Below are 67,706 nucleotides of genomic sequence, written 5' to 3'. Positions count from 1 at the left end.
ATGAATATGAATAAATTTATCAAAATATGTTTGTATTAAAATATGTAAATCATTATTTTAATGATTTAAGTGATAATAATAATAATGCCCTCGAAGCTGGTGTTTGGAAGGTATGCCTCATGATTTTTTATGACCTTTATTTATTTAGGCAAGTCAGTTTAAGAACAAATTCTTATTTACAATGACAGCCTACCAGGGAACAGTGGGTTCAGGGGCAGAACAGATTTTTACCTTGTCAGCTCGGGGACCTTTCGGTTACTGGCCCAAGGCTCTAACCACTAGGCTACCTGCTGCCCCAAAACATGTATCAGAAGTTGAATGATGATGTGGCTGGAGAAACCTTTCTTCTTAAATCCAATATCTTGAAAACTTGACTGCTGACATGCAAAACATTTTGGGACTGTATTAACAGTGGACTAATGAAAAAAAAGACCAAAAGATCATTTGAGTGAAATTCCCTTTTAATGTCATATGCACAAGTACAGTGTAATGCCTTTCTTGCAAGCTCTAAACCACAAAAAGCAGTAATCAATATCAATTTAGTAATAAAAATAACATAAGGTATACCAAAAACACATGTGAAATAAGAACACAAGAAGTAAGCTTTATACAGGGTCAGTTCCAATACCATATTTACAATGTGCAGGGATACTGGAATGATAGAGATAGATATGTATAGGATGTGGCAAACCTCTTCAAGGTTAGGAGCGTTTGTCACACATTAAGTGGTAAACTGTCACCAAATCACCCAAGAATGAGAGTTCTTTCGAACAGGACAGTACCTGTGTGTTTGTTTTTCCGTCCTGGTCCACCCAGGCCGTAGGCGAGGTCAAGGATAGCAGGGTTCAGTACACGAATCGGGTTCTCGGTAGGTCCAGGTCCAAACGCCAACAGGTAAGTCCAAAACAGTCCAGCTCATACACGGTAAATCCAGCCAATTTCTATTGTCTCCTTCTCTATTGTTCATAGATCTTTCCAGCACTCTCTCTCCCTCTTCCTGGTTTTTCTTGACCCTTTATCTGTGGGTCGGCTCCACCTTCTGAGGGTTCCCCTTGCTTCTGGGACTTGTAGTTTTGGCGGTCGGCCATTTTGTGATCTGTAGTTCTGATGGGGGTGGCCATTTTAGTGATCAGGCAGAGCCCTTTTATTAGTTCTGCTCTCACATATCTGCCATTTATCACTCAACCCCCTTCTTTGCCACACATCTCTCCCCCTAGATCCGACCTCCCCCCCTCCGATCCGCCTCTTTCTCAACAGCTGAGTAGTTGGTTTCCCGTGGTTCCAGCTTCCTGCTTAAACACAGGATGGGGTGTTCCACCCCTTCTACCTCTTGGGATAGCACTGCTCCCAAGCCGACCTCTGAGGCATCCGTCTGAACCACAAACTCTCTCTCAAAGTCTGGTACCACCAGCACTGGATTACAGCAGAGAGCCTCCTGTAATGTCATAAATGCTTTGGTGGCCCTTTCATCCCATTTGACCATGTTTGGCCCTCTGGCTCTAGTCATGTCGGTAAGTTTGGCGGCCACTGTGGTATAACTTGGGATGAACTTCCGGTAGTAACCGGTAAGCCCTAGGATGGCTCGAACCTGCTTCTTATTTACTAGTTTCGGCCATTCTCTAATTGCCTTCACCTTCTTACGTTGGGGTTTGATTAACCCTCTTCCCACAGTGTATCCCAGATACTCTGTTTCCTCTAACCCCACATAACACTAGGCAGGGTTCGCTGTGAGCCCTGCCTTTCTAAGGGAGTCTAACACTGCCTGTACCCGGGGTAAGTGGGATTCCGAATCAGGGCTGCAGATCCCCACATCATCTAAATAAGCTGTGGCGTATGCTTTGTGCGGTTTTAGGACTTTGTCCATGAGCCGCTGAAAGGTGGCTGGGGCCCCGTGTAAGCCGAATGGCATGACGGTGTATTGAAACAAACCGTCAGGTGTTGCAAAGGCTGTCTTTTCTTTGGCCTTGGGGTCAGAGGAATTTGCCAGTACCCTTTTGTCAGGTCAAGGGCCGTAATGTACCGAGCATTACCAATTTTCTCCAGTAGTTCATCTACTCGGGGCATGGGGTAGGCATCAAACTTGGAGATTTAATTTACCTTCCGAAAGTCATTACAGAACCGCAAAGACCCATCGGGCTTGTAGACCATCACAATTGGGCTAGACCACTCACTATGCGACTCTTCGATCACTCCAGCTGTCAACATTTTCTCCGTCTCTGCTCTAATTGCGGCCTGTCGAGCCTCGGGTACCCGATATGGCCTCATGCTCACTTTTCTCCCTGGTAGGGAAACGATATCATGAGCCGTAACCTCAGTTCGGCCAGGTATCTCTGAAAACACATCTCTGTTTTTCTGGATCAGGGTCTTTACTTCCTGTACTTGTGCTGGGGACAGAGTGGGTAAAATATTTACTTTGGCTGTCTCCTGAGTGTGTGTGGGGTATGTGACCATTAGTGTTTCTCTCTCTCTCCATGCTTTTAACAGGTTTATGTGATAGATCTGTTCCTGGGGCCGTCAACCTGGCTGTCGGATCCGATAATTAACTTCTCCTATTCTCTCCAGTACTTCATATGGTCCTTTCTATGTGGCTAGTAGTTTGCACTCTACCGTGGGGATCAGCACTAACACCTTATCTCCCGGTTGAAATTCCCTCAGGGTAGCCTGCCGGTTATAAGTGTGCCGCTGGTGCTCCTGTGCTTGTCTCATGTGCTCTCTGACGATGGGCATGACTGTGGCTATCCTGTCTTGCATTGCCGTGACGTGCTCTATGACACTAGTATACGGGTGGATTGGTGCTCCCAGGTTTCCCGGGCGATGTCTAAGATTCCATGGGGATGCCTCCCATATACCAGCTCAAAGGGAGAAAACCCCAGCGAGGCTTGAGGAACCTCTCTAATGGCAAACATTAGATACGGCAACATGCAATCCCAGTTTTTCCCATCCTTATCGATTACCTTCCTGAGCATTGACTTCAGGGTCCGGTTGAATCTCTCAACCAGCCCGTCCGTCTGAGGATGGTAAACCGATGTCCTCAACTGTTTCACCTGCCACAGTTTACAAAGGTCCGCCATAAGGCGGGACATAAAGGGGGTCCCCTGGTCAGTAAGGATCTCCTTTGGAACCCCTACCCTGGTGAACAAGAGCATTAATTCCTTTGCGATATTTTTGGAAGCCATCGTCCAAAGGGAAGTGGCTTCTGGGTAGTGAGTGGCATAATATAGAATGACCAGAATGTATTGGTGCCCTCTGGCGGATTTGGGTAGTGGGCCCACTATATCCATCGCTATCCTCTCAAATGGCGTTTCGATTATGGGGAGTGTCACTAACGGGCTTCTAACAGCTGGTCGGGGAGCTGTTAACTGGCACTCCGGGCACTCTCCACAATGCCGAGCCACTTCAGCCTGAATTCCTGGCCAGTAAAACCTCCTTACAATCCGGTCTCGGGTTTTATTGATACCAAGGTGTCTACCCAGAATGTGCTCATGAGCTAGATCCAGTACTGTCCTCCGTTACCGGGTGGGGACCAACAACTGTTCCACCACATCAACCCCTATTTTCGAGACTCTGTACACCAAACCCTTTTTCATGATGAAGTGGGGAAAACTATTAGCTATCATCCCATCATTTATGGGAGTACCATCTACGACCTGCACGCCTGCTCTGGCTTGCTGCAGGGTTGGATCCTGGTTTTGGGCCGTCCCGAAATTAGTCTAGGACCCTGCCAGGTCTGCTGGTTCTAGATCGTCGTCCTCTGGATTCAGATCGACCCCAGCCCCACTCGTACCGGGCTGTTCGTTATCAACGAGGTTTGCCACTTCATCCTCCTCCTCCCCTACTAGCACCTGTGATATTGGCCCCTGGGAGACCTCTTTTCTTGGCTTTGGTTGAAGGCCCCATGCTTCTTCCTGCTTGGTTAGGGTTGTTGGCTTCTCAAATATGCCATTCTTTTGGCCTAACTTCGCAAAGTTAGGAAAGTATCTAGCAGACCGTCCTCTGTTTTGTCTGCTCACAAAGGCCGTGGGGTACAGACAGATATCCCCATGAATGCATGTAACACTGATATCCTGTCTTGTATCCAGTTTATGATTCAGCACTAGGCTTGCAACGACCAGGGTTAGCATACTGCCGGAATCCAGCAGTGCTTCAACCTCTTTCCCTTCAACCTTCACCCTGCACATATGTTTGTTTCTTGATCTTTCAAGTACAGTGGTTACAACAGGACATGCATACCATATATCATCTTCATTTTCACCGAGGTTACACTGCATTGGCTCTTCTTTAATAGGGCAGTAGGCTGCAATATGTCCCGGTTGATTACAATTGTAACAGATAATAGGGGTTCGGGGGGAGACCCCCTCGACACCCGGTCCCGGTTTCCGTTTTTTCCCTTAGTGTCTCGGCCTGATTCTGATTCTTTCCTCATGGCCCCACGCTGCTCTCTTCCCCCTTCATATGTTGGGACAGCCTTACCCTGTCCGCTGGTTCGCCCAGGTCTGGGGAACGGGAATCTTTCCTTCTGTGCCTGCTCAGCTGTTCCTGCCGTACAATACCATTCAACCAGGCCCACGAGATGATTGGAGGAAAGTACCTCGTTCTGGCCAACCCATCGTCTCACTTCTTGGGGTAGACCTCGCTGAAACTGGTTGAGTACGATGGTCTCGACGATCTCGGCGGATGACCGGGTCTCTGGTCGCAACCATTTCCGTGCCAGGTGAATCAAGTCGAACATCTGTGTTCGTGGGGGTTGTCCAGGTCGGTAGGACCACTGGTGGAAGCGGTGTGCCCTCACGGTATTGGTCACTCCCAGTCTAGTCAGAATCTCTGCCTTTCGTTTATTGTAATCCTGTGCATCTTTCAACTCAAGGTCGAAATACACTTTTTGAGCGTCCCCTGCCAGGTATGGTGCCAGAAGCCCTGCCCATTCTTCTTTTGGCCACTTCTCCCTCTCTGCCGTCCTTTCGAAGGTGGTAAGATATGCTTCCACATCATCCTGTGCTGTCATTTTTTTAAGAAAATGATTGGCCCGCCTCTGGGTATTTGCAGCTGGTAATTGAGCCCCAATTTGGTCCGCTAGCCCCTTTAAGCCTTCTCTTAACTCCCGGGTGTTTCTCTCTTGCTCTTCTCTGAGCAGCTGGTTGGTGCGGTGCTGGACCTGTAACGTGTCCTGATACATTCGATTTGCATCCTGATGAGCTATTTGTTGAGCTCTAGTTGCCTCTTGTTGGGCGGCCGCCGCTTGTAACAGGGCCTGTATGGCTCCCCTCCATACTAATTTTCCTGAGAAACTGTCCTAACCAAACAAAGCCACAAAAAAACCTGACTCCCCTTTGGAGTGCTAACTGAACATTTTTATTTTTATTCTACCTAACCAGGGGTATGGTTAGTCCATTACCCGCATTCTCCACCACGTGTGGCAAACCTCTTCAAGGTTAGGAGCGTTTGTCACAAATTAAGTGGTAAACTGTCACCAAATCACCCAAGAATGGGAGTTCTTTCGAACAGGACAGTACCTGTGTGTTTGTTTCTCCGTCCTGGTCCACCCAGGCCGTAGGCGAGGTCAAGGATAGCAGGGTTCGGTACACGAATCGGGTTCTCAGTAGGTCCAGGTCCAAACACCAACAAACAAGTAAGTCCAAAACAGTCCAGCTCATACACGGTAAATCCAGCCAATCTCTATTGTATCTTTCTCTATTGTTCATAGATCCTTCCAGCACTCTCTCTCCCTCTTCCTGAATTTTTTCTCCCTCTTCCTCCTCCTTGTACCCCTATTTTTACAGTACTGTACCCTGCATCTCACAAACTTGTCATTTGTCTCTGTGATACTGTAATTATTGTTCTTTATTGATATGAACCTGCAACCAGTCAAAATCTATTGAGCAGTGTGTACTGTTAATAAATGGAAAGCACAATGTTCAGGGCCATACAATTTGTCCATTGTACAGTATACAGCTTACAATGCACTGTACTACAGTATACAATACTAAAAGGGACAAAAATCAAAGGAGTAAACATGTGATCAATGTGCTTCTTCTTGTCTTTGGGCTGGGTCAGGCCAGTGCACTTCGTCGACATCACAAGCAATATTGCCCCTCCTGAGGCAATGGGGGAAGAAGCCTCCTGTGTGCCGTATCCAGCCCTGACATGATTCCTCACCTATATCACCACAGGCTAAATCCATGGCTTGCAGCAGATTTACTCTGGTGTAGGGTTGTCTATCATACACTTACCATCTCCAAGAGGAAAAAACCTCCCCAATCGGATTCAGGAAAGGCGAGTATGGAGGGAGGTACAAGTTCATAAACTGCCCATTGATGTTAAACCATTCCCTTACCTGAGCAGCTCGGTGGAAACTGACATTGTCCCACACTATCACATAGGTGGGAAGGGGATTCTCATTTAGCTCTTGACCCTGCTGTTCTTGAACCTGCTGCTCAAATAAAATATCTCTTAGATTGGCCATAAATCTTAGAATGTGCTGGGTGTTATATGGCCCGAGTGTAACATGGCGATGTAGAACACCATGGTTGCTGATAGCAGCACAGATTGTGACATTGCCACCTCGTTGACCAGGGACTTCAACAATGGCCCGCTGTCCAATCATGTTTCGGCCTCTCCTTCTCCTCTTTGTTAGAGTGACTGTTGCTCTTATCTTTCTGACCCATTTTCTCCTTACCTACAGTGCCTTGCGAAAGTATTCGGCCCCCTTGAACTTTGCGACCTTTTGCCGCATTTCAGGCTTCAAACATAAAGATATAAAACTGTATTTTTTTGTGAAGAATCAACAACAAGTGGGACACAATCATGAAGTGGAACGACATTTATTGGATATTTCAAACTTTTTAAACAAATCAAAAACTGAAAAATTGGGCGTGCAAAATTATTCAGCCCCTTTATTATTCTGGCCTTTATGGAGTGGCAAGAAGAAAGCCATTTCTTAAAGATATCCATAAAAAGTGTTGTTTAAAGTTTGCCACAAGCCACCTGGGAGACACACCAAACATGTGGAAGAAGGTGCTCTGGTCAGATGAAACCAAAATTGAACTTTTTGGCAACAATGCAAAACGTTATGTTTGGCGTAAAAGCAACACAGCTGAACACACCATCCCCACTGTCAAACATGGTGGTGGCAGCATCATGGTTTGGGCCTGCTTTTCTTCAGCAGGGACAGGGAAGATGGTTAAAATTGATGGGAAGATGGATGGAGCCAAATACAGGACCATTCTGGAAGAAAACCTGATTGAGTCTGCAAAAGACCTGAGACTGGGACGGAGATTTGTCTTCCAACAAGACAATGATCCAAAACATAAAGCAAAATCTACAATGGAATGGTTCAAAAATAAACATATCCAGGTGTTAGAATGGCCAAGTCAAAGTCCAGACCTGAATCCAATCGAGAATCTGTGGAAAGAACTGAAAACTGCTGTTCACAAATGCTCTCCATCCAACCTCACTGAGCTCGAGCTGTTTTGCAAGGAGGAATGGGAAAAAATGTCAGTCTCTCGATGTGCAAAACTGATAGAGACATACCCCAAGCGACTTACAGCTGTAATCGCAGCAAAAGGTGGCGCTACAAAGTATTAACTTAAGGGGGCTAAATGATTTTGCACGCCCAATTTTTCAGTTTTTGATTTGTTAAAAAAGTTTGAAATATCCAATAAATGTCGTTCCACTTCATGATTGTGTCCCACTTGTTGTTGATTCTTCACAAAAAAATACAGTTTTATATCTTTATGTTTGAAGCCTGAAATGTGGCAAAATGTCGCAAAGTTCAAGGGGGCCGAATACTTTCGCAAGGCACTATATCTTTAACATTGAATGCATGTGAATAACGTCTCTGTCTGAAGGCTGAAGCCTTAGTACCTCAGTGTGAATAACTGAAAGTGACTGACTGTACAATATTAACAACCCAGACAGGAAACTGAAGGTCAAACCACAAGCCTTCTCACTTTGTTTTAGACAGTAGGTCCAAGTTGCCTCTCAAACCTGATCTTAGGTCAGTTTTGTGTTTTCTCCCTAACGATTATGGCAATAGGATTTGGGGAGGGTAGGTTGATCTTAGATCTGTGCCTAAGGGCACATTGATTTAACCCAGAGACGGGAAGTGATTAGTTTAGGGGTCAGAGTTCAGACTGTCGAACATGGCTCTGAGTGATAAACCTGAGTTTACTATAGCCTCAACGTGTATCGGGGATACAGCTATTTTCCACCTACCTTCCTCCTTTTCCGCTGAAAACCTGGATGTGGGAACTCCGTTCAGGCGTTGCTCTTACGCCTGCTACGTTCGGTTAACTTTATTGTGACTCCTGCCGGTCTGTCATCAAACTGGTTCCCAAACGTTTACTCGCTGTCAGTGACCCAGCCAAAGTCTTCCAGGAACATATTCAGATTTCTGTCAACTAACTCGTTTAAATGTGACCTAAAGGAAAATGTTAATGGCCCACAAGTAGGTCCCTGGCCCACCCACTTTCACTATTACTGTTGAATAGTCATGCAAGCAGATTAAATGAACATGGAAGCAAAGCGCTATCTAGGGTTTATATAGTGAACAGGCGTGTGATGGAGAGGTTTTTTTCAAATCAAATGTTATTGGTCACATACACATGGTTAGCAGATGTGAATGCAAGTGTAGTGAAATGCTTGTAAAAAAAATGGGTACAAAATCCTGTGTTAACAGTTGTGCATTTCAGCATACACAAATGCACGCACACACACACGCACGCACGCACGCACGCACGCACACACACACACACACTGTCACATCCCTCCCCCACACACAGGAAAAGGATGTAAGAGGTGTGGAAGCGAAGGCTTCAGATAAGTGTTGCTTTCAGCATCTTTGCTCCCTGCATGCTATTGGTTGGTGCTGTGCTAAAACCACAGCCAAGAGGCCTCAGCGATGTAACAGGAAAACAAGAGATTACATGAGCGCTTTACTCAGAGGTGTGAATAAAGAGAATGACTCAAATGCACAATGATGTGAATGGAAACATTTTCACAACTATTCTTATCATCTTGCAATTGTTAGCTATCAGACCTGGGTTCAAATACATTTGCATTTTAATTATTTGTATTTGAAATACTTATTTCCTGTGTATTTGAGTATTTTCAAATAATGCTGCCCGAATCAACTAGATAATTTGAAAGTATTTCTATAAATAGAATACTATTTTAAACTATTTTCAAATACAAGCTGTCGATCCAGAGCATCCCAAACATGTTCAGTGGGTGACATGTCTGGTGAGTATGCAGGTCATGGAAGAACTGGGACATTTTCAGCTTCCAGGAGTTGTGTACAGATCCTTGCGACATGGGGCTGTGCATTATTATGCTGAAAGATGAGGTGGAGGTGGATGAATGGCACGACAACGGGCCTCAGGATCTCATCTCGGTATCTCTGTGCATTCAAATTGCCATTGGTAAAATGCAGTTGTGTTCGTTGTCTGTAGCTTATGCCTGCCCATACCATAACCCCACCATGGGGCACTCTGTTCACAGCGTTTGCGGTTGTGAGGCCGGTTGGACATACTGCCAAATTCAACTACGTTGGAGGTGGCTTATGGTAGAGAAATTAACATGACATTCTCTGGTAACAGCTCTGGTGGACATTCCCACAGTCAGCATGCCAATTGCACAGCTCCTCAAAACACGACACATCTGTGGCATTGTGTTGTGTGACAAAACTGCACATTTTAGAGTGGCCTTTTATTGTCCCCAGTACAAGGTGCACCTGTGTAAAGATCATGCTGTTTAATCATCTTGTTGATATGCCACATCTGTCAGGTGGATGGATTATCTTGGCATAGGGGAAATGATCATTAACAGGGATTTAAACAGATTTGTGCACAAAATTTGAGAGAGAAAAGCTTTTTTTGAAAAAGGACCATTTCTGGAATCTTTTATTTCAGCTCATGAAATATGGGACCAACACTTTACATGTTGCCTTAATATTTTTGTTAGGTGTACTTGTACTTTCATAGAAAAATATCCATATACTAAATTCAAAATGTATTTGAAAGTAATTGCAACACTCTAAATAGTATTTGAAGTGAACCCAGGTGTTTCAGCTATTAATCATTGAAAGATGCCATACATTGCCTCAAAGCACAGCTTCATTATTAGCTTTGTGGTTGGCAATCACATAATTCAGTCAATGACTACAGTATGTGCCTGTAATTCTTTACTTTTTATTGACAACCACACAGACATCAAGTTAAGATCACTACCTCAAGAGGAGGTGGATAGATAGGTAGGCTACAACCTATGGATGATTTTGATAAACACTCAACTCAACATAAAAACAATGAAACCGAATTTTGAAAAGGCGTTGGAAGAAAAACATTTAATTTATATAAAAACTAGTGTAAAAATAATCTACATTAATTTGTACAATAGAACACTGTCTGGGTGTTTTTTCTTTCCTTTTCTATTCTTTAGATAACAACATGTTATTGAACAAAAATGTTCAACATGTAGACTGCTGGAACTCCTTTCCTTGGATCAGAAAGTATATAGGCTAAACCTGTTTCCAGACTCAGTGTCTGGGGGGGTGAGGGCCTTTCTTCCTGGGCTGGGGTAGTGGTGGGGGATGCTCTTCATCGTCATCGAGTGGTGTCTGTGGAGGCCTCCCTTGAGCCTGGGCTCTGGGTTGGGGCTCTGCCTGGTTGGAGGCTCTGGCCGTGGGCCTGGGGCCGGTGGAACCAGGTGGGGCCCCACCGGGGGGTCTCTGCCTTTGCTTCTGGCCCTCTGGGTGAGAAGGATGCTTTGTCTGGCCCTCTGAGTGGTAAGGATGCTGGGTCTTGGTCAGGGGGGCTAGTCTCAACTCTCTTTCCTCTGTGAAGGAGAATGAACAGATGAAATGAGGGAGGGAACAAAAGAAAGATACTGTAGACACCATAAATGTCTCTGTGCACAGAACACCAACACAATAGCCATAGACATTTGAGCTTTGGTCTGAAGCGATTACCTTCAAAGTGCATCTGGCTCTTGCGTCGGCTGAGGCAACAGCACACCAAGGTGATGATGATGAGGAGGAGTACCAAGCCCCCTCCCCCGGCCAGGATGCACACCATGGTCAAGAAATCAAAACCAAACAGTAAACGCCGATCAATCGATTTTGAGACAGCTGAGAGGAGGGTGTGGGATGAGGGGTGGAGCAGAAGGAGAGACAAATGAGATGTTTTACTGTCTTTGTCTTTTTTATGTGGTGCTCCACCAATCTTAAATATCGGTCACTTTCTTTTCCTGAAAACAGAAGAAGAAAAACAGAGAGAGAGAAAAAACCAGAGAGAAAGAGACAGAGAGATACACAAAGAGAATTGCAATTGAGCCCTTCAAAACATACTGTACCCTTGCATGTTGGTTTGATGATGTCACTTGTCTCCGTGCTGACCTCATTGACTACAGAGCAGGTGAAGGTGTCCAGCTCTTTCAGTTGTTTCAGACCGATGATCAAGGTTGTTTTTTTTTCCCCATTTAAAGGCTGTCTGTTCTTGCTCCACTTGAAAGTCACTCCCTCAGTGTTAGTCAAGATACAGGTAAAGGTGACGTCCTTATCAGAACAGGTGAATTTCACTGAGGGCTTGGAGACCTTTTCTGGAGGGAAACAAAATGTCAGTGTCTCTAAAGGAGAGGATACGGTACTTGTATGCTTGGAAAGAAAGAGAGAAGGAGACTTACCCTTCATACACAGGCTGAAGGACTGATCTTTGATGCTTTTCCCGTCGATGTTGAACACTTCTGCTTTATAAGTACCTTCGTTTGCCGACACCAGGCCATTCAGTTGGAGAGACCCATCCTCTAAGATGTCCTCAGTCTTGCCTGGTTTGAACTTTCCATTCTTTCTTTTAAATATAACGCTGCCATTGTGTTTCCAGGTTATTTCTTTCGAACTCAAGTCAGTGTATTTCAGAGGGATGGAGAAGTTACCTCCAGGTTGGAAATAATTATCACATGAATCTGTGATAGAAGAGAAGAAAAGAGATCAGAATAATTCTCTGTTGTTGCTGACGGTAGCACACTTTTATTACATTTTGGGGTCAATAAAGTTAGAAAATGTGATCTAATTCAAATCTTATTATTGACATTTCTGGTCAAGCATTTATCTACAGTATAAATGACCAATTATGTATGCTACATTTCAAAGTAAAATAAGTTAATTTCAAGTACAACTGTTCCTCATAGTTTGTCAGTTAGGCCAACTACCAGGCAAATATGCTCTAAAACAGGCCCATAAAATAAAGTGTCACAACTTATACCAAGTGTTTCTAACTTGGATCAAATTCTAATAATGCTACTGTATGAAAAGACATGTTCAACTGGTTGGGTTAGCCACAGTAACCCAGATCATTCTAATAAGTCTTCCTGTTTTTGTGTACTGGGTGTTTGAAACAGAACATGTCTAAAACCACAACTGTCTGAAAGGCCACAGATACTAAAATAACAGGACCTCTTTAAAACAAATGGCCGATCTGGAGACAATCTCATAGACACAGATGGTCAGATTAAGCCTTCTCCTTGAGTAAATAGGATGTTAATCTTGGTCAAAAGACCGATATTTTATACATTTATATATCAATGGTAATTGAAGTCAAATAAATTACATTGACATGGAAAAAACACTTAAGTAAAGAAATAAGTATTGTCCCACATAATGATCTTAAAATATCTAAATAGCATTTACAATATCCATACAAATCATTCTAATAATGAGATAAAATTGCGATATCAAAGATCGAAACCCCGAACTGACAAGGTAAAAATCTGTCATTCTGCCCCTGAACAAGGCAGTTAACCCACTGTTCCTAGGCCGTCATTGAAAATAAGAATTTGTTCTTAACTGACTTGCCTAGTTAAATAAAGGTAAAATGTTTAAAATGACAGTTACATTTACAAGATAACACGTAATAGAGGCACCACAGAAGAGACATTTTATGTCATTTTTCATGCCCACGTCGTTGTTCATTTTCTCCCTAACATTGCACAAATCAATTGCGATCAAATGTAAAGGTTCAATAGCAATCCATGAATGTGACCATCAATAGGTAAGACGTTTTTATTTACCAGATTGACCCTATTTGATGATCATTTAAATGAAAAGCATGCTATTTAAAACCAATAGAAACCCTCTTCTCAAATAACTGATCCAATAATTACTCATCTTTTTTACTGTAAAAAAAAAAGCCCGGACTAAACAAAAATCTTAAAAAACCAATCCAAAGGCTTGGGGGGGGGGGGGGGGGGGGGGGGGTTAGAGGGAGAGAGTCTTACCTTCTGCCGAAAGAGAGATAAATCCATGAAGGACAAGGAATGCCAGTGGTAATGTACAGGCCATTGTGTTGTTACTACATGTACTGTGAGAAAAATGTACAGGTTTCAGTTTAGTAGTCAGACTCTTTCCTGGGTCTCACTGTCTGTGTGTGTGTGTGTGTGTGTGTGTGTGTGTGTGTGTGTGTGTGTGTGTGTGTGTGTGTGTGTGTGTGTGTCAGTAGAGGAAATGATCCAACCAGCAGGCCCTGTATGTATCTACTCCCTCAGCAGTGCAGAGATGTCATATCTTAAATTAAGCTTCAAACAAACTCTTCATCGTCTCATCAGTATCAACTCAGGCATTTTCTCAGGCACGTCCTAAACACAACCTTTTTTAACGTATTTAAACAATTTTATTCATTCATTGTGTGGCATTAAATGCCACAAAACTCCATATTAGGACATTCTCATAAATTATGACGATGTCAACAAATGTACTTATTTTCCTTCTTTTTTTATTTACATTAGTCATATAACGTTGACTTATGATGCTGGTTTCAGATCAGCTTTTCCTTTCTCAACCTAACGCTAGGTAATCGTTCAAAACGGACCTTGGGTCTGTACTTAGGAGTGGCAAGCTCATACACTGTAATCACTTACCAATTCCAAACTGAGCCCTATATACCTACTGGAGAGAACATCTGAAAAGATTAGACAAATGAAAGCAACATGGCAGAATGTGTTGATGTTGATATCTTTCCTTTCCTCTGTCTACCAGAAGTACCCAGGTGTCGGTGACTGGGCTTGAATTGGAATAGGCCAAGCCAGTGAACAACAGTTTTCATGGATTGTAGAACTATGCTGACATCTTGTGTTACTTGCATCACCTGCACTTTTGAAATTCAAAAAGCCGTTTGTCAACTTGAAACAGTCAGTGTACCGATAGTTTTAGTTAGCCTAAGCTACGAGAGAATGTACACCTTGTCGGTGTAATGGGGCGGCAGGGTAGCCTAGTGGTTAGAGCGTGTAACTAGTAACCGGAAGGTTGCGAGTTCAAACCCCCGAGCTGACAAGGTCGTTCTGCCCCTAGGAACCCATTGTTCTTAACTGACTTGCTTAATGAAATACATCGATTCGGTGTTATGCGATACGAGTGGTTATTTCAGCGAGCGCCTCACCTCGGTGGGCAGAGTCAGGCATCTGATTTTTTTTGTTATTCTCTCATTTTACTGTGGGTTGCAGTTAATTTAGTTTTTGACTTAAGTAGTAGTAAACAGGGAAACAACGATCAAGTAAAATAATGAAATACATCGATTCGGTGTTATACACCGAACAGTTCGCAATAGAACATAGTTTATTACCTTAATTATTGGGGTCATCTAGTTACCTGGTTATATGATGAGCTCGTTGACAAAACAGACCATGGGGGGCTTTTTACACGGAGATGTATTTGTCAAAGGCCCGCGGTGGGTCTGTGTAAACTATGCGGATATATTGGAGAAAGGTTAATAGCGTTGAATGTCACCTATTAATTTACTGTTATATTATTTCAAACTATCAGCCACATAACCAGGGAAACTATACTACTCACTTTGATAGAACATTCAGATGTATCTGCCTCACTGCCTCTACCTGAATTATTAGAATTCCCTGGTGATCACAACAAAACTACTTATTTTGCTCAAATATATAAAGAATGAAATTGTGTTTTCTTTGAAAAGATGGGTCTGGCCAGAACAGAACGTCCAGTTTTCTGCCTGAGCATGGCGCTGTTTACTGCAATTTTCTGTTGTCTTTTAAACAGAACAACATTTTTTTTTTACTCAACTAGAGATTGAAATAAATTGTGTTTATTTAAAAAGATGCGCTAGGCTGACATGGACTGTTTCCTCACCTTACATGGACAGTTTCCTCACCTTACATGGACGGTTTCCTCACCTTATGTAACGGATGTGAAACGGCTAGCTTAGTTAGCGGTGTGCGCTAAATAGCGTTTCAATCAGTATCATAGCGTTTCAATCAATATATACTACAGTATATATATTTGTCTTATCTTATCCGACTTGCAACAACTGAAGTACCTTCTGGAAAAATAAAGTAATTCTAAAATAGTTTTCATATTTAATATGTATTGTACTACAATGACCTTAAAATATCTAAATAGCTTTTACAGCATCCATACATAACATTCCAATTAATGACTTCCGGCGCCGACAGAGATGGCCACCTCGCTTCGCATTCCTAGGAAACTATGCAGTATTTTGTTTTTTTTATGTGTTATTTCTTACATTGTTACCCCAGGAAATATTAGGTTTTATTACATACAGTCGGAACTATTGGATATAAGAGCAACGTCAACTCACCAACCTTAAGGAATACGACTTTCCTGAAGCGGACCCTCTGTTTGGTCCATCACCCAGGACAATGGATCGGATCCCAGCCGGCGACCCAAAACAACGGCGCCGCAGAAGGGGCAGACGGAGCGGTCTTCTGGTTGGGATGTGCCCACGCACCGTGCGATGTGCCTGCGCACCGCTCCCGAGCATACTACTCGCCAATGTCCAGTCTCTTGACAACAAGGTATACAAAATCCGAGCAAGGGTTGCCTTCCAGAGAAACATCAGAGATTGTAACGTTCTTTGTTTCACGGAAACATGGCTCACTCGGGATACGTCATCAGAGTTGGTACAGCCACCTGGCTTCTTCACGCATCGCGCTGACAGAAACAAACATCTCTCTGGTAAGAAGAAGGGAGGGGTGTATATGCCTTATGATTAACGAGACGTGGTGTGATCATAACAACATACAGGAACTCAAGTCCTTTTTGTTCACCTGACCTAGAATTCCTTACAATCAAACGCCGACCGCATTATCTACCAAGAGAATTCTCTTCAATCATAATCACAGTCGTGTATATCCCGCCCCAATCAGACACATCGACGGCCCTGAAATAACTAGCTGGGGATTTTAACAAGGCTAAACTGAAAACAAGGCTCCCTAAACCTTACCAGCATATCGAATGCGCGATCCTGGCTGGCAAAACCCTGGATCATTGTTATTCTAACTTCCGCAACGCATATAAAGCCCTTCCCCGCCCTCCGTTTGGAAAATCTGACCACGACTCCATTTTGTTGCTCCCAGCCTATAGACAGAAACTAAAACAGGAAGCGCCTGTGCTCAGATCTGTTCAACGCTGGTCCGACCAATCGGATTTCACGCTTCAAGATTGCTCCGATCACATGGACTGGGATATGTTCAACATAGAATCGTACAATAATATTGATGAATACGCTGATTCGGTGAGCAAGTTTATTAGCAAGTGCATCGGTGATGTTGTACCCAAAGCGACTATTAAAACATTCCCCAACCAGAAACCGTGGATTGATGGCAGCATTCGCGCAAAACTGAAAGCGCAAACCACAGCTTTTAATCAGGGCAAGATGACCAGAAACAAACAGTGTAGCTATTTCCGCAATCAAACAAGCTAAGCGTCAGTATAGAGACAAAGTAGAGTCGCAATTCAATGGCTCAGACACGAGAGGTATGTGGCAGGGTCTACAGTCAATCACGGACTACAAAAGGAAAACCAGCCCCATCGCGGACCACAATGTCTTGCTCCCAGACAGATTAAACAACTTCTTCGCTCGCTTTGAGGACAACACAGTGCCACTGACACGGCCAGATACCAAAACCTGCGGGCTCTCCTTCACTGCAGCCAACGTGAGTGAAACATTTAAACGTGTTAACCTTCGCAAGGCTGCCGGCCCAGACGGCATCCCCAGCCGCGTCCTCAGAGCATGTGCAGACCAGCTGGCTGTTGTGTTTACAGACATATTCAATCAATCCTTATCCCAGTCTGCTGTTCCCACATGCTTCAAGAGGGCCACCATTGTCCCTGTTCCCAAGAAAGGGTAGGTAACTGAGCTAAATGACTATTGTAGCACTCACTATCATCATCATGAAGTGCTTTGAGAGACTAGTCAAGGACCATATCACCTCCACCCTACCTGACACCCTAGACCCACTCCAATTTGCTTACTGCCCCAATAGGTCCACAGACGATGCTGTCGCAATCCCACTGCATACTACCCTAACCCATCTGGACAAGAGGAATACCTATGTAAGAATGCTGTTCATCGACGACAGCTCAGCATTTAACACCATAGTACCCCCCAAACTCGTCATTAAGCTCGAGACCCTGGGTCTCGACCCCGCCCTGTGCAACTGGGTCCTGGACTTCCTGAGGGTAGGTAAGGGTGAGGGTAGGTAACAACATCTCCACCCCGCTGACCCTCAACACTGGGGCACCACAAGGGCGCGTTCTCAGCCCTCTCCTGTACTCCCTGTTCACCCATGACTGTGTGGCCATGCACGCCTCCAACTCAATCATCAAGTTTGCAGATGACACTACAGTGGTAGGCTTGATTACCAACAACGACGAGATGGCCTACAGGGAAGAGGTGAGGGCCCTCGGAGTGTGGTGTCAGGAAAATAACCTCACAATCAATGTCAACAAAACAAAGGAGATGATCGTGGACTTCAGGAAACAGCAGAGGGAGCAGCCCCCTATCCACATCGACGGGACAGTAGTGGAGAAGGTGGAACGTTTTAAGTTCCTCGGCGTACACATCACGGACAAACTGAAATGGTCCACCCACACAGACAGCATCGTGAAGAAGGCGCAGCAGCGCCTCTTCAACCTCAGGAGGCTGAAGAAATTCGGCTTGTCACCAAAAGCATTCACAAACTTTTACAGATGCACAATCGAGAGCATCTTGTCGGGCTGTATCATCGCCTGGTACGGCAACTGCTCCGCCCACAACCGTAAGGCTCTCCAGAGGGTAGTGAGGTCTGCACAACGCATCAACGGGGGTAACCTACCTGCCCTCTACGACACCTACACCACCCGATGTCACAGGCAGGCCAAAAAGATCAAGGACAACAACCACCTGAGCCACTGCCTGTTCACCCCGCTATCATCCAGAAGGCGAGGTCAATACAGGTGCATCAAAGCGGGGACCGAGAGACAGAAAAACAGGTTCTATCTCAAGGCCATCAGACTGTTAAACAGCCATCACTAACATTGAGTGGCTGCTGCCAACATACTGACTCATCTCTAGCCACTTTAATAATGAAAAATGTATGTAATAAATGTATCACTAGCCACTTTAAACAATGCCACTGTCACGTCCTGACCTTAGGTTCTTTTTTTATGTCTCTATTTTCGGTTGGTCAGGGCGTGAGTTGGGGTGGGCATTCTATGTATTGTTCTATGTTTGTATTTCTATGTGTTTGGCCTGGTATGGTTCCCAATCAGAGGCAGCTGTCAATCGTTGTCTCTGATTGAGAACCATACTTAGGTAGCCTGTTCCCACCTGTGTTTGTGGGTAGTTGTTTTCTTTTGTGTGTCTGCACCAGACAGAACTGTTTCGGTCGTTCTCTTTGTTATTTTTGTTAAGTATGGACACATACCACGCTGCACCTTGGTCCTCTCCTTCCAACAGCCGTTACAGAACTACCCATCACAAAAGGACCAAGCAGCATGGCGCCAGAGCCGCCACCGTGGACAGATGCCCACCCAGACCCTCCCCTATGGGTTTAGGTTTTGCGGCCGGAGTCACGTCCTGACCTTAGTTCCTTTTTTTGTGTCTCTATTTTAGGTTGGTCAGGGCATGAGTTGGGGTGGGCATTCTATATTTGTATTTCTATGGCCTCAATCGTTGTCTCTGATTGAGAACCATACTTAGGTAGCCTGTTCCCACCTGTGTTTGTGGGTAGTTGTTTTCTGTTGTGTGTCGTGTCTGCACCAACCAGAACTGTTTCGGTCGTTCTCTTTGTTATTTTTGTTATTGCTGTGTCCATTAAATAAGTATGGACACATACCACGCCGCACCTTGGTCCTCTCCTTCCAACAGCCGTTACAGCCACTTTATATAATGTTTACATACCCTACATTAATCATCTCATATGTATATACTGTACTTTATCCCATCTACTGCATCTTGCCTATGCTGTTCGGCCATCGCTCATTCATTTATTTTTATGTACATATTCTTATTCTTTCCTTTACACTTGTGTGTATGAGGTAGTTGTCGTGAAATTGTTAGGATAGATTTCTTGTTAGATATTAATGCATGGTTGGAACGAGAAGTACAAGCATTTCACTACACTCGCATTAACATCTGCTAACCATGTGTATGTGACAAATAAAATTGGATTTGATTTGAATAGTTAGATAAAATTGCAATGTCAAATCGTGCAAAGAAAGTTAAAAAAACTGATTACACTGTTAGGTTTACAATAGAACATGTAACAGAGGCACCTCAGAAGAGACATTTTTGAAGAAATTGTTAACAACGCCTTTGTTCATTTTCTCAATAATATTGCTCAAATCAATGATCAAATGTAAAGGTTCAATAGCAATCCATGAATGTGACCATCAATAGGTAAAACCTTTTTATTTACCAGATTGACCCTATTTGATTGTTTTAATGAAAGCATGGAATTTAAAATTAATAGACATCCTCAAATAACTGTCCAAAAACTACTAATGTTTCTTAATGTAAAAAATGCAGACTAAACAAACCATAATCAAAAACCAATTGACAGGCTTGGGGGGGTTAGAGGGAGAGAGTCTTACCTGCTGAAAGAGAGAGAAATCCATGAAGGACAAGGAATGCCAGTGGTACTGTACAGGCCATTGTGTTGTTACTACATGTACTGTGAGAAAAATGTACAGGTTTCAGTTTAGTAGTCAGACTCTTTCCTGGGTCTCAGCCCTGTATGTACCTACTCTTTCAGCAGTGCAGAGATCAAATCCAATTGTATAAATAATTGTATTTGTCAAATCTTTTAAAAAATCTGTAAAAAAATAACCATCAAACAAACTCTTCCTCTTCCGTATCAACACAGGCTTTTTCCCAGGCACGTCCTAAACACAACCTTAAAAAAACGTTCTTATGAAATTAATGTCAAAAAAGACATCTAGGCTACATTCATTGTGGGGCATTAAATGCCACAAAACTATTTGGACATTCTCATAAATGATGACGATGTAAAAAAAAAAAAAAGAAGAAAAAAAAGAAAAGAATATTAGTCATATAAAGGTCCCTTATGATACTGGTTTCAGATCAGCTTTTCCTAACAAAAGCTCATAACACTGTAGTCCCTTACCAATTCCAAACTGTGCCCAAGTGGACAGTAGATCTGAAAGGATTGGACAAATGAAAGTAAATGGCAGAATGTGTTGATACCTTTATTTCCCTCTATCTAACAGAAGTGCCAAAGTGTAGGTGATTAGTCATGAATTGGAATAGGGCAGGTGTCATGGATTGTAGAACTATGCTGACATCTAGTGTTCTATTAAGTTAGTTGCATCACCTGCACTTTGGATAATTGCCTTTCCCCCAAAACTGTCAGTATTTTTCCAATTTTAGTTCAAGAGAGAATTTACACCTTACCAGTATTCATCATCCTCATCATCATCATCATCATCATCAGCAACATCTCCGCATTTGAATCCAAATGTCCTTTCCTTGACCTCGGATGACTTCAGTAGGTCACCTTGGTCGACTACATTCCATGTGAACATGCACACACACGACAAAACCATAATAGTCCTCAAGAGAAAGAAAAACACTTTCACTTTCATATGGATCGCACCTGCGGGCGATGGCTGACCAAGGAATATCAACTCCCAGTGTAATAGGACTAGTCACTATATTCTGTTGCATTTATGGCGGACAATTCGTCAATGGTAAGTCAGTTAATTTCCCAGGGCTAGTAGACTATTTATAATTGGAGTCGCGACAATTAAAGAAAGCTGAGATTTCAGTCTTGTAAGATCTAATGTTTGTACACGCTGATCCATGATCGACGGCCTTCTCTACTCTCCTGTCCAAGGGGAAAATAGGGAAAAATCCCTTGAACGATTGTCCTCGGAATATATTTGGTTTTGTTAGCCATTTTCTATTACATTTACCTACTAATGTATTTTCTTTTGTTGAGATAAAAAGTGATTCAGAATACTTCAACTGAATGTAGGCTAATTACTAGCCTAGCTAGAGTTTACCCTACGGTCTATTCCCCCACACTTTCTGTTACCCCGCCCTAACAGATTTGGGGTTTCAGTTACTGCATTGTGTGCCAAGTGTTGCGCTGGGGGCCTTTGTACACGGTCTAGAAAATAAACTGGGGGGAAGACTGTTGTATTACAGGGTAATAACATTGCTCCTTACAATAACTCAGCCCATTATGATTCCATATGAGGGTGATGTGACTATGTCATGTTAACTGTGGTGTAACTCTGTTCTCATCCCATAGCAGCTGGACCGTCCACCACCCGTTATGTCATCACAAACGGCAATGTCATTCTCAACCCTGGGATCCCTGGTGGAGTTTTACAGGAGATCCTCTGGAAACATGGTGTAAACAAGGCGGTGGAATGGAGCACTGACAGGATACAGGAATTTCGTGATTTTAAAGGGAGGACATCCTTGAACACCACGACTGGAGAAATCACAATCAGACAGCTGACCATGCAGCTCAGTGGGGTGTATGAGGCAGAGTGTGTGATTGGTAAAAAAATACAGACCTTTCAGCAGAGAGTGGAAGTCATTGGTGAGTCAGGGTTTCCTAAAGGATGAATCATGTCCCACCTTTGGGTCATAAAGTCACTTGGTTGGCAACCACTGGCTTGTTGTAATATGATATAAGTACTGTTGAAGAGCTGCTCACTTTTGAAATTCGTTTTGTTTCTGGTTGTGTATCTATTGCATTTCTCAAACATAAACTAAACTAACCAGCCATACAGGTTAGTGGAGAGAGAGAGAGGAAATAATGTAAACATTTCCATGATTGTGCAAGACTTTCAGTCCAACAGTTGTTACTAAGCTAACAGCAAAAAACCTGGGAACACAAGCACATTGTGAAGAGAGAGAGCTGTTTACAGTGTGTGTACAGTGTGTGTGCAGTGTGTGTACAGTGTGTGTATATACAGAGTGTGTGCAGTGTGTGTGTACAGTGTGCCCAGTGTGTGTGTACAGTGTGTGTGCAGAGTGTGTACAGTGTGTGCGCAGTGTGTGTGTACAGTGTGTGTGCAGTGTGTGTACAGTGTGTGTGCAGTGTGTATATACAGTGTGTGTACTGTGTGTAGTGTGTGTCACCAAGTGTCCTCTGGCTGATGTACTCCTCCATTAATGACATAATGTCAACGTTCAAACTTCTATGATTGACATTTAGTATCACCAGCCAGCCAACAGTCATTACTAAACTAACAGAGAGAACATTTTACAACACAAACACATTGTAAAGAATAAGTGTGTATGTGTGTGAAATATTCCTTACTTTCCCTCCACTTTTGCATAACATACTCCTCCATTTCCATCCACAGACCCAGTATCACAACCTGACGTCACCTGTGAATTGAACGGTACCGTGGCAACAATTCACTGCAGTGCTGAGGGTCCACTGTTAGAATACCGCTGGTCTTGGCCTGACCACCAGGGGGAGATGTGGAGCCAGGAGCAGACTGGACAGCACTACAACATCACATCCCCAGAGTCAGTCAGCTACACCTGTGAGGCCAGGAACCCAGTCAGTAAGAAGACACAGACATACAACAGCATCGACTGCCTGGCCACAGGTAAACAAGAGAGATAGGCGAGATATAGAGGGCTTGGGTTTTGTAAAGAGAAGACCATTCTGTTGGTATACTCAGTCAAGGTTAAATCATCTTAAAGTATTTTAATGCTGTTGATAAAGGAATAGGAATTCCTTTGTTGAGTTTCCACTGACCATGTGACCTGACCTGTGTGTGTCTGTATGTGTGTGTGTCAGGTAATCCTGTGATCTACATCTACACTGGTATTGGTGCAGGTGTCTTGTTGTTGGTCGCTGTTGTGGTTGCTGTTGTGGTCTGGCTCGTCAAGAAGCGTTCCAAAGGTAAGCCCATGTCTTTCAATAAGGACAGTAATACCTTATAACAGGGTTCTTTGTTATGAATCTCCTTGACGTTGTATTGACATTGTGTTGATTCATTGTGTTCGGTTTAGACTCAAAATCAACTGAAGAAAATCTGTCACTTTGTCTGAAGTTGCATTTCCCTTTGTTTCTAAGCCCTCTAGTCGCTCCATACCTGCATACCCACTGACTTCCCTTCTTTTCTCTCCTTTATTTTTGTTCCTCTAGATTTGCGGAGCACAGGGAATGCCAGCCATCTTGAAGAGGATCGAGAGAAGGTGGTGGCAATCAGCCAGGCAGAGATTGTGGAAGAGGAGAATAAGCTATTACTAGATGAAGAACTAAAGGACAGGGTCAATCAGATCAACCAGGCCAGTGAGGCTGTGAAAACTGGAGATGGTGAGGGAGAGAAGAAACCATTACTAGACAAGGCAGGATCCACTGATACAGATGTTATTGTGAGTAATATCCCGTTCAAACTGAACAACCAGAATCAGGTTTGGGGTTGGGAGTCCGGAAAGAGACAGAGGGAAGAAAAAGAGCAGAACACAGAATCCAAACAGAACATGAACGTTACCTTGGGGACTGTTACCCAAGATTCTGTCCAAACTGCTCCTCCAAAACCACCTCGGAGCAGCCTTAACTATAATTCACCGTACCCACAGACTCTGGAGACACAGCACAGCAGAGAGCATCATGGGAGAGGAACTGACCAAAGCATGGCTGGTTATGGCACAGAGAGAGAGGGAGCGGGAGATGGACAGCTTATGCCCCAGAAAGTCCTAATCTTAGACACAGAGGAGGAGAGTGGAGGAAAGGAGGAGGGGACAAGAGAGGATGGAGAAGATGTTGAGAAGGTAGGAGGAGATGATTCAGTGACAGAGGAGGGAGAGGGGCAAGAAGATACAGATAGGAGAGATGATGGAGGAGAAAGAAATGGACAGGAGAGAGAGACTGAAAATAATGAAGAAGAGCAGGTGAAAGGAGAGGGAGAAGAAAGAGGGAAGAAAGGAGAAGAGACACAGAAGGGAGAGAAAAGAAAGAGCCCAACTTCTCCCAAACAAACACTCCCCCAAAAAGCCCCCCCACCACCTCTCGCCCCAAAACCATCATCTATAAGACATGTTAACCAGATGGGTGTAGAACAAGGAAGTGTAGTGAAGACAATGGAAACCCAGAGGAGCAGTGGTCAGGTAGACAGAGGGAGAGGAAGACCTGACCTATCAGGTCTGAGGAGACCCACTAGCTCAGTGTCAGACAGTACAGACACTCCTGATAGAAGCAGTCCAGGATTGTCAGCTCTTCCTATAGCCACAGCATTTAGTCCAAAGGTGGAAAGGGGTACTCTATCCAATCCAGTAAAGGCCAGTTCAGGTGCACCCTCCAGACCAGGAGACACCAGTTCAGGTGCACCCTCCAGACCAGGAGACACCAGTTCAGGTGCACCCTCCAGACCAGGAGACACCAGTTCAGGTGCACCCTCCGGACCAGGAGACACCAGTTCAGGTGCACCCTCCGGACCAGGAGACACCAGTTCAGGTGCACCCTCCGGACCAGGAGACACCAGTTCAGGTGCACCCTCCGGACCAGGAGACACCAGTTCAGGTGCACCCTCCGGACCAGGAGACACCAGTTCAGATACAACTAGTACAGCAATAGAGAGTAGCTCAGATACTCTGTCTACGACAGAGGAAAATATACCAACCAGTAAAGCTACAGCCTCTGTACCAGGAGAAACCAGTTGAAAAGCACTTGTTGAAAAAGTTTGTTAAACAAAAATGTTAGGCTCTGTACGGGGATGCTTTGTTTCTCTTATATTTAGACAATTCTATTCAAGGGTATTTAAAACCAAATACCTTTAGACTTTTACAGCAGTCATTTTCTATTAAAGTATCTTTACCCTTAGTCAAGTATGACTAGTGGGTACTTTTTCACCACTGTATTATAGCACATCAACATAATGTATTGTGTTGGTACAGTATACAGTACGTTTTTTATACCAACATACATTTTGTATTTTTAGGTGCATTTGATGAAGAAAAACATTTCATTAAGAGCTTACATGATCCTTTACATGGTGTGAGGGCTGATACTTTGCTCTATAAAAACAAGACATATTTCAAATGTTAATATTAAAAAAAGGGTTGTGAGAAAAAGTTGCTTTTGTCCCGACTTTCAATAATGTCTGAGGCGTAGGCCTCTATAAAAAAGAAGAAATAACCCTATCACTTTGACTTCATGGATCTCACTTGGCTGACCAAGGACGATCAATTCCAACAGTAATAGTATTAGTCACCATCTTCTGTTGCATTTGTGACAGATAATGAATGAATGGTAAGTTACTATATTTCCTGCAGGTATTCATAATTATAGTCTAGACTCACTCAAGTGAAACAAAGAGGAGATGTCAGTCGAGTGTAAACTGACAACAGGTGTTTTGACACAGCCATCCAGCTAGCGACAGTTGAACTTTTTTTCATTAATGTTTGTTAGGGAGCAGACTATTGAGCCGAGTTAAGGGTGTGCATTATAAGAACATGTGAATGTATACTGGGCTGTTATTACTGGGTAGGACGAGATGTTAACACTCCACTAAAGACTATGACATGTTAAGAGTGATGATGCAACCTACTGGAATTATAACACTATTTCCAAGGGTGTAACTCTGCTCTTTTCCCATAGCAGCTGCAGCTTCACCAACACGTTATGTCATCACAAACAGGAATGTCATCATCAATCCTGGGATCCCTGGTGGAGTTCTACAGGAGATCCTCTGGAAACATGGAGTAAACAAGGAGGTGGAATGGAGCATCCCGACGGGATACAGGAATTTCGGGATTTTAAAGAAAATACATCCTTGAACACCACAACAGGAGAAATCACAATCAGACAGCTGACCAAGCAGCTCAGTGGGGTGTATGAGGCAGAGTGTATGATTGGTGGGGAAATACAGACCTTTCAGCAGAGAGTGAAATTCATTGTCATTGTCTCCTAAATGGCATTTCGGGACTTGTGATCCAATGATGGATCGGGACCTATTTTTAGGTATCAGCTAAAGATGGGGATGTAACACATTTTTTAAATGTAATCTTTATTTAACTAGGCAAGTCAATTACGAACAAATTCTTATTTACAACGACAGCCTACTCCTAGCCCAACCTGGGCCAATTGTGCACCACCCAATCATGGCCGGATGCGATACAGCTTGGATTCGAACCAGGGACTGTAGTGACACCTCTTGCACTGAGATGCAGTGCCTTAGACTGCTGCGCCACTCGGGAGGAATAAAGGTCAAAGGTTCAAACACAAAAAGGTTGCCAATGACTATGTCATGTGCTGTTAGAGTGCTGAACAAGAACCCTGGTTAGTCCATACTTTTTAAAGACATTTCTGTTTCTGATTATATTTTTACTTGTTTTATTAACAAACCCTATATTCAGCTCCAAAAGTCCCCGTGATAAGAACACCAGTATGATAGCAGTCATATATCAGATGGGAGAACTATGCAGGTTTGTGAGTAAAGAAACAAAGAGACAGTCACAGTTAAATCTGACATGTGTTTGTGTTGTTTCTACGTCATTTCAACATGACGTAGAGAGAGAGAGAGGGAAGTGACGAAAGAGAGTGAGGGAGAGGAAGAGAACGGGCTCATCTCACCCCATCTAAAGACCCATCAGATGTCACGTGCCAGTGAAGGATACAGCCTGAACCACAATCTAACACTCCCAACAGGTTCAGGATAAACAGTGGGGGAACCGAGATGACCAGGAGTTACATGAGAGGAGTGACAAAATAAATGACTCAGAGACAAAGGGAGAGAGAGATGAAGAGGAAAGGAGAGAAGTTGATGGTGAGAGGGAGGGAGAGACAGAGGGAAGATGAAATGCAGAGAGAGAGGAAGAGGGAAAGGTAGAGGAGCAAGAAGAGACATAGAACGAAGGGAAGGAAGAAGATGGATATAGAAAAGAACAAGGTGACGATCAACAACAGGAGGACATCCACTCTGAGGTGGAGCCAGGGTCAGAGGTGCAAGAGAAGGAATCCAGCAGAGCCACACACAACAGCCAGACTGACGATCAGAGGTCTCCACCAACCCCTCAGAGAAGGGATAAAGATGGAGCGTGCAGAGAGAGGAGGTGAAAGAACTTAAGTTCTCCCAAACAAACACCTCCATCCCGAATTCCCATACATCAAGACCCCCACCACTTCTCGCCCCCAAAACCATTAACTATAAGACACTCATTGCTATCAGATTGGTGTAGAACAAGGAAGTGTGTTGAAAACAATGGAAACCCAGAGAAGCAGTGGTCAGGTGGACCGAGAGGGAGGAAGACCTGACCTATCAGGTCTGAGGAGACCCACTAACTCAGTGTCAGACAGTACAGACACTCCTGACAGAAGCAGTCCAGGATTGTCAGCTGGTCTCAGAGCCACAGCATGTAGGTACAATATCTACTCCAGTAAACTACAGTTCAGGTGCACCTTCCAGAGCAGTAGACATGAGCTCAGATTCAATTTGTACAGCAATAGAGAGTAGCTCAGATACTCTGTCTACTACATAGAGAAGTATAGGTAAATCCTCTATACCAACAGAGACCAGACCAGTACAGCTACAGCCTCTGTACCAGAAGAAACCAGTTGAAAAGCACTTGTTGAATATATAGTTTGTTTGATAAATATTTAGATTCTGTACAGGGAAGTTTTGTTCCTCTTCAGTAAACTCATCTCTCTTTTTCCCTCTCTTTTGGGTTATTATGTATCATATTGTTATCCTGTATGGGCGGTCATGTTTAGCCTAGGCTACTATGGTATTCAACTACGTATACTGAACCGAAATGTCAAAGCAACATGTTTCAAGAGCTGAAATATAAGATTCCAGAAACGTTCCATGTGCCCAAAAAAGCTTATTTCTCTCAAATGCTGTGCACCAATTAGTTTACATCCGTTAGTGAGCTTTTCTCCTTTGCCAAGATAATCCATCCACCTGACAGGTGTGACATATTAAGAAGCTGATTAAACAGCATGATCATTACACAGGTGCACCTTGTGTTGGGGACAATAAAAGGTCACTCTACAATGTGCAGTTTTGTCACACAACACAATACCACAGATGTCTCAAGTTGAGGGAGCGTGCAATTGGCATGCTGACTGCAGGAAGGTCAACCAGAGCTTTTGCCAGATAATTGAGTGTTCATTTCTCTACCATAAGCCACCTCCAACATAATTTTAGAGCAGACCACCTGGCTCCCACTTGGGCCTGACTCCCTTCCAGGCCCACCCCTGCGCCTCTACCCAGTAATGGGAAATCCATAGATTAGGGCCTTATTGATTTATTTAAATTGACTGAGTTCCTTATATGAACTGTAATTCTGTAAAATCATTGAAATTGTTGCATGTTGCGTTTATATTTTTGTTCAATATATATTGTGAATTATAATGAAATATTTATCCATACAATAAGATGGAAAACATGTATTATATGTTTTGAGGAAAATATATTTAATATTGTGAATGTTTTAGTGTGCATGCCATATAGGCATATGGATGAATGGCTATATGCTGTTGATTTGAAATCTCTCTTACACTCAGTGGACAGGAAAATTAAATACACTATAGTTACCTTTAAATATTTCAGTGTTGCCAAGTTTTGTTACATTTTAGCAGAGATTCTATCAATTTTAAATTCTATATATGTAATTCTGTGCGTGGTAGCCAATTATACACACACGGAGGCGCCAAAGACCAGCTATGAGTAGGACTACAAATATTCCAAAGGGGTTAGAAAAATGCTTATTAAACATATAAACATAATGCAATGTGTTTGTATACCATATGATTCCATTGCAGCTATTAAACATAATTTACAAGTTAAATTAAACTTTATTTTATTTTCCACCAAGAGGTCATGAATAGGGAGGAACTAAACTACATTTTACTTTCACTTTCACAGCCTCATGAAATACAATATCAGACGTAGGCTAGGCTATAAACCACATAATGGTTTAGCATATCTCATTTGAACTTTTATTTATTATCTAAACAAACTAATTAGCAAATATGCCCAAACTAACGCTCATCGGATTGTGCTTCTGGCTTTATGTGGCGCAAAAGTTGGTTTCCGGAGGTAAGTTGAACCGACCCGCAGGGTCGAATTTAGATTTAGGTCTACCTAATATTTGTAAGGCTACTTGTGTGCTTATTGTGTAGCCTACAACATTATCACATCATAATGTTTGATTATGATGAACAATAGGTAGGATATGTAAGAATGTGCCTTATGAACACAATGTACATTGCAACTTCAAGAACAAGCGCAGCCGCCCAAGTGGGATTCAATCAGTGAAAAAACACATGGCAATCTGAAACAAAAAGCTTTTATAGCGACATTATTGACAATCGTTTAAACATGCTCTTTATAGTTATTTTCAACATGGAATGTCTGAATGGTTTTAAACTAAGTCTATGTGGGTTTCGATGACAAATAAGGACCGCACCCTTCTTATTATTTGTAGCTACACACACAACCAACTTCAGGAAGTGATGGAATATTAAGTCCTGGCCTACCAAGGTGTAAACCTACAGAAGGTTCTGCTTGATCATGGCAGGGCCGGTGATATGGACGGGCCTTAGGGGGGCTACTTTACCTTCTTGCCCCTTGTCTTGGAAATATTTGGTCAATCATATTTCACAAATACCGGAGCATGCGAGTTCAAATATACTTTTTATTACTTCATAATAAAAGCCGAGCTGGATCATGAAAGCAATTGCCTTCCAGTCTTTGCACAGACTTCTTATATATTTGTCCTCCTTACATCATACTCATAGTAACTCCTCTTAATTGCTCATCACCTCTGGCATTTAGCCACCATTATCATATTTTCTTCATATTAGGACATGCAACCTGTACAGTCACAGAAATAGTTTCATGCATGTAGGACCATAGCAACAAACCCAGGCACACATGTAAGATACCAAATTAAAGCTACATGTGTTGTGAATCCAGCCAACATGTCAGATTTCAAAAAGGCTTTTTCGGCTATTATCTGAGGGTAGCACCTCCGTAAACAAAGAGAGAAAACATTTCAACCCTGCAGGCGCGACACAAAACGCAGAAATACAAATATAAATCATGCTCTACCTTTGACGAGCTTCTTTGTTGGCAGTCCAATATGTCCCATAAACATCACAAATGGTCCTTTTGTTCAATTAATTCCGTCAATATATATCCAAAATGACCATTTATTTGGCGCGTTTGATCCAGAAAAACACCGGTTCCAACTTGCGCAACGTGACTACAAAACATCTCAAAAGTTACCTGTAAACTTGTATTACAAACTACTTTTGTAATACAATTTTAGGTATTTTTTAAAGTAAATAATCAAAATTGAAGACTGGATGATCTGTGTTCAATACAGGAAGAAAACAAACTGACGCTACCTTTCTGGTCACGCTCCTCTAACAAACAGTACACTTGAAGTGACCCTCGTTTTGAACAGGGCTACTTTTTCATTACACAAAGGAATAACCTCCACCAATTTCTAAAGACTGGTGACATCCAGTGGAAGCGGTAGGAACTGCAACATCTGGATTCCTAATGAAAACCCATTGAAAAGAGAGTGACCTCAAAAACAAAATCTGGATTCCTAATGAAAACCCATTGAAAAGAGAGTGACCTCAAAAACAAAATCTGAATGGTTTTTCCTCTGGGTTTCGCCTGCTACATAAGTTCTGTTATACTCACCGACATGATTCAAACAGTTTTAGAAACTGAGTTTTTTTTTCAGAGTGTTTTCTATCCAAATCTACTAATAATATGCATATCTTATCTTTTGGGGATGAGTAGCAGGCAGTTGAATTTGGGCATGCATTTAATCCGGACGTGAAAATACTGCCTTCTGTCACCAAGAAGTTAAGAACAAATTCTTATTTTACAATGATGGCCTACTCTGGCCAAATCCTCCCCTAACTCGGACGACGCTGGGCCAATTGTGCACCGCCCGATCACCGCCGGTTGTGATACAGCCCGGGATCAAACCAAGGTCTGTAGTGACGCCTCTAGCACTGAGATGCAGTGCCTTAGACCATAGCGCCACTCGGGAGGCCAAATGATTTGCGATGGCCGGGAATAACTGTTCGTCGGGAGCTTCATGAAGAGGAATAATGGTCTGGGGCTTTTTCAACATTCGGGCTAGGACCCTTAGTTCCAGTAAAGGGAATCTTTACGCGACAGCATACAATCATATTATAGACGTTTCTGTGCTTCCAACTTTGTGGTAACAGTTTGGGGGAAGCCCTTTCCTGTTTCAGCATGACAATTCCCTCGTGCACAAAGCGAGGTCCATACAGAAATGGTTTGTCGAGATCGGAGTGGAAGAACTTGACTAGCCTGCACAGAGCCCTGACCATCAAACACCTTTGGGATGAATTGGAACGCCGACTACGAGCCAGGCCTAATCCCTCAACGTCAGTGCCCGCCCTCACTAATGCTTTTGTGGCTGAATGGAAGCAAGTCCCTGCTGCAATGTTCCAACATCTAGAGGAAAGCCTTCCCAGAAGAGTGGAGGCTGTTATAGCAGCAAAGGGGGGACCAACTCCTTATTGATGCCCGTGATTTTGGAATGAGATGTTCGACGAGCAGGTATCCACATACTTTTCGTCATGTAGTGTTACTGCCCTGTGCTTCTCTCCCACGCGTAAGTTACAGCCTACTCTATTTAATTGAGACCACATGCACACTTGATTGTGCAGGTACGGCTACTGAACTGGAGGCAGGAAGAATGATGACAACGACACTTGCTACGTTATGCATAGGCCTATATAGGCCTATTTTATCCTGAAAGTCAGTCTGATGGAAACATCTCTCTGGTGGGAAAATGTCCATATTTTTTCATGCAGATTTTAGAATATTTGCATGAAAATCTGTCGCAGATTGGATGGAAACCTAGCTAGTGATATAATAGGGGACAGGGTGTAGACAAAGACTTTAATCTGTGGTGTAGTCTAGATACATTTCTGCTCCAGTGGTGGTGGTGGGGGGGGGACATACTAGTCAAAGTGGTCAGACTACATAGACCAGATACACCCAGCAAGCAGAATTCTAGATATAAACAGTAAAGGTTGATAATAATGTATCTTTCAATGCCAATAGGGTTAGGACTACATATTTATACCCTAACCATAATGTGTTACCCTGGATACATTGATACTCTGATACATGTATGAAATGTCTGCTTTCCAGATCTTTATCTTAAAGTGGGAGGTGAGCTCGTGTTGAAACCAGACAAGTCCACAGTGACTGACCCCATCACAAGCATCCTATGGAAGCATGGGAAGAACAAGGTGGCAGAGTGGGACAAGGATTTTGGTGGTCTGGACATCTATGCTGCCTTCAAAGAGCGTACAACCCTGGACCAGACTTCTGGAGAGCTGAGAATCAGGGGATTGAAGAAAACAGACAGTGGCGTTTATTCTGTGGAGTTCAACAGCAAACTGCTTCACAAGACATATACATTATCTGTTATCAGTAAGTGTTTCTATGTGCTTGTGTGTGTGCGTGTTTGTTTGTGCATACATCTGTGTGTATGTATATGTATGTATGCGAGTGTGTGGTCATATAGAAACAGCAGGTTATGTATTGCAGTGTCTCACAAGCATTTTCCCAAATGATTCCTGTTTCTTTCCTCTATTTACAGAGGCAGTCCCCAAACCCACAATCACTTCTTCCTGTAACCCAGACAAAACCTCCTGCACTCTGACCTGTGAGGGTGACACCACTGATGCTGAACCAGTCACCTACAGCTGGGAAGAGGGAGAGAGGGTGTCCAAGGTCTTAGACAAAGAGCTAAGTGTCTCTAAATCAACCAATGGTATCAAGTACACCTGCAAGCTGAGTAATGCTGTTAGTTCGAATGTCAGTGAGCCAGTTGGAGAGGTGTTTGGTCCAGGTGAGTGGACACTCATAAGTGTGTTACAGTCTAATGTATTTATATGTTAGTAACACTGCTAGTGTTGTAGGACATTTTGAATGCTGCACTATGTTGAATACCTAATCAACTCATGTCAAAGTATCAATACAAAATGTGTTTTCATTTCAGAGCGTTCCAGTATCGGTGCTGTTGTTACTTTGGTTGTCGTTGCCATTGTAGCGTTTGCTGTCATAATAGGTAAGAACAGCACATCTATAGTAACAGATCACTGTACATGTACATAGTTGTGAATCACAGATTGACATAACAGCACCAACAACAGTGAGCTATACCCCCTGAAGGGGATACCTGTTCTACCTATATTTACAGTAATGTTCAGGCTACTGTTACAGTCAAGACAAGGGGTTAGATGCACCACCTGCTGTAGGGAACAGTCTTCATAATGTGTCACAAGGAGGCACCAATTTGGACCCCGCACAGTATGGATTAGTCTAACCTGAATGAATCAGCAAAAAGGAATGGTAATTACTTTGTGTTAACCTAAAAATATGTTCATCGTACTGTTAGGTTCTAATTCTCAGAGTACAAACCTGACGGACACTATGAAAGTTTAAACCAAGTTCATTCATCCCAGAGGGCCAATACAGCTGCATTAGACAACAACATGTTCACACTGATATTTAACCCTTCCTCCTATGCTGAGTCTCCTCCTACACATCTGAACACCCAATGCATCTCTGTTGCTAGACAGAACCTTAGTGATATCTGTTCTTCCTCACTTCATCTGACCTGACCTCTGCCCCAAAGTGCTCACTCCTCCCCAACGTACGACTGTCATGGTGACTGGTACCAGACTGTGTCTCTTCTCCTCCCATAGGATCCCTGGTGACTAACAATAACATAGCCTGACATAATGTAAATGTTACCCTATCTCCCTCAGTGACATGAATAAGAATATTTCATATTCTCAGAACCCAACAGTACAGTGGATATTGCATAGATGTGAAATCGCTGGCTAGGTTATTTTACCTTTGTTATAAATCAAATAAAATACAATTTTATTTGTCACATACACATGGTTAGCAGATGTTAATGTGAGTGTAGCGAAATGCTTGTGCTTTTAGTTCCGACAATGCAGTAATAACCAACAAGTAATCTAGCTAACAATTCCAAAACTACTACCTTATACACACAAATGTAAGGGGATAAAGAATATGTACATAAAGATATATGAGTGAGTGATGGTACAGAGCGGCATAGGCAAGATACAGTAGATGGTATTGAGTGCAGTATATACATTTGAGATGAGTATGTAAACAAAGTGGCATAGTTAAAGTGGCTAGTGATACATGTATTACATAAAGATGCAGTAGATGATATAGAGTACAGTATATACGTATACATATGAGATGAATAATGTTAGTGGTGGCTGTTTAACAGTCTGATGGCCTGGAGATAGAAGCTGTTTTTCAGTCTCTCGGTCCCAGCTTTGATGCACCTGTACTGACCTCGCCTTCTGGATGATAGCGGGGTGAACAGGCAGTGGCTCGGGTGGTTGTTGTCCTTGATGATCTTTATGGCCTTCCTGTGACATTGGGTGGTGTAGGTGTCCTGGAGGGCAGGTAGTTTGCCCCCGGTGATGCGTTGTGCAGACCTCACTACCCTCTGGAGAGCCTTACGGTTGTGGGCGGAGCAGTTGCCGTACCAGGCGGTGATACAGCCCGACAGGATGCTCTCGATTGTGCATCTGTAGAAGTTTGTGAGTGCTTTTGGTGACAAGCCGAATTTCTTCAGCCTCCTGAGGTTGAAGAGGCGCTGCTGCGCCTTCTTCACGATGCTGTCTGTGTGGGTGGACCAATTCAGTTTGTCTGTGATGTGTACGCCGAGGAACTTAAAACTTACTACCCTCTCCACTACTGTTCCATCAATGTGGATAGGGGGGTGTTCCCTCTGCTGTTTCCTGAAGTCCACAATCATCTCCTTAGTTTTGTTGACGTTGAGTGTGAGGTTATTTTCCTGACACCACACTCCGAGGGCCCTCACCTCCTCCCTGTAGGCCGTCTCGTCGTTGTTGGTAATCAAGCCTACCACTGTTGTGTCGTCCGCAAACTTGATGATTGAGTTGGAGGCGTGCATGGCCACGCAGTCGTGGGTGAACAGAGAGTACAGGAGAGGGCTCAGAACGCACCCTTGTGGGGCCCCAGTGTTGAGGATCAGCGGGGTGGAAATGTTGTTGCCTACCCTCACCACCTGGGGGCGGCCCGTCAGGAAGTCCAGTACCCAGTTGCACAGGGCGGGGTCGAGACCCAGGGTCTCGAGCTTGGTGATGAGCTTGGAGGGCACTATGGTGTTAAATGCCGAGCTGTAGTCGATGAACAGCATTCTCACATAGGTATTCCTCTTGTCCAGATGGGTTAGGGCAGTGTGCAGTGTGGTTGAGATTGCATCGTCTGTGGACCTATTTGGGCGGTAAGCAAATCGGAGTGGGTCTAGGGTGTCAGGTAGAGTGGAGGTGATATGGTCCTTGACTAGTCTCTCAAAGCACTTCATGATGACGGAAGTGAGTGCTACGGGGCAGTAGTCGTTTAGCTCAGTTACCTTAGCTTTCTTGGCAACAGGATGTGGCCCTCTTGAAGCATGTGGGAACAACAGACTGGGATAGGGATTGATTGAATATGTCCGTAAACACACCAGCCAGCTGGTCTGCGCATGCTCTGAGGGCGCGGCTGGGGATGCCGTCTGGGCCTACAGCCTTGCGAGGGTTGACACGTTTAAATGTTTTCCTCACGTCGGCTGCAGTGAAGGAGAGTCTGCATGTTTTAGTTGCGGGCCGTGTCAGTGGCACTGTATTGTCCTCAAAGCGGGCAAAAAAGTTATTTAGTCTGCCTGGGAGCAAGACATCCTGGTCCGTGACGGGGCTGGTTTTCTTTTTGTAATCCGTGATTGACTGTAGACCCTGCCACATACCTCTTGTGTCTGAGCCGTTGAATTGAGATTCTACTTTGTCTCTATACTGACGCTTAGCTTGTTTGATTCTTGTTGATTGTAGGCCTAGGTAAGAACTTTGATGTATGGCTTTTAATTCAATGCATGTGTAGGATTTATTGAGCATAGTTTGCATTCGTCGTCAGCTGTTTTATGCACTGGTTACTTTCACATTGAAGTCGGCCTGGTGCAGGTACTGTACGCATGCTCTCAGAAATGATGTCTCCTTATTGCAGCTTAAGCATGTAAATGTGGGTGAAGTCACACTCAACAGCTGACAGAATGGTTAATACACAGACTTGTACTTTAAGAGGGGTTATTTCTCACTCTGTTAAACATGACACATAAGCTACTGAACCATGGGTCAACATGGAAAATAAAATGTGTATATTTGTACTCCTCAGGATTTTTGGTGTGGAAGAAAAAGACAGGTAGGATGATTCTGTCTCTTCCTGTCTCAATTATTCATACTCACTACTTCACAGAACATTTGGATTCCAGTGAAAACAAATAACTATTTGAATGAACATGTTATTGTCTTACATTTGAGTCCACAGCAGTAATCCCACAACCCAGAATATTTCCATGTTTTCTCTTATGCAAATTTAAAGGGCAAATACCTCCTAAATTCAAGGAACCTATTCTACTCTGTTTACAGTAAACAATGTTGATGGATGGTATAACTTTATAGGGATGCAGGCAACAATCAGTACCTTTTACATGGTACTTCTATAGGGCCATTTTGACCATGCAGATATGTGGAGATGTCAGAAATGTGTTTCTCATATTATTAGTGGTGACATTTATTTGAAGAACATGATTTAGTGACGTCTACATACAGTATGAGAAGGTGATTACTAATGTGAGTTTAAAGTGAGCAGTGTGTGGACTAGTGTATATAAATGTGCATTATGCTGTTGGAATCTGCAAGAAATGTGCTTTAAATTGTGTACTTGTGATGAGTATTTGAAGTCATTTGTTTGGTTTATCTTTACATCTATGCATTTTTGCACTGTCAAAATGTTACCCATTGAGGTAACACTGTGGATAAAGGTTGTCACTGTCACCCATTGCTAGGTTGTGGTTGAAAAGTCAATTATTTCACAATCTTCATTCAGGAGGTTTTCAGTTCTGAGAACTGTTTCCATGTTGTTTTATTTGATATGACTGTTACCACTTTAGAGATGTGGATTGTTTCAGAACGTCTCAAGACCTTTGCAGGTTTTGTGTCTTTAAGAACTTACAGTATTTATCTACTGCAGGGGTAGGTAACCCTGGTCCTAGAGGGCCGCAGGCACATCGTGTTTTTGATTTAACTGACCTGGTCCAACAGGTGTGTTGAATGTAGGCATTCACTGATCAGTTCAGTTTGTCTGGTGTGGTGCCTAGTTGGAACAAAATCCTGCAGTACTCTATGAACAAGGTTACCTACATCTGATCTTCTGTATGTTACAAATGAAAGAGTTGCATCATCATTAGTTATTGTGACGACAAAGATGTTTGAGAATGCTAAACTGATCTATTCTCTCTTCAGCTAAAGCCAGGGATGTAAACAATCAAACCACAGCCAAGTCCTCCAGCTAATTTAAGACGTCATGAAGCAGAAGTAGCATTAGAAGTTAGATGCTCATCTTCATAGCTCAGAATATCACGAGAACATAGATTGATTGCTATTTTATTTGAATTCTGTTTTTGATGACTAATGGTAAGACACAGTGGCATTCGACTTGAATTCTGCCACTTACGCATTGTCTATGCCTTTTCATTGTCATCCAGAAGGGAACGCAACAAATACTCATGTGATCTGTGTATGAGAATGCTAAGCTCAACTTTTCTCCCTTCTCTTCTTCTCAGCTAAAGGCAGTGACGGAGTCCAGCCAGAACAGAGCAAGTAATCCAGTTGATTTAAGACTGTATAAACAGAAGTAACTTCTTTAAAGATGGACTATACAGAAATCACTCCTCCATTTCCTGGTTGATAAAAGTCTAATAGTTTACCTCATTTCAGTTTATGTGAAAAGACAAGCAGTGATTATGTAGAGAATCGTTGTACCATTTAAACCACTGAAATATATTTTCTATAACCAAAAATACAGTATATTCAGCTGGTGTACAAAACCGAAACGGGAACTGTATAAATAGAACAGATTTACTGCTTCTTAGACTTGCTTACAACAGGAATGAAATATCTATAACTCATATTTCTATGTGAATTGGGTTGGGTCGCCCAAAAAGTTACCTATTGTAGCTTTATGCAGTGTTTGATGCAGTAGGAGAGAGGCTGTAGTTGATGTTTTCCTTGTGTGTGTGACTCTGCAGGGATTTCACTAACGGGGGAAGACAACGCAGTCCAAACTGGAAAGGGGCAGGGGAATGGAGGTGTGTATAAACATTTAAGTTTACCCGGTAACAGAGTGCTCTGACAGTTACAATACACTCAATACATATTTGTCCAGATTTGATTCCTTGATTTACCGCTGCTAAATTGTATGTATTTAATGTATGTATTTCTGCCGAGGCACACTTTTAAATGGATAGTCTTTGGCTCAATGACTGGAAATCTATGGTAACAGCTACACTATATATTCAAAAGTATATGGACACCCCTTCTAGGCTATTTCAGACACACCAGTTGCTGACAGGTGTATATAATTAAGCACACAGCCATGCAATCTCCATAGACAAACATTGGCTGTAGAATGGCCTTACTGAAGAGCTGTGACTTTCAATGTGGCACTTTCCAACAAGTCAGTTCGTAAAATTTCTGCCCGGTTAGAGCTGCCCTGGTCAACGGTAAGTGCTGTTATTGTAAAATGGAAAGTGATAGGCCACACAAGCTCACAGAACGGGACCGCTGAGTGCTGAAGCGCGTAGTGCGTGAAACTAATTTGTCCTTGGTTGCAACACTCACTACCGAGTTCCAACCTGCCTCTGGAAGCAATGTCCGCACAGGAACTGTAATTTGGGAGTTTCATGAAATGGGTTTCAGTGGTCGAGCAACCGCACATAAGCCAAAAATCACCATGCACAATGCCAAGTGTCGGCTGGAGTGGTGTAAAGTTCGCCGTCATTGGACTCTGGAGCAGTGGAAGCGCGTTCTCTGGAGTGACGAATCACGCGTCACCATCTGGCAGTCTGACAGACAAATCTGGGTTTGGTGGATGCCATGGGAACGCTACCTGCCCCAATGCATAGTGCCAACTGTAAAGTTTGGTGGAGGAGCAATAATGGTCTTGGGCTGTTTTTCATGATTGGGGCTAGGCCCCTTAGTTCCAGTGAACAGCATACAATTACATTCTAGATGATTCTGTGCTTCCAACTTTGTGGCAACAGTTTGGGGAATGCCTTTTCCTGTTTCAGCATGACAATGCCCCCAAGCACAAAGCGAGTTCCATACAGAAATGGTTTGTCGAGATCGGTGTGGAAGAACTTGACTGGCCTGCACAGAGCACTGACGTCAACCACATCTAACACCTTTGGGATGAATTGGAACGCAGATGCGAGCCAGGCCTAATGGCCCAACATCAGTGCCCAACCTCACTAATACTCTTGTGGCTGAATGGAAGCCAAAAGTCCCTGCAGCAATGTTCCAACATCTAGTGGAAAGCCTTCCCAGAAGAGTGGAGGCTGTTATAGCAACAAGGGGGGGACCAAGTCCATATTAATGCCCATGATTTTGGAATGAAATATTTGACGAGCAGGTGTCTACATACTTTTGATCATGTAGTGTAGCATGTCATTACGTTAACGCTAGTAGCAATACCCCCCCCCCCCCTCCCTTGCCACCGCTGCTGAAAAAAATCCTAGTGAAACACTGCTGTAACTCACTGATTAATTGAACTATAATACACTGTGTATTGGGAAAGGGGGATACCTATAGTAGTCAGTTGTACAACTGAATGCATTCAAGTATAGGAGTGTGTAAGTATGAGTTTCTTTCAAAATGATCTGATTCGAGAAAGTTTGTCCTGTCGTCATTAGCAGCTGAAGCCAGTGGATTCAGCAATCATAAATATGAGTCAAAGTCTGAGAGTAAGAAGAAACAGTGGCATTCACCTGTAATTCTGACACTTAGCATCCTTTTCATTGTCATCCAGAAGTGAATACGACAAATACTAATATATCTGTGTATGAGAATGCTAAGCTCAATTTTGCTCTCGTCTCAGCTAAAGGCAGTGATGTAGTCCAGCCAGAACAAGGCAAGTAATCCAGTTAATTTAAGACTGTATAAACAGAAGTAACTTAAGTAGCATTTGATGCAGTAGGAGAGAGGCTGTAGTTGTTTTCTTTCTGTGTGATTCTGCTGAGGGGTTACGCTACTGTCCTCCAAAACATGGGACAACCTTGCTGACAAATTGCAGGGGAATGGAGGGGTGTATAAGACTTAAGAGGACAATTTACCCGGTAACAGAGTGCTCTGGCAGTTACGATACACTCAAACCATATTTGTCCTGATTCCTATAACTGACATTCTTAAAAGCCAGATACATTATACTGTGTTGTATTATAAGTATAGAGGGTTCATCTAGATCTGGGGTGTCAAACCCATTCCACGAAGGGCTTAGTGTCTGCATTTTTTTTGTTAAGATCTAGGTGAGGGGAGTTGTTTACTAATTAGTGACCTTATTTCATCAATCGAGTGAAAACCCGCAGACACTCGGCCCTCCATGGAATGAGTTTGACACATGCTCTAGAGGGGTTACGAGATATTATCTGATTAAAGAAGTTTGTCCTTCCGTTAGCAGCTGAAGCCAGCGGATCCAACAGTCCTACAGTTCAGTCCAAGCTTGAGGGTAAGACACAGTGGCATTCACCTGGAATTCTGCCATCTACTATGTTGTTTACCTTGAGGATTGTCAGAGCAAGTTTGTGGTCTAGGAAATCCCTGTACTGTTTGATTGTTGTAGCTTATGAGGGTGTGAAGGGAGAGCAGGGATGTGTGTGCTTTAAGTCTAACTCTTCTGGAAGAACACCTGTTGCATATATAACGTAAGACCAAGAGTTTTTCCAGACCATGTGACCTGACCAGGAAAAACTCCTGGCCCTAGTCATTAGTAATGTTTTCTCTCATGAGCGCTTTCCTCTGTTGCTTCCTTCCAGCTGGTGGTCTTCCTGGTGGGGTAACTGAGGACCAGAAACATGGGGTTTGAAGGCTCTCAGTACATGACTCCTTATGTTACATTGAGACAAATGACCAAGAAGAGAGAAACATGTTTGAACTGTTGGAGATGTTTTTAATGAAATATAAAATGAAGGAAAACAACAGGCGAACGTTGCACAAAGTAACATGCATTCAATCAGATGAAGTACAGTGAGCTACGAAGTATTGCGTCAGTGACATATTTTGTTGTTTTGGCTCTATACTCCAGCACTTTGGGTTTGACATGAGATCATGACTATAAGGTTAAAGTGCAGACTATCAGCTTTAACCCGATATGGATGAGAATAACCTCAAATTAAAGCTGACAGTTTGCACTTTAACCTCAGTTGTTGTATGACTTCAAATCCAAAGTGCTGGAGTACAGAGCCAAAACAACCAAAGAAAGTGTCACTGTCCCAATACTTTTGGAGCTCACTGTATAATGTGATGAACAGTGTGCTTTATGAACTTACAGTACTTCAGAAATATGAGGGCAATATTTGTATCTCAGAACAATTTGATGATGGACAAAAATGAGATTCTTATACTTTGTGAGGTAAATAGCTTTGTGGATTCTTATCCTTTCTCAGTATTCATGCCTCGTCTTTACAAATCTCAATCAATTTGTGCAGGTTGATTGAAGCCATAGTGTCAATCACTTTGTGGTTGGATGATTCCTTTTCAGGTATTTTCTCCAGAGCGCTTTATGCCAACCCAATGCACTTTCTGTTTTAAATCGCAGCTTGTGAATGTCTTATCATTTCATAATTGACTAATTCTTAAAGCCTTCACTTGACTTATGTCAAGTAATTTGTACAGGTTGTTATTGTTTTAATTATAAGAAGGAGAGCTCTGTAGTACTGAGATGTATTACTAAAACATTTTAATGCCTTAATATTTGAATGTTGTCTTCGTCAAATTACCATCTGGTATCTGTTTTCACAATAGAATTTTGTGACTAGGATTTTAAGATGTATATTATTTTCTCTATCTGTACATCAATCTGTGACGGACCAAAGTAAGGGGAAACAGCAGTGTACACTAGTTGCCACCAGATAGGTAAGAACATTTGTTGGGCAAGACCACTAACCTGGTATATCCCAGGTTTTAGTTTTGTTACTGGTATGTCTCCGGTAATTCCGTTACAGAAGAAGTTATGAATTAAGACCAGCCGCATTGCTTTATTTTAAGACTGGACTGTTCAATAATGGAGTCCTGGCACATGCAAAAACATGTACCTGTACAATCATTGTATGTATCTCTGTTTAAACTCCAGGTTTCACGCTGTAGTGATGTGTTGATGACTGAATGATTGTGTTGTACACAACATCTGAACACCAATTGTGTTTCAGCACTTTGGCTTAAGATAGGGAAAAAATACAAACTTGATTGGTGAAAGCAATACAGAGGAAGGTCCATATAGGGCTGGGTTCAGACATCACTAACATACATATCCCTATCTGAACCCTTCAGATCTGTGACTAGTGAGCCGGGGAAAGGGACTAGTTAACTAGACTTAGAGATCAGTCTCGTTGCATGACTTCTCAGCTCGGTTCGCTTAATGGCTCACACAACAGGACAGACAATTCCTAAATCAAGTGTCCACTCCTTCCTTCTGAGACATGCTGCTGTGCAAAACAAATGCACTTGAAAGCGCAGTGTGTTTATTTTATCTGCAACAATTGTATTCCAGCCTGCATGTCCTGCCAATCCTTTGTGAATTTGAGGTGTTTGATATTTATATTTTTTCAATAAAGGAGTTGATGAGTTTTATGTTTGATTTTATTATTATGACCTCTGACATTGATCAGATTTTTTTCAAACCTAAATGTGTGTGTGTGTGTCGGTCTGTGTACCTCTATATTAAATAGCAGATTATGCAGTGCCTCACAAGCATTTTTTTTCCTGCTTTGTCTTTGTCTCTCTCCTGGATTTACAGAGGCAGTTCCCAAACCCACAATCACTTCTGCCTGTAACTGCAACAAAACCTTGCGCCTTACCTGTGAAGGCACCACCACTGATGCTGAACCCATCACATACAGCTGGAGAGGGGTTGTGGGAGGTCTTAGACAAACAGCTGATTGTCTCTAAGGGTTCAGTTCTTAACATAAAGACTTAAAACTCAATAGGATATGTGTTTACTTTCAGCTTCCTGTGTAAACCGGAAGTGCCTTAAGATTGTGTCATAGGGGCTGTTTCGAAGGGTTAAAAAGGTCTGATCTTTTCAAAACTTCATGTGGGTTATTAGGCAACCCTCGTGAACTGTAAATCAGTCATTTCTCCCAACAGATTTTAAAGAAAAGCTCTCTCTCACACACACAGCAAGGATGGAGTGACAAAGTGCGGTGCGAAAAGACACTCAGAGCCTGCAATGGCATTACCATAATCTCTAGGCTGTGCCGAGTTCAACGAGATGCCTCGCTAGACTGTAGCTTGTTCGGTCTGAGCTCATAATGAAGCCTGGCCCTACATTGCAGGTGCTTTTGGGTGACAGCGGGAGAACAGTTAGGGTTAGAAGCACAATTCCTGACGTCCTCCCGATCGAAAGGAACATTCCTGACGTCCTCCCGATCGGTGCAAGCCTAACCTAGACCATGCGGCATTAACCCTTAAAAGTTAAAAGAAGGTGTTTACATCCAACAGTTTTCAATGGCTTCTCTCCCCATAGGAATACATTGCCTGCACCCCTAAATTCAACCTGAAGCCAATGTGGGTTATGAATGTCTTATGAACGTGTCTTCCATGACAATCCATCAGGCCACTATGAGGTCTACCTGTGTTGATTCTAAGCTTCCTGGAGCAACCGGAAGTGGTTAAAATCACCCTAAAAGTGTTTTTCCATACCCAACCAGCAGTTTGTGATAAATAGTGCATTCAACCCTGTGTAAATCGATCAGTTCTTAATGTAAACACTTAAAACTCAGAATTCTGTAAAGGCATACCCCAATCAGGATATGTGTTTACTTATAGCTTCCTGTGCCAATCAGAAGTGCCTTAAATGGTGTCATAGGGGCTGTTTCGAAGGGTTAAAAAGGTCTGATCTTTTCAAAACTTCATATGTGTGATTAGGCAACCCCCATGAACTGTAAATCAGTCATTTCTCCCATAAAATTTCCAAGAAAAAAATCACACACACACAGCTAGGACAGAGGGAAGTAGAGACAGACAGTGCCTGCAATAGTTACCTTTGTTCGAACTAAAAAATAACTGTCAGATCTAGAGTTCTGAAACTTTAGAAACCTGTTCTAGACCTCAGGTCGATAGTGCGTGGTGAGTTATGTGGCTCTAGAAGGTTCTCGGACCGAGAAACAGCCTCGTACATTTGCAATAACGTCAATTCATTTTAACCATTATGAAAATGACGACATTTAGAAAGGTCCCAGAGTCGCAAGACTAGGTCCATTGAAACCGGCTCGGCCCATAGAGATGAACCCCAACGTTTCTGTCCGATAGCTCATTCAAGGACCCCGTAGCAAGGCATGGAAAAAAGTGGATTTTCAGCACCAATTAAGGTCTTGCTCGGGCACCGAATGACCCATCGAGCCGAAACTCGGGATTCGGGGTCGCCTCACATAGATCTACACATAATATCAGAACTGGACCCGTAGCTAGAATGTAACTACGTGTTTTATGTTTTTATTATGTTTTAAACTGTGCCTGCTCTGAAATATGTGATAGTTGGAAAAAGTGGGTTTGGTGTCAGATGGTATCAGTTTGGTGTCAGAATGACATCTAATTGACTGATGGACACTGACTTGCTAGTTGACTTTTGAACATTTGCAATATGTTTTAACAGAGAGGGACCATCACCAAAATGACATTCTGAAATCACCACTAAAAATGGCATCACCATAGTCTCCAGACCGTGCTGAGATGCCCCGCTTGACCATAGCTTGCTCTGAGTGCAGCAACCGTGAAAAAAGCAGACTCAAAATGAAGCCTGGCCCTAAATTTCAGGGGCTTTTGGGGGACAGCGGCACAACCGTTAGGTTTAAAAGGACAATTCAACCACAGGAATGTTCCTAAGGTTCTCCCGATCTCTGCAAGCCTAACCTTGACCGTGTGACATTAACCCTTAACAGTAAAACAGGGTTTTTTAATCTCACAGATTACAATGACATCTCTCCCCCATTGGAATACATTGCCTGCTCCCCTAAATTCAACCTAGAGCCTATGTGGGTTAATAATGCCTTATGAACCTGTCTTCAATGACAATCCGTCAGGCCACTATGAGGTCTACCTGTGTCTATTCTAAGCTTCCTGGAGCAGCCAGAAGTGGTTAAATTCACCCAAAAGGTATTTTGATGTACATAACCTGCAAATGTGAAAATGACTCCATTCAACCCTGTGTAGATCCGTCAATTCTTAACATAAAGACTTTAAACTCAGGATTCTGTAAGAGCATACCCTAAGCAAGATATGTGTTTACTTACAGCTTCCTGTGCCAACCGGAAGTGCCTTTAATTGGGGTCACAGTGTCTGTTTCGAAGGGTTAAAAAAGTCACATCTTTCCAAAACTTCCTATGTGGGACAAGGTAACCCTCATGAACTGTAAATCAGTCATTTCTCCCAACAGATGTCAAAGAAAAACCTCTCACGTGCACACACAAGCACACAGCAAGGATGGAGTGACAAAGTGTGGTGCTTAAAGACACACAGAGTCTGCAATGGCATTACCATAATCTCTAGGCTGTACCGAGTTCAACGAGATGCCCCGCTTGACCGTATCTCGCTTGGTCTAAGCACAGCGACCATGAGAAAAAGTAGGCCCAAAATGAAGCCTGGCCCTAAATGTAATTTGCTTTTGGGTGACAGTGAGAGAACCGTTAGGGTGAAAAGCACAATTCGACCTCAGGTACGTTCCTGAGGTCCTCCCGATCTGAGCAAGCCTAACCTTGACCGTGTGGCATTAACCCTTAACAGTAAATCAGGGATTTTTGATCTCACAGATTACAATGACATCTCTCCTTTTAGGAATACATTGCCTGCTACCCTAAATTCAACCTAGAGCCTATGTGGGTTAATAATGTCTTATGAACCTGTCTTCGATGACAATCCATCAGGCCACTATGAGGTCTACCTGTGCACAGTGCATTTGCAATATGATTCAACAGTGAAAAAACATCCCCAAATGAACATGATGAAATCAACACAACGAGCGATGGAGAGGAACCACTATCACTGCCCGGCCATCCCGAGTTCATCAGGCCAGTCAATTTTGCATTTCTGCAGTATTTTTGAGCATGACAAAAAAATGGTAAATGCACATTGAAACATACTAAAATGCACAGCCGTGCACCTGGAACGGGTTACCAGGAGCACATTTTTAAATGTTTTTTAATGCCATTATGGGGTAGCAAGGGTTCCACGGTTGGGTAGGGAGCACCCCCCACCCGTGCCCATCCAATAGGGGGTGCCTCTTGTCATTTTGGACGTATTTCAAAAAATCGTTAAAAAACAACAGTCCCACTTCTCCCTCATCATACATGACAAATAAACCATCTAGGTTGATTCATGACTTAACATAGTGATATATATAATTTTGGCAGTATACATGCCTTTTGGACATGGTTCACTGACTTTTGGGTTTGTAAACCGACTTCCATTGATCGTACATGGCAAATGGACATAACATCCTGATTTGGCACATTCAAATCTTTCATATTGCATTTGGACATTTCTTATGGCATTTGGCCCCAAAAAAAGTGACTTTTTTGACTTTTGACTTCCTATGAAATCACATTGTAAAAAAAAATAATTATGATAATTAAATATGACAAAAGTATGTTGATACAGTTCTTATACATGTGTAATTGACAAAAAAAATCGAAAGAATTTCATAAATGGTCCAGAAAGCACTTTAAGAGGGTGATAAGTTTTTGATTTTATTTCTCACATTTTCGACTTTTGACTTCCTATGAAATCATATTGCAAATGGACAAAACATATGCCTTATGCACAAGTTAAAAAAATGATAATAGAATATGACTGAAGTATGTTGATACAGTTATTATATATGTGTAATTGACACAAAAATCGAAAGAATTTCAAAAAATGGTCCAGAAACACTTTTTTCAGGGGTTGATACGTTTTTTCAAATTTTTTGCCATTTTTGACTTTTGACTTCATATGAAATCCTATTGCATATGGACAAAACATATGCCTTATGCACAAGTAAAATAAAATAAAAAATGATAATAAAATATGACTAAAGTATGTTGATACAGTTCATATACATGTGTAATTGACACAAAAATCAAAAGAATTTCGAAAAACGTTCCAGAAAGCACTTTTTTAAGGGGTTGATAAGTTTTTTCAAATGTTTTGCCATTTTGGGCTTTTGACTTCATATGAAATCATATTGCATATGGACAAAACATATGCCTTATGCACAAGTAAAATAAAATAAAAAATTATGATAATAAAATATAACTAAAGTATGTTGGTACAGTTCATATACATGTGTAATTGACACAGAAATCGAAAGAATTTCGAAAAACGGTCCAGAAAGCACTTTTTTAAAGGGGGTGACACGTTTTTTCAATTTTTTTGCCATTTTTGACTTTTGACTTCCTATGAAATCATATTGCAAATGGACAAAACATATGCCTTATGCACAAGTAAAAAAATGTTTTTTAAATAATCATAATAAAATTGGACAAAAGTATATTCATACAGTTCTTACACATGTGTAATTGACAAACAAATCGAAAGAATTTTGAAAACAATGGTCCAGAAAGCACTTTTTTAAGGAGGTGATAAGTTTTTGATTTTTTTTTACTTTTGGGTCTTGACTTGTGTTACATTTGCAATATGAAAAACCACGGTGGAGCGCACTCACCATCTGTTGGATTTTTGGAGTGTTACACTTGGCATTTGCCATATGGCATTTGCAATCAACTTTGAATGAAACAACGCCGAATTGAGTGGTATTGGACACCGTGTATATGTTTCGTACGGTGCCAATGACTTCCCATTCATTTTTGTCAATTTCTGGGGAGTGTTCTCTTACATAATCATATGTTGTGCTTTCGCTGTAAAGCATTTTTGAAATCGGACACCAATGGGTAGATTAAAAAGATGTTTATCTTTCATTTGCTGTATTGGACTTGTTAATGTGTGAAAGTTACATATTTAAAAAATGTTTTAAAAAATTTGCGCGCTGCCTTTTCAGAGGAATGTTGTCGAGGGGTTCCGCCTGCGCTAGAAAGATGTACTTGCGATTCTTCACCACCAGTGATGCAGAATGTTGAAATCAAACGGAAGTACAAAGGGTGGGACTCCGCAAGGCGGAGGAATTTAACGGAAAACAGTAAGTGAAAAATGTTCCCCCTTTGTTAGCTTAGCATCCCGTGCAAGCTAATCCTACGTTGATCAGAAATATCACTTCTAAGCACAAAATAGGGTCCTCTCACCATGGAAAGGGTGGGTTTACTAGTGATGGAAGACATTAAACCATTCAGCATACTTTGCTAGCGTTATGTTGACCGGAGCGACATGGGTACATAAATACAGATATGCCCGTGGTCTGCCCACACTTGCTTAGTGCGGTAGGAGGACAGAATACTTTAGTTCGGTCCCCGAGTTTCTAACCTTACTGGCTCTCTGCCCTTGCTCTAGAAGTTAATATTGACTGACAAAAATAGTACCATTTGGCCTAACGGACTAAATCTGGAATTTAGCACTCATTGCTATCGACACAGGACCGGAGGCGCTCCCAAAATATCTTGTTCTAAAATGGAAACACACACACAACCAATTTGTATAGAAAGCATTCTGTTTGTACAATTATGTTTGCACAATTGATATGTAGAATTCCACAGCAAAGTCCAATTCTGTTTTAGATTCCTCGCACGGGGGCGTCATAAATGTATATTATCAAAATGACCCAAACGTGCATCCTAGTTTTAAAGTCCTCACAGGGGGTGTCAAAAATGTGTCTTTACTATCATTAACTGAAGACTTAGTTTTTATCAAAGATTCTCTGTAATTATTATTACGCGATTAAACTGATTAATCATGTAACTGTAATTAACTAGGAAGTCGGTGCACCAAGGAAAATATTCAGATTACAAAGTTATAATTTCCTAATATAACTTTTCAGATATTTTATATCTGATCAATTAGTCTTCGAATTAATGAATTATTGACTTTACCTCACGTTAGTCTCATTCCAAACGTCGTAAATTGTTGGTTTTCTGCACGAACTCAGTCTTCACTATGAGTCATCCATACATCAATTGTCTTAAATCATTTATTTATTAACTAACTAAACAATCGCAGAAGTGCACAATCAAACAAAGTAAATATGGTTACAAGAAATGATAGGGGGATGTGCCCTAGTGCGCTAAACCGGCATGGCGGCTTGGTGTACCAAAGTGAGTGGGGGTCGACTAAGATAAGACAACACACAGTTGATAATTATAACAATTGAAATGCTAATCCTTTTCACATGAATGCTCACTCATTCGGGAACAATTGCAATCAATATATATACTTTATATTTACGCTCAGTGTGTCGTCGGGTTTCTGTTGGAGAGTTTCCTCTCTCTCTCTCTCTCTCTCTCTCTGTTGTGGTTAGAGTGGATAGTTCAGAAAGACATTCATTCATGTCGTTATCGATAGGTGTTTCGGCGGTTGTCGTTCTTCGCGTTCAATGATAGCGAATTCCTAGCTGCAGACTAGTAATTATTATCAAAGACTGTTCTTATTCTGTTGGTATCGATAGTCTAAGAGTGTAAGCTGGTCTGCAACCTTTTGTCCTCTCGTGATTGAGAGAAACATGGTCTGTTGAGACATTCTCAAAGTTGGAGTTTTTTTCGGGAGTTGCAGAAAAGGGCCTTTCCCAGGATACCCGACCCTAACTGGGCTCATGGGCGGCCCACTGATTAGGTTAAACTCAAAAGGGAATTGCAGTTTCCTTCATTAAACAGTCCAAAATCACATTACACAATTTAAAAACAGTATCATCCTCACTCATTCATCTTATACAACAATTAGATTTAAACCTAATATCTGAGGCTATTATATGAACAGTGTTATAGTAATGTGGCCGCACCGTCTCCCATGAGCTTCCCCAAGTTGTAACAAACGGACCAGTTCGTAGCTGGATTCCTTACCGATCTTTTATATCTTCTCCGGAACATCAATGTTGTTCGGACCTCAAGTTCTGTGAGGTGGAAGAAATTCCTTTGTTCTCTATGAAAATTCACTATGTCTCTATACTGTGGCCATGAGGAGATCATCTCCTCAGGAATTTACGACCTCTCTCTGACCACAGTAGACGGTGTGCAGGAGGCAGGGAGATGGGGCTTGCTGTACCCAAAGAGGGAAACGTCATGACAACTGATTGGCTCAAATGCATTCAGAAGGACAAAAATTACACAAATGAACAAGGCACACCTGTTATTAGAAATGCATTCCAGGTGACTACCTCATGAAGCTGGTTGAGAGAATGCAAAGAGTGTGCAAAAACTGTCATCAAGGCAAAGGGTGGCTACTTTGAAGAATCTCAAACATAAAATATATTTCGATTTACTTAACACTTTTTTGGTTACTACATGATTCCATATGTGTTATTTCATAGTTTTGACATCATCACTATTATTCTACAATGTAGAAAATAGTAAATATAAAGAAAAACCCTTGAATGATTAGGTGTGTCCAAACTTTTGACTGGTTCTGTATGTTTCAGTAGGATTGGATTTTGGGCATTTATAGTAATGATTATCAATTGTACTGCAGGGATGGAACGTAAGTCGCAGAAAATAGAGGTTGTGGTGGCAGCTGCAGAGAGGCATTCGGGTCTGCGAGACTTTACATCAGAAGAGTTGCAGGGTGTGTTAAGTGCTAGTGTCCTATCCTTTCAGGCTGTTGGCCTGAAGTAGGACTAAATATATTTAAATAGTTGAGTGTGGTATTTCTTTGTTATTTTTGTGAGTTTTTTTTTTAGTGTTAGATGGTAAGGTATTTTGTTATTTATTTATTTTAGCAAAGTATAAGGGAGTTATACCCCAGTCTAGTAGGTGGCGGTAATGCAACGTGTTTTTTTGGGATGCCAACCGCAATCTCAGCGAAGAAGAAGGCTATGACCCGCACAGTTTTTTTTAGCACATCTAATTTTAATTTACTTTTATTTAATATGTAAACAAACTAACTAGAAAATATGCCCAAACTTACGTTCATTGGATTGTGCTTCTGCTTTCGTCTGGCGCAAAAGGTGGTTTCCGGAGGTAAGTTGAACCGACCGGCCTACCTAATATTTGTGTGCTATATCTAGTGTTCTTATTGTATAGCCTAGCCTACAACATTATCACATAATGTTTGATTGTCATGTACAATAGGTATAGGATATGTATCAATGTGCCGTATGAACACAATATGCGTGTTGCAACTTAACGAACAAGCGCAGCCGCCGGAGTCGGGAATCAATTCAATGAAAAAACGCATGGCATGTGGGTTTGTATGAGTACCGCACTCTTCTTATTCCGTTTAGCTACGCACAGACGAATTTAGCCAAGGCGCAAGCATACAGAAGGGGCTGGGTGTGCATGGATGTGTGTATACTGTAAATCATTTCTCAATAACTACCCCTTGTAGTAAAAGGCATTTACTACAAGGGATCCTCAAATAGCACTCTTAAAAGTATATACAGTAGGGCAAAAAAGTATTTAGTCAGCCACCAATTGTGCAAGTTCTCCAACTTAAAAAGATGAGAGAGGCCTGTAATTTTCGTCATAGGTACACTTCAACTATGAGACAAAATGAGGGGAAAAAATCCAGAAAATCACATTGTAGGATTTTTAATGAATTTATTTGCAAATTATGGTGGAAAATAAGTATTTGGTCAATAACAAAAGTTTTTCTCAATACTTTGTTATATACCCTTTGTTGGCAATGACAGAGGTCAAACGTTTTCTGTAAGTCTTCACAAGGTTTTCACACACTGTTGCTGGTATTTTGGCCCATTCCTCCATGCAGATCTCCTCTAGAGCAGTGATGTTTTGGGGCTGTTGCTGGGCAACACGGACTTTCAACTCCCTCCAAAGATTTTCTATGGGGTTGAGATCTGGAGACTGGCTAGGCCACTCCAGGACCTTGAAATGCTTCTTACGAAGCCACTCCTTCTCGTTGCCCGGCGGGAGGTTTTCACTCAAAATCTCACAATACATGGCCCCATTCATTCTTTCCTTTACACGGATCAGTCATCCTGGTCCCTTGCAGAAAAACAGCCCCAAAGCATGATGTTTCCACCCCCATGCTTCACAGTAGGTATGGTGTTCTTTGGATGCAACTCAGCATTCTTTGTCCTCCAAACACGACGAGTTGAGTTTTTACAAAAAAGTTATATTTTGGTTTAATCTGACCATATGACATTCTCCCAATCTTCTTCTGGATCATCCAAATGCTCTCTAGCAAACTTCAGATGGGCCTGGACATGTACTGGCTTAAGCAGGGGGACACGTCTGGCACTGCAGGATTTGAGTCCCTGGCGGGGTAGTGGGTTACTGATGGTAGGCTTTGTTACTTTGGTCCCAGCTCTCTGCAGGTCATTCACTAGGTCGCCCTGTGTGGTTCTGGGATTTTTGCTCACCGTTCTTGTGATCATTTTGACCCCACGGGGTGAGATCTTGCGTGGAGCCCCAGATCGAGGGAGATTATCAGTGGTCTTGTATGTCTTCCATTTCCTAATAATTGCTCCCACAGTTGATTTCTTCAAACCAAGCTGCTTACCGATTGCAGATTCTTCCCAGCCTGGTGCAGGTCTACAATTTTTTTCTGATGTCCTTTGACAGCTCTTTGGTCTTGGCCATGGTGGAGTTTGGAGTGTGACTGTTTGAGGTTGTGGACAGGTGTCTTTTATACTGATAACAAGTTCAAACAGATGCCATTAATACAGGTAACGAGTGGAGGACAGAGGAGCAGAGGAGTCAAACAGTGCAGACAGGAAAAAAAAGTAGCTGCATTTGTTTAAGCTGTTTTCTAGTGACATTTATTTGGATATATCCATAGCAATGATGTAATGATGCACGATTTTGCCTGGCATAGAAAATGTGCACTCTTGTTAGGACACTGTTGTTCAAAAGAGCTAGCCAACAACACAGCTAACACAATAACTTCAAACTGAAGCTGGAAAGACTGCAAACTAGCCGCACTTCATTTCGTTATAACTTTTTTAAATTTACATTTCTTTGTATATAAATTCATAAAAATGATGCCAGCTGATTCAAGATTTTGACTGTCTGAGAAATACTGCCTGCCTCTCTCTCTCGTCCCGACCCCTAAACGTTCATTACTATGGTACAGTTGGAGATCAAATTTGAATATTGAAACAATGTTGCAAATGTCAGAGAGACGGACAGTAAGGTTTATACAAATCTGAGATAATGTCTAAATGCTTTTTATAGTGGGGATCAAGTGTATATCTTCCCTGCCTGGGATGAGGAGACAGTGGATTGCGCAGTCAGATGGAACAGAGTAAATAGGCATTTTAACATCATAGATTTAGCCGATGATAACTTGTGCAATAGACACCATCTGGAATGTGCTTTTAGCCAATCAGCATTCAGGATTGGACCCACCCATTGCATAATAGTGGACAGCCTCCGAGGCAGCGTGTATCCAAAGATTTTCATCTGTTGCGTAGTCTAGATCAATTTCTACTCCAGTGGTGTTAGTGAGGGGGAAAATAGTGGTAAAATGGTCAGACTACATAGACAAGATACACCCAGCAAGCAGAATTCTAGATATAAACAGTAAAGGTTGATAATAATGTCTCTTTCAATGCCAATAGGGTTAGGACTACATATTTATACCCTAACCATAATGTGTTACCCTGGATACATTGATACTCTGATACATGTATGAAATGTCTGCTCTCCTAGATTATCTTTATCATGAAGTGGGAGGTGAGCTCGTGTTGAAACCAGATAAGTCCACAGTGCCTGACCCCATCACAAGCATCCTATGGAAGCATGGGAAGAACAAGGTGGCAGAGTGGGACAAGGATTTTGGTGGTCTGGATATCTATGGTGCCTTCAAAAACCACACAACCCTGGACAATACTACTGGAGAGCTGAGAATCAGTGGATTGAAGAAAACAGACAGTGGAGTTTATTCTGTGGAGTTCAACAGCAAACTGCTTGACCAGACATATACACTGTCTGTTATCAGTAAGTATTTCTGTGTTTGTGTGTACATCTGTGTGTATGTACCTGTGTGTGGTTGTGTAGAAACAGCAGGTTATCTATTGCTGTGCCTCATAAGCTTTTCCCCAAATGATTCCTGTTTCTTTCCTCTATTTACAGAGGCAGTCCCCAAACCCACCATCACTTCTTCCTGTAACCCAGACAAAACCTCCTGCACTCTGACCTGTGAGGGCGACACCACTGATGCTGAACCAGTCACCTACAGCTGGAAAGAGGGAGAGGGGGCGTGGGAGGTCATAGGAAAACAGCTGGTTGTCTCTAAGAACTACACTGGTAAATCAACCAACAGTTACAAGTACTTCTGCAAGATGAAGAACTCCGTTAGTGGGGAAGTCAGTGAGGTGTTTGGTCCAGGTGAGTGGACCCTCAAGTGTGTTACAGTCTTATGTATTGATATGTTAGTAACACTGCTAGTGTTGTAGGACATTTTCAATGCTACACTATGTTGAAAACAGACATTGGGGTTTATTATGTGGAGTTCCAACAGCAAAGTGCTTGAGAGGACATATATATTATGTTATCAGTAAATGTTTCTGTCTGTGTGCCTCTATATTAAATAGCAGATTATGCAGTGCCTCACAAGCATTTTTTTCCTGCTTTTTCTTTCTCTTTCGTTCCTGAATTTACAGAGGCAGTTTCCAAACCCACAATCACTTATACCTGCAACTCCAACAAAACCTCCTGCATTCTAACCTGTGAAGGCGACGCCACTGGTGCTGAACCCGTCACCTACAGCTGGAAAGTGGGGGAGGGGGCGTGGGAGGTCATAGGAAAACAGCTGATTGTCTCTAAGAGCGACACTGGCAAATCAACCAACAGTTACAAGTACATCTGCAAGCTGAAGAACTCTGTTAGTGGGGAAGTCAGTGAGCCAGTTGGAGAGGTGTTTGGTCCAGGTGAGTGGACACTCATACGTGTGTTAATCTTATCTATTGATATGTTAGTGACACTGCTAGTGTTGTAGTGCAGCATTCAAAATGTCCTATGTTGAATACCTGAAACTCCATTCAAAGTATTAATACAAAATTTATTTTTCATTTCAGAGCCTTCTGAAATTGGTGGTGGGGTTGTTGTTGGTGTTGTCGTTACCATTGTAGCGCTTGTTGCCGTCATAACAGGTAAGAACAGCACGTCTATCTAACATGTACATAGTTGTGAAGCACAGATTGACATAACAGCAGCAACAACAGTGATGAGCTATACCCCCTGAAGGGGATACCTGTTCTACCTATATTTACAGTAGTGTTCAGGTGTGCAGGTACTGTGTGCAGGTACTGTATGCAGGTTGTTTATTGGTGCTGTCTGAAAATATCTGTTCTTGCAGCTTAAGCGTGTAATTGTCAGTGAAGTCATACTCAATAGCTGATAGAATGGTTAATGCAGACTTGTACTTTAAGAAGTTGTCAAATATTTGTATTTTCACTCCCCAGTTTGGTTGGTGTGGAAGAAAATGAAAGGTAGGATGATTCTCTGTCTCTTTCTGGTCCAACTCTTCATACTCACTGCTTCACCAAAACGTTAGACAATGTGCATTTAATTTAATTGAAATGGTCTTAATAATGTATTAATGTATGCACACTGCAACACTCAGGCATCATTTACAAATGCAGTATTTGTGTTTAGTGAGTCCGCCAGATCAGAGGCAGTAGGAATGACAATGCATTATATTGATAGGTGTGTGGATTGGACCATATTGCTGTCATGTCTGAGCATTCTAATTGTAACAAGTACTTGTAGGTGTCATGGAAAATGTATGGAGTAAAAAGTACATTATTTTCTTTAGGAATATAGTGAAGTACAAGTTGTCAAATATATAAATAGTAAAGTACAGATACACCCCCCCCCCCCCCCCCCCTATAAAAAATTCCCTGTCTTAGGTCAGTTAGGATTAGAGGTCGACCGATTTAATCGGAATGGCCGATTAAATTATGGCCGATTTCAAGTTTTCATAACATTCGAAAATCGGTATTTTTGGAAAATACCGATTTTCGAATGTTATGAAAACTTGAAATCGGCCATAATTTAATCGGCCATTCCGATTTTATATATATATATATATATATATATATATATATATAATTGTTTAAAACATTTATTTAAACTTTATTTAACTAGGCAAGTCAGTTAAGAACACATTCTTATTTTCAATGACGGCCTAGGAACAGTGGGTTAACTGCCTTGTTCAGGGGCAGAACGACAGATTTTCACCTTGTCAGCTCAGGGGATCCCGAGAGTCTTGCAACCTTAACTAGTCCAACGCAATAACGACCTGCCTCTCTCTTGTTGCACTCCACAAGGAGTTACGCAAATGCAGTAAACCAAGGTAAGTTGCTAGCTAGCATTAAATTGACCTTTATAAAAAACAATCAATCATAATCACTAGTTAACTACACATGGTTGATGATATTACTAGATATTATCTAGCGTGTCCTGCGTTGCATATAATCTGACTGAGCATACAAGTATCTGACTGAGCGGTGGTAGGCAGAAGCAGGCGCATGAACATGAATTTAAACAGCACTTTCGTGCATTTTGCCAGCAGCTCTTCGTTGTGCGTCATGCATTGCGCTGTTTATGACTTCAAGCCTATCAACTCCCGAGATGAGGCTTGTGTAACCGAAGTGAAATGGCTAGCTAGTTAGCGCGTGCTAATTGTCATTGTGTTGCTGGTTCGAGCCCAGGGAGGAGCGAGGAGAGGGACGGAAGCTATACTGTTACACTGGCAATACTAAAGTGCCTATAAGAACATCCAATAGTCAAAGGTTAATGAAATACAAATGGTATAGAGGGAAATAGTCCTATTATTCCTATAATAACCACAACATAAAACTTCTTACCTGGGAATATTGAAGACTCATGTTAAAAGGAACCACCAGCTTTCTTATGTTCTGAGCAAGGAACTGAAACGTTAGCTTTCTTACATGGCACATATTTTACATGGAACATATTGCAGTTTTACTTTCTTCTCCAACACTTTGTTGGACTTTGCATTATTTAAACCAAATTGAACTTGTTTCATTATTTACCTGAGGTGAAATTTATTTTGATGCATTATATTAAGTTAAAAAAATGTGTTCATTCAGTATTGTTGTAATTGTCATTATTACAAATAAATAAATAAATAAAAACAGCCAATTTAATCGGTATCGGCTTTTATGGTCCTCCAATAATCGGTATTGGTATTGGCGTTGAAAAATCATAATCGGTTGACCTCTAGTTAGGATCACCACTTTATATTAAGAATGTGAAATGTTAGAATAATAGTAGAGTGATCTATTTCCACTTTTATTTCTTTCATCACATTCCCAGTGGGTCAGAGGTTTACATACACTCAATTAGTATTTGGTAGCATTGCCTTTAAATTGTTTAACTTGGGTCAAACGTTTCGGGTAGCCTTTCACAAGCTTCCCACAATAAGTTGGGTGAATGTTGGCCCATTCCTCTTGACAGAGCTGGTGTAACTGAGTCAGGTTTATGGGCGTCCTTGCTCGCACACGCTTTTTGAGTTCTGCCCACAAATTTTCTATAGGATTGGGGTCAGGGCTTTGTGATGGCCACTCTAATACCTTGACTTTGTTGTCCTTAAGCCATTTTACCACAACTCTGGAAGTGTGCTTGGGGTCATTGTCCATTTGGAAGACCCATTTGCGACCAAGCTTTAACTTCCTTACTAATTTCTTGATGTTGCTTCAATATATCCACATAATTTTCCTACCTCATGAAGCCATCTATTTTGTGAAGTGCACCAGTCCCTCCTGCAGCAAATCACCCCCACAACATGATGCTGCCACCCCCTTTCTTCGGCTTTCAAGCCTCCCCCTTTTTCCTCCAAACATAACAATGGTCATTATGGCCAAACAGTTCTATTTTTGTTTCATCAGACCAGAGGCCATTTCTCCAAAAGGTACGATCTTTGTCCCCATGTGCAGTTGCAAACCGTAGTCTTTCTTTTTAATGGCGGTTTTGGAGCGGTGGCTTCTTCCTTGCTGAGCAGCCTTACAGGTTATGTTGATATAGGACTCGTTTTACTGTGGATATAGATACGTTTGTACCTGTTTCCTCCAGCATCTTCACAATGTCCTTTGATGTTCTGGGATCGCTTTGCACTTTTCGCACCAAGTACGTTCATCTCTAGGAGCCAGAACGCATCTCCTTCCTGAGCGGTATGACGGCTGCGTGGTCCTATGGTGTTTATACTTGCGTACTATTGTTTGTACAGGTGAATGTGGTACCTTCAGGCGTTTGGAAATTGCTCCCAAGGATGAACCAGACTTGGAGGTCTACAATATTTCTTCTGCGGTCTTAGCTGATTTCTTTTGATTTTCCCATGATGTCAAGCAAAGAGTCACTGAGTTTGAAGGTAGGCCTTGAAATACATCCACAGGTACACTCAAATAATGTCAATTAGCCTATCAGAAGCTTCTAAAGCCATGACATAATTTTCTGGAATTTTCCAAGCTCTTTAAAGGCACAGTCAACTCAGTGTATGTAAACTTCTGATCCACTGGAATTGTGATACAGTGAAATAATCTGTCTGTTAACAATTGTTGGAAAAATGACTTTGTCATAAACAAAGTAGATGTCCTAACCGACTTGCCTAAACTATAGTTTGTTACCAAGAACTTTGTGGAGTGGTTGAAAAATGTATTTTAATGCTTCCAACAGAAGTGTATGTAAACCTCCAATTTCAACTGTACATCCTAAATTCAAGGAACCTCTTCTACTCTGGTTGCTGTAAACCAATGTTGAATGACCAATCCTATGGGAAACACTGCTGTAAATGACAGATTCTTAAAAGTTAATTATAATACACTATGTATTGGGAAAGTGGGGATAACTAGTCAGTTGTACATCTGAATGCTTTGAAGTATAGTAGTGTTTATTTCAAAATGATCTGATTAGAGAAAGTTTGTCCTTCTGTTCTCATCAGCAGCTGACACCTAAATATGAGTCAAAACCTGAGGGTAAGAAGGCAGTGGCATTCACCTGGAATTCTGCCACTGAGCCTCCTTTTCATTGTCATCCAGAAGTGAATACAACAAATACTAATGTGATCTGTGTATGAGAATGATAAGCTCAACTTTTCTCTCTTCTCCTCAGCTAAAGGCAGTGAAGGAGTCCAGACAGAATGAGGCAAGTAATCCAGTTAATTTAAGACTGTATAAAGCAGAGGTCAATTCTTAAATAGCAGTTGATGCAGTAGGAGAGAGGCTGTAGTTGATGTCTTCCTTCTGTGTGTGATTCTGCAGAGATTATGGTTCCGCTGATGGTCAACCACAAAGCAGGGGAAGAGGACGCAGACAAGCCTGGAAAGGGGCAGGAGAATGGAGGCGTGTATGAAACTTAAGCGGATAGTTTACCCGACAGTTACAGTGAACTCCAACCATATTTGTCTTGATGATTTGATTCCTGTAACTGACTGATTCTTAAATGCTAAACGTCAATGGTCACAGACCATTGGCTACAGCTCAGCGTTCAACACAATATTGCCCACAAAGCTTATCACTAAGTTAAGGACGCTGGGACTAAACACCTCCCTCTGCAACTGGACTTCCTGATGGGCCGCCCCCCCAGGTGGTAAGAGTAGTCAATAACACATCTGCCACGCTGATCCTCAACACTGGGGCCCCTCAGGGATGCGTGCTTAGTCCCCTCCTGTACTCCCTGTTCACCCATGACTGCGTGGCCATGCATGACTCCAACACCATCATTAAGTTTGCTGACGACACAACAGTGGTAGGCCTGATCACAGACAATGATGAGACAGCCTATAGGGAGGTCCTCAGAGACCTGGCAGTGTGGTGCCAGGATAACAACCTCTCCCTCAATGAGAGCAAGACCGGTTGCATCACTGCCTGGTATGGTAACTGCTTGGCATCCGATCGTAAGGCGCTACAGAGGGTAGTGCGTACGGCCCAGTACATCACTGAGACCAAGCTTCCTGCCATCCAGGACCTATGTACTCGGCCGTGTCAGAGGAAGGCCCAAAAAATTGTCAGACTCCAGTCGCCCAAGTCACAGACTGTTCCGTCTGTTACCACACGTCAAGCAGTACCGTAGTGCCAAGTCTAGGACCAAAAGGCTCCCTAACAGCTTCTACCACCAAACCATAAGACTGCTGAACAATTAATCAAATGGCCACCCGGACTATTTACATTGCCCTCGCCTTTGTTTTTACACTGCTGCTACTCGCTGTTTATTATCCATGCATAGTCACTTTACAAATGACCTTGACTAGCCTGTACCCCCGCACATCGACTCGGTACCGGTACCCCCTGTATATAGCCGTGTTATTGTTATGTCATTTTCTTCTTTTTTCTTTTATTTATTTAGTAAATATTTTCTTAACTATTTTTTGAACTGCATTGTTGGATAAGGGCTTGTAAGTAAGCATTTCATGGTAAGGTCTGTTGTATTCTGCGGTTGTACCATAAAATTTGATTTGAAATACATTATACTGTTTATTATAAGTATAGAGGGTTCATCTAGAACTGGGGTGTCAAACTCATTCCATGAAGGGCTTACTATCTTTTTTTTCTTCATTTTTCTTTCAATTAAGACTTAGACAACCAGGTGAAAGGAGTTCAAGTCCAAGGGAAGGGGCGATAACCTGCAGACACTCGGCTCTCAAATGTCGACCGCATTATCTACCAAGGGAATTCTCTTCGATTATAATCACAGCCGTATATATTCCCCCCCAAGCAGACACATCGATGGCTCTGAACAAACTTTATTTGACTCTTTGCAAACTGGAAACCACATATCCTGAGGCTGCATTCATTGTAGCTGGGGATTTTAACAAGGCTAATCTGAAAACAAGACTCCCTAAATTGTATCAGCATATCGATTGCGCAACCAGGGCTGGTAAAACCTTGGATCATTGCTATTCTAACTTCCGCGAACCATATAAGGCCCTCCCCCGCCCTCCTGTCGGAAAAGCTGACCACAACTCCATTTTGTTGCTCCCTGCCTACAGACAGAAGCTAAAACAAGAAGCTCCCGCGCTGAGGTCTGTTCAACGCTGGTCCGACCAATCTGATTCCATGCTCCAGGACTGCTTCCATCACGTGGACTGGGATATGTTCCGCATTGCAACAAAATTGCCGAATACGCTGATTCGGTGTGTGAGTTCATTAGAACGTGCATTGAAGATGTCGTTCCCATAGCAAAGATTAAAACATTCCCAAACCAGAAACCGTGGATTGATGGCAGCATTCGAGTGAAACTGAAAGCGCGAACCACTGCTTTTAATCAGGGCAAGGTGACCGGAAACATGACCGAATACAAACAGCGTAACTATTCCCTCCGCAAGGCAATCAAACAAGCTAAGCGTCAGTATAGAGACAAAGTAGAATCTCAATTCAACGGCTCAGACACAAGAGGTATGTGGCAGGGTCTACAGTCAATGACGGATTACAAAAAGAAAACCAGCCCCGTCACGGACCAGGATGTCTTGCTCCCAGGCAGACTAAATAACTTTTTTGCCCGCTTTGCCAACCAAAACATGCGGACTCTCCTTCACTGCAGCCGACGTGAGTAAAACATTTAAACGTGTTAACCCTCGCAAGGCTGCAGACCCAGACGGCATCCCCAGCCGCGCCCTCAGAGCATGCGCAGACCAGCTGGCTGGTGTGTTTACGGACATATTCAATCAATCCTTATCCAAGTCTGCTGTTCCCACATGCTTCAACAGGGCCACCATAGTTCCTGTTCCCAAGAAAGCTAAGGTAACTGAGCTAAACGACTACCGCCCCGTAGCACTCACTTCTGTCATCATGAAGTGCTTTGAGAGACTAGTCAAGGACCATATCACCTCCACCCTACCTGACACCCTAGACCCACTCCAATTTGCTTACTGCTCAAATAGGTCCACAGACGATGCGATCTCAACCACACTGCACACTACCCTAACCCATCTGGACAAGAGGAATACCTATGTGAGAATGCTGTTCATCGACTACAGCTCAGCATTTAACACCACAGTACCCTCCAAACTCGTCATCAAGCTCGAGACCCTGGGTCTCGACCCCACCCTGTGCAACTGGGTACTTGACTTCCTGACGGGCCACCCCCAGTTGGGGAGGGTAGGTAACAACATCCCGCTGATCCTCAACACTGGGGCCCCACAAGGGTGCGTTCTGAGCCCTCTCCTGTACTCCCTGTTCACCCATGACTGCGTGGCCACGCACGCCTCCAATTCAATCATCAAGTTGCGGACAACACTACAGTGGTAGGCTTGATTACCAACAACGACGAGACGGCCTACAGGGAGGAGGTGAGGGCCCTCGGAGTGTGATGTCAGGAAAATAACCTCACACTCAACGTCAACCAATCTAAGGAGATGATTGTGGACTTCAGGAAACAGCAGAGGGAGCACCCCCCTATCCACATCGATGGGACAGTAGTGGAGAGGGTAGTAAGTTTTAAGTTCCTCGGCGTACACATCACAGACAAACTGAATTGGTCCACCCACACAGACAGCATCGTGAAGAAGGCACAGCAGCACCTCTTCAACCTCAGGAGGCTGAAGAAATTCGGCTTGTCACCAAAAACACTCACAAACTTCTACAGATGCACAATCGAGAGCATCCTGTCGGGCTGTATCACCGCCTGGTACGGCAACTGCTCCGCCCACAACCGTAAGGCTCTCCAGAGGGTAGTGAGGTCTGCACAATGCATCACCGGGGGCAAACTACCTGCCCTCCAGGACACCTACACCACCCGATGTCACAGGAAGGCCATAAAGATCATCAAGGACAACAACCACCCGAGCCACTGCCTGTTCACCCCGCTATCATCCAGAAGGCGAGGTCAGTACAGGTGCATCAAAGCTGGGACCGAGAGACTGAAAAGCAGCTTCTATCTCAAGGCCATCCGACTGTTAAACAGCCACCACTAACATTGAGTGGCTGCTGCCAACACACTGACTCAACTCCAGCCACTTTAATAATGTGAATTGATGGGATTTGATGTAAAATATATCACTAGCCACTTTAAACAATGCTACTTAATATAATGTTTACATACCCTACATTATTCATCTCATATGTCTACATCTACTGCATCTTATTGTAATACATGTATCACTAGCCACTTTAAACTATGCCACTTTGTTTACATACCCTACATTACTCATCTCATATGTATATACTGTACTCGATACCATCTACTGCATCTTGCCTGCCGTTCTGTACCATCACTCATTCATATATCTTTATGTACATATTCTTTATCCCTTTACACTTGTGTGTATATAAGGTAGTAGTTTTGGAATTGTTAGGTTAGATTACTCGTTGGTTATTACTGCATTGTCGGAACTAGAAGCACAAGCATTTCGCTACACTCGCATTAACATCTGCTAACCATGTGTATGTGACAAATAAATTTGATTTGATTTGACAACCAGGTGAAAGGAGTTCAAGTCCAAGGGAGGGGCGATAACCTGCAGACACTCGGCCCTCCATGGAATGAGTTTGACACGTGATTTAGAGGGTTACTAGAAATAATCTAATTAGCAGCTGAAGCCAGTGGGTCAAACAGTCCTAAAGATGAGCCCAAGCCTGAGGTAAGACAGTGGCATTCCGCCATCTACTATGTTGTTGTTGTTGTTGTTTACCTTGAGGATTGTCAGAGCAAGTTTGTGGTCCAGAAAAGACCAACTAGGAAATGCCTGTACTGTTTGATTGTTGTAGCTTATGAGGGTGTGAAGGGAGAGCAGGGATGTGTGTGTTTACCTGCATGTGTGTATGATTATGTCCAACTCTTCTGCTTGTGTGTTTTCTTGCCAGATGCCACTCCATTGAAGTAGAAAGACCACCAGTAAAGAATCCAGTATTTTAGGATGGTAAGTAAGAGTCTGAGAAAGACACCAACCACAACATTTATTAAGAAGCATTAGGAAGTGCTCACATTATTACGTTGTTATTATGTTAGTGATTATCAACATGTGGTATTATTATTTTAATTTGGATGCAATGAAAGACAAACAATGAACAAGTCTGATTGGTGCTGGTATTCTTAAAGGAAAGGAGGAACACCTGTTGTTGCATTTATAACATAAGACCAAGAGTTTTTCCAGACCATGTGACCTGGCCACGAAAACAATGATTACATTAAGCTTGTGACTCTACAAGCTTGTTGGATGCATTTGCTGTTTGTTTTGGTTGTGTCTCAGATTATTTTGTGCCCAATAGAAATTAATGATAAATAATGCATTGTTACTTTTATTCTGCCCTTGAGTTGCGTTCCCATGCAAAACTAGACAGATAGCTAACAACTAAGTCTTCAATAAAACTCCCAAGGCGTGACTTTTCTTGAATGAATATATTGAAAACTTTTGTTAAAAAACACATATTTTCCCAGGCTGAAGCGTGACAAGAAATAACTACACTGAAAGACCTGCATCGTAGTGTTGTTTTTAGCTGCTTCTATGCGTGCAGAACGAATTCTCTACTTCCTGTTTGCGTACAGTCTAAGTACCAGAAAGCTCCACCATGGAACACAATGAAAATCCATTTTAACCATTGTAATAAAATAATCTGTTACCTCCTAACAGGATGGCAGCACAACTTTTATTCTAAATAAGAATATAATGTTTCTAGACACGTTTACCTGACTATGGATGCTACCATGATTACTGATAATCCTGAATGAATCGTGAATAATGATGAGTGATTAAGTTAGACAGTCTGCGCTTTAACCTCATATTCATTGTATGATTTAAAATCCAAAGTGCTGGAGTACAGAGTCAAAACAACCAAAAAAGTGTCACTGTCTCAATGCTTTTGGAGCTCACTGTATAATGTGATGAGCTGTGTGCTTTATGAATTTATAGTACTTCAGAAATGAGGGCAATATTTGTATCTCAGAACAATTTGATGGAAAAAAACAAGAGATTATCTTCTACTTTGAGGTAAATAGCTTTGTGGATTCTTACCCTTTCTCAGTATTCATGTCTCATCTTTTAAAATCTCAATCAATTTGTGATGGTTGTTTTTGTTTGAAGCCGTAGTATCAATCACTTTGTGGTTAAATGATTCCTTTTCAGGTATTTTCTCCAGAGCGCTTTATGCCAACCCAATGCACTTTCTGTTTTAAGTCACAGCTGAATATATGTCTTATATCATTTCACTTGACCTATGTCAAGGAATTTGTACAGGTTATTGTTTTATTACCCAGGTAGATGAGGTAGAGCTCATCTACCTTGTAAAGAGAGAGCTATTCAGCACTGAGATGTTTTATTGCTGAGAGAGCTCTGCAGTACTGAGATGTGTTATTGCTGAGAGAGCTCTGCAGTACTGAGATGTTTAATTACTAATAACAATGGTGCATGTGTATTTAAAAAAAAAAAAGTTTACGCATTAATATTTGATTTTGACAAAGTGTTTGTCTTCATCAAATTACCCTCAGGTGTGTGTGTAATATATATATATATATATATAATAAAAAAAATCTGTTTTCACAATAGAATTTTGTCACCTGAATTTTAGGACATTTTTTTCTCTCATATATCTACATCAGTCTGTGATGGACCATAGTAAGGGGTAACACTTTTTGCCACCAGATTGGTAAGAACATTTGTTGGGGAAGACCACTAACCTGGTATATCCCAGGTTTTAGTTCTGTTACTGGTATGTCTCATGTAATTATGTTAAAGAAGATGTTATGAATTGAGACAAGCTCACATTAATTTATTCTGGGACTGGACCAAGACTGTTCTAAAATGGAGTCCTGGCACATGCAAAAACTTGTAGTGATGTGTTGATAACTGAATGCTTGTTGTCCATGTAAACATCTGAACACCAATTCTGTTTCAGCACTTTGTCTTAAGAATACATTTCTTCCAAACTTGATTGGTGAAAGCAATACAGAGGAAGGTCCATATAGGGCTGGGTTCAGACATCACCAACATACATATCCCTATCTGAACCCTTCAGATTTATGAATACTGAGATGGGGAAAGGGACTAGTTGACACTAGACTTAGATCAGTACTGGATTACTTATTTATTTTTCAAATTGAACCTTTTTAACTAGGCAAGTCAGTTAAGAACAAATTCTTATTTACAATGATGGCCTAGGAACAGTGAGTTAACTGCCTTGTTCCGGTGCAGAACAACAGATTTTTCCCTTGTATGCTCGGATTTGATCTAGCAACCTTTCAGTTACTGGCACAACGCTCTAACCACTAGGCTACTTCTCAGCCAGGTTCGCTTAACGGATCACACCACAGGACTGACACATTCTAAATCAAGTGTCAACTCCTTCCTTGTGAGACATGCTGCTGTGAAAAACAAATGCACTTGAAAGAGCAGTGTGTTTAAATATATTTTATCTGCAATGGTTGAATTCCAGCCTGCATATGCAAACAATTCTTTTGTTAATTTGAGGTGTTTGATATTTATATTTTTTCAATAAAAGACTTGAGTTCTATTTTGGATTTTATTATTATGACCTCAGTGATCAGGTAGATTTTCTGTTCAAACTTGATTGGTGAAAGCAATATACAAGGCCGTGCCATTGCCACAAGGAGGCGCCAAAGAGTTATACACGACTTGGCAAGGACTTTGGGAGAAGGATGGAAAATCTAGGCGCTACATTGTAACAATTAAGAAATGTGTGTAGTCTGTAGTTTAGGCTGCATTGAAATAATGTACATTTTAGCCAACAAACTCTTATCCACACAACAGTCCAGTTTCATTATCAAGAAGTTATCTAGTAGCAAGCTGAATTTCACCTCATAGGCTACGAAAAGGGAGCTTTCGCAGAAATATAACCATGTAATATAGACTAGGCTACTGCAATAGCCGCTCTAAGCAGAGTTTGACCAATTTTCAATGCAATACTCTGCGACATTAAAAGGTACATTTTTGTTTCTTGTGGAGGACCAAACCTGTAATTAGAATTACATTTAAAAAAATATATAAATGCCCACAAATAGATCAACCATGAATAAATGCACGTATAATTGGGTGAATTAATGCACACATAGATCATTTAAATAATTAATCCCACTCATTGATATTTGTATTTTTTTCTGTATTTATTCCTCCAATTTGATAATTAGGGGTGTCAAGCAAACATATGTGGGTATTATCTAACACCATTGGTTGGTCAATGCCACGGCACGTTGCTTGATTGCATTTGCCTGCATTCAGTATGACAAAAGTGTTTAAAGGCCCCCCCAAACAATTTGCAGCACATAGCAATCTCTATCAATATGATATGTCACTTTTTGGGGGAA

At 42.2% G+C, this 67,706-nt stretch overlaps 4 protein-coding genes and 1 long non-coding RNA gene across 19 annotated transcripts; 4 read left to right on the top strand and 1 right to left on the bottom strand.

The window, feature by feature from the left end:
• Window positions 1-10,170: 10,170 nt before the first annotated feature.
• LOC110495667 (T-cell surface antigen CD2) lies at window positions 10,171-15,853 on the bottom strand. 5 transcript variants are annotated; one of them, XM_036952018.1, is made up of 6 exons: window positions 15,613-15,853; window positions 13,267-13,349; window positions 11,677-11,955; window positions 11,347-11,592; window positions 10,964-11,122; window positions 10,171-10,830 (listed from the first exon to the last, which is right to left on the bottom strand). In XM_036952018.1, exons 1-6 carry the CDS (start codon window positions 15,789-15,791, stop codon window positions 10,532-10,534), a joined length of 1,245 nt encoding a protein of 414 aa, XP_036807913.1. In that variant the 5' UTR covers window positions 15,792-15,853; the 3' UTR covers window positions 10,171-10,531. The 5 variants fall into 5 exon arrangements, with proteins under 5 accessions (XP_036807913.1, XP_036807915.1, XP_036807914.1 ...); XM_036952020.1 differs by having other exon boundaries at window positions 15,609-15,842; XM_036952019.1 differs by lacking the exon at window positions 15,613-15,853 and adding an exon at window positions 15,140-15,225.
• Window positions 15,854-20,726: 4,873 nt separating this feature from the next.
• Window positions 20,727-25,364, top strand: LOC110495665 (cell wall protein IFF6). 3 transcript variants are annotated; one of them, XM_021571015.2, is made up of 6 exons: window positions 20,727-21,001; window positions 21,568-21,864; window positions 22,637-22,888; window positions 23,083-23,187; window positions 23,434-24,579; window positions 24,613-25,364. In XM_021571015.2, the coding sequence occupies exons 1-6, from the start codon at window positions 20,917-20,919 to the stop codon at window positions 24,948-24,950; spliced, it is 2,223 nt and encodes a 740-aa protein (XP_021426690.2). In that variant the 5' UTR covers window positions 20,727-20,916; the 3' UTR covers window positions 24,951-25,364. The 3 variants fall into 3 exon arrangements, with proteins under 3 accessions (XP_021426690.2, XP_021426691.2, XP_021426688.2); XM_021571016.2 differs by having other exon boundaries at window positions 23,434-24,810; window positions 24,844-25,364; XM_021571013.2 differs by having other exon boundaries at window positions 20,728-21,001; window positions 23,434-25,364.
• Window positions 25,365-29,089: 3,725 nt separating this feature from the next.
• On the top strand, window positions 29,090-43,029 carry LOC118941104 (carcinoembryonic antigen-related cell adhesion molecule 21-like). Of its 8 annotated transcripts, none has more exons than XR_005037386.1 (10): window positions 29,090-29,329; window positions 32,444-32,728; window positions 32,898-33,149; window positions 33,300-33,368; window positions 36,521-36,547; window positions 37,971-38,007; window positions 38,436-38,495; window positions 40,283-40,315; window positions 40,862-40,909; window positions 41,217-43,029. XR_005037386.1 is itself a non-coding variant. In XM_036952011.1 (10 exons), the coding sequence occupies exons 1-10, from the start codon at window positions 29,263-29,265 to the stop codon at window positions 41,264-41,266; spliced, it is 924 nt and encodes a 307-aa protein (XP_036807906.1). In that variant the 5' UTR covers window positions 29,090-29,262; the 3' UTR covers window positions 41,267-43,029. The 8 variants fall into 8 exon arrangements, 7 of the variants coding, with proteins under 7 accessions (XP_036807906.1, XP_036807909.1, XP_036807908.1 ...); XM_036952011.1 differs by having other exon boundaries at window positions 37,971-38,003; XM_036952014.1 differs by lacking the exon at window positions 40,283-40,315 and having other exon boundaries at window positions 37,971-38,003.
• An 8,274-nt stretch (window positions 43,030-51,303) lies between these two features.
• Window positions 51,304-60,047, top strand: LOC118941103 (pregnancy-specific beta-1-glycoprotein 2-like). Of its 2 annotated transcripts, none has more exons than XM_036952010.1 (8): window positions 51,304-51,488; window positions 54,141-54,428; window positions 54,564-54,737; window positions 55,094-55,360; window positions 55,508-55,582; window positions 55,895-55,921; window positions 59,565-59,597; window positions 59,714-60,047. In XM_036952010.1, the coding sequence occupies exons 1-7, from the start codon at window positions 51,422-51,424 to the stop codon at window positions 59,594-59,596; spliced, it is 930 nt and encodes a 309-aa protein (XP_036807905.1). In that variant the 5' UTR covers window positions 51,304-51,421; the 3' UTR covers window position 59,597; window positions 59,714-60,047. The 2 variants fall into 2 exon arrangements, with proteins under 2 accessions (XP_036807905.1, XP_036807903.1); XM_036952008.1 differs by having other exon boundaries at window positions 54,564-54,818.
• A 3,698-nt stretch (window positions 60,048-63,745) lies between these two features.
• On the top strand, window positions 63,746-66,895 carry LOC118941105. The gene is made up of 2 exons (XR_005037389.1): window positions 63,746-64,029; window positions 64,253-66,895. It is a non-coding gene; the product is annotated as an uncharacterized LOC118941105 (long non-coding RNA).
• The last annotated feature ends 811 nt before the right edge of the window (window positions 66,896-67,706 follow it).

Source organism: Oncorhynchus mykiss, chromosome 18, assembly GCF_013265735.2.
Source record: "Oncorhynchus mykiss isolate Arlee chromosome 18, USDA_OmykA_1.1, whole genome shotgun sequence".
Taxonomy (NCBI): Eukaryota; Metazoa; Chordata; class Actinopteri; order Salmoniformes; family Salmonidae; genus Oncorhynchus; species Oncorhynchus mykiss.
Note: the sequence above shows the minus strand (reverse complement) of the source record. Positions and strands in the feature narration are given on the sequence as shown.

Excerpts from the sequence above, each read along its gene's own strand:
- LOC110495665 (XM_021571013.2), top strand. The coding sequence starts at position 20,917 with ATGGCTGACCAAGGAATATCAACTCCCAGTGTAATAGGACTAGTCACT. Across the intron at positions 21,865-22,636 it reads GCAGAGAGTGGAAGTCATTG|ACCCAGTATCACAACCTGAC; the intron begins GTGAGTCAGGGT and ends TTCCATCCACAG. Across the intron at positions 23,188-23,433 it reads CGTCAAGAAGCGTTCCAAAG|ATTTGCGGAGCACAGGGAAT; the intron begins GTAAGCCCATGT and ends TTGTTCCTCTAG.
- LOC118941103 (XM_036952008.1), top strand. The coding sequence starts at position 51,422 with ATGCCCAAACTTACGTTCATTGGATTGTGCTTCTGCTTTCGTCTGGCG. Across the intron at positions 55,583-55,894 it reads GCTTGTTGCCGTCATAACAG|TTTGGTTGGTGTGGAAGAAA; the intron begins GTAAGAACAGCA and ends TTCACTCCCCAG. Across the intron at positions 55,922-59,564 it reads GGTGTGGAAGAAAATGAAAG|CTAAAGGCAGTGAAGGAGTC; the intron begins GTAGGATGATTC and ends TCTTCTCCTCAG.
- LOC110495667 (XM_036952018.1), bottom strand. The coding sequence starts at position 15,791 with ATGCTCGGGAGCGGTGCGCAGGCACATCGCACGGTGCGTGGGCACATC. Across the intron at positions 13,350-15,612 it reads GGAAAGTCGTATTCCTTAAG|TACATGTAGTAACAACACAA; the intron begins GTTGGTGAGTTG and ends TTTTTCTCACAG. Across the intron at positions 11,956-13,266 it reads TATCTCTCTTTCGGCAGAAG|ATTCATGTGATAATTATTTC; the intron begins GTAAGACTCTCT and ends CTTCTATCACAG.
- LOC118941104 (XM_036952011.1), top strand. The coding sequence starts at position 29,263 with ATGCCCAAACTAACGCTCATCGGATTGTGCTTCTGGCTTTATGTGGCG. Across the intron at positions 33,150-33,299 it reads TGGAGAGGTGTTTGGTCCAG|AGCGTTCCAGTATCGGTGCT; the intron begins GTGAGTGGACAC and ends TTTTCATTTCAG. Across the intron at positions 38,004-38,435 it reads CGGAGTCCAGCCAGAACAGA|GGATTTCACTAACGGGGGAA; the intron begins GCAAGTAATCCA and ends GTGACTCTGCAG.